General features: G+C 39.4%; 2 protein-coding genes across 11 annotated transcripts in view; both read right to left on the minus strand.

Moving 5' to 3' along the window:
* Positions 1 to 14,555: 14,555 nt before the first annotated feature.
* Positions 14,556 to 33,419, minus strand: LOC143025548 (zinc finger protein 706-like). 8 transcript variants are annotated; one of them, XM_076185405.1, is made up of 4 exons: positions 33,320 to 33,407; positions 33,092 to 33,156; positions 25,054 to 25,206; positions 14,556 to 16,082 (listed from the first exon to the last, which is right to left on the minus strand). In XM_076185405.1, the coding sequence occupies exons 3-4, from the start codon at positions 25,195 to 25,197 to the stop codon at positions 15,993 to 15,995; spliced, it is 234 nt and encodes a 77-aa protein (XP_076041520.1). In that variant the 5' UTR covers positions 25,198 to 25,206; positions 33,092 to 33,156; positions 33,320 to 33,407; the 3' UTR covers positions 14,556 to 15,992. The 8 variants fall into 8 exon arrangements, with proteins under 8 accessions (XP_076041520.1, XP_076041521.1, XP_076041522.1 ...); XM_076185406.1 differs by having other exon boundaries at positions 33,325 to 33,394; XM_076185407.1 differs by having other exon boundaries at positions 25,054 to 25,203; positions 33,320 to 33,336.
* A 29,511-nt stretch (positions 33,420 to 62,930) lies between these two features.
* Positions 62,931 to 72,089, minus strand: part of lark (RNA-binding protein lark) — a 27,044-nt gene continuing 17,885 nt past the window's right edge. For all 3 annotated transcript variants that reach the window (XM_076185412.1, XM_076185411.1, XM_076185414.1), the window contains exons 3-7: positions 69,465 to 69,632; positions 66,211 to 66,525; positions 63,895 to 64,085; positions 63,554 to 63,583; positions 62,931 to 63,328 (exon numbers count right to left, since the gene is read on the minus strand). In XM_076185412.1, coding sequence (XP_076041527.1) covers positions 63,298 to 63,328; positions 63,554 to 63,583; positions 63,895 to 64,085; positions 66,211 to 66,525; positions 69,465 to 69,632 — 735 coding nt within the window. In that variant the 3' untranslated portion in view covers positions 62,931 to 63,297. The remainder of the gene's footprint in view (positions 63,329 to 63,553; positions 63,584 to 63,894; positions 64,086 to 66,210; positions 66,526 to 69,464; positions 69,633 to 72,089) is intronic.

The following is a 72,089-nucleotide window of genomic DNA, read 5'->3' on the forward strand; positions in this document are numbered from 1 at the left end:
ATACTGTCTCCCTACTAATAACTTGGTTAACAATTTCTTGCAATTGTTCTGAATGTTTGTCTTCATGAACTTTTTTGATAGTATATGTCTGACATTGTCAAATACCTTTTTTCTAGTAGGGTTTCTTTTAAATCCTTTGAGCACATTTTATCTAATTGTAGTGTACAGGAGAGGAGCAATGGTTGTTGGGTCCTGTCTTCTATTCTCTAAGTTTCTATCATACCTAGCCTCAAATTCATGTACATTCCCAACTTAATCTATATCCTTGACTTCCAATTATCATATTTAGAATTGAACTTGTGTATTGTTTGAGCTTGGGCTATATGATCTGAGCTATTTCACATATTTATGCATCTAAATGGAAAACTATATTTCTTCATATCCTTTAGACATGTGCTTTCTTAATTTGATCCCATGACCTCTTAGAGCTCCTCCATATTTAATCAGGAGATCTCTTCTATCAATGGAATCTATTCCCTTTAATGACCTGAATACTATAATCACATTACCTCTTCTTCAATCTTTCAGAGTTGGCAAACCCAGTGCTTTAGTCTTTCCTCATATGATTTATCTGCCAGGCTAGGGACCAGTTTGGTTCCTGCCTTTTGTATTCTCTTGATCTTGCTTACATCCTTCAATCTGTGTGGGGACCATACTACTGATGCATATTCTAGTCTTGGATGGATCAGGGTTTTGATGACTTTTTTCATTTTTTCATACATATAGTGAAATGCCACTTTAATCTTCTGCAGTTGTTTGTATGTCTCTCCCACAATCCTGCTGATATGTGTGTCAGATGACAGGTTGTCTTTTATCAACACTCCCAAATCTTTCTCCTTTCTTGCTTTTGTAATGGGTTCACTTCCCAAAGAATAGTATAAGGATGGTTTTTTGCCATTATTGTCCATTTCCAGTATTTTGTAGTATTGAACTTCATTTCTCCTTCTTGGCTCCATGCAAAAATTGTGTCCAGATCTTATTGCAATAGTCTACCATCCTTCTTGTTTTTTACTCTTCTCATAGTTTTTGCATCATCCGCAAACATTATTGGTGCAAGCACTGAACCTTGTGAAACTCATTACTTCTCTCTATCCTGACATCTTATCTTTACTACCATCCTCATGTATCTTTCCTTAAAAAAATCTTTCATCTATTCTAGTAGTTTGTCTCTCAGTCCTCCGATATGCTCCAATTTCCATATAAGTCAACTGCAAAGTACTTTATCAAATGCCTTCTCTAGGTTGAGGTACACACAGTCCACCCACACCCCTCTCTCTCTTGCAGTGCCTCAATCTCTCTAGAGTAAAAGCTTAAAAGGCTCAACACACATGACTTTCCAGATCTGAAACCAAATTGTCTTACAGTGTTCACATTTCTTAAGATATTTGTTGCAATTGTTACTGCTACCAGTGTTTCTATCAGCTTGGACATGGTGATAGTAGTGAAACTGGCCTTTATGAATTATTTATCAGGTTTGATTTTTTTTAATATTGGAATTATATGAGCTCTTTTCCACACAGTTGAAGATCTCTATCAAGGCTTTTATAGCTAATGCTTTGAAAAGCAGCTAAATGGGGTCTATCAAATTGAGGCTATGTTTGTAGATTATTAAAAATAATGTCCTTGTTTGAAATGATCTATATTTCAGGCCTGTCTATAACACAGATGATATAGAGGCACCATCTCAAATGTATCTTGTAAGCTGGCAATGTCAAAGACTTTCAGCCAAAGGACTACATGTAAGATGTGTGATCCTTCACAAATAGGTTAGTTTTCAGTTGGAAGTTATGATTATTTTATGTATAATTACTCAATGTATTGTTTTCCTAAACAAAAATATTGAATGATGATGTATGGATATCCTCTGAAATATGCATCATTTGAACTTGTTTTTAAACAACTTTAGGAAGTATTCATTCATTATTCTTTGCTTACCAGTTGAAGCTGTTTTTTATTAGAATTAAAATTTATTGTTTACATATATTTTATCTCTAAAAAAAATTGTATTTCCACAATGAATTACATAGGAAGAGCATAGTAGTAAGATTATTATATTTTTTATATATATGTATTTATAGAGTATAATTATATATGAGTATAATTAGGGAGTTGGGAGATAGGGTTGATGAAAGAGTGGATGGTTTGGACATGGAAAGAAATGAATGAAAAAAGATTAGTAAAAGAGGTGTAGAGGGCAGAGGTGGAGGAAGTGAACATAAGGGGGTGACCAAGGATGAGATGGATGGATAGGGCAAAAGGGGCATTGGGAAAGTGGGGAATATCTGTTGAGGAAGGAAGGAAGAAGACAGAAGATAGGGTGAGTAGAGAATGGTTGTTTATGGATAATGCTCATATGCATGGAAGGGAGTGGGTGGGGTGATGGGGGAGTGAGGGAGTATGTGCGAATGATATTTTGATGCAGCCTGAAGGGATTTCTCCCCATCTTCTTTTTTTTTTTTTTTTTTGCATGAGGGGATGGAGATGGAGTTGCCAATTAAATGAAGCAGCCTTGCTGTGGATGTGATGTGTCTTGCTACAGTCATTCTGACCCAGGGTAGTGGGCGAGATGCAGGGATGACCCATCATCCAGGAGGAGCCAAGAAAAGAGGGAGGGAGGGGTGGTGAATGGGAGTGGAATATGTAGGGATGAAATGGGTGAGAGTGGATTTATACCTTTGACTTTGGCATGGAGAGGATTACTGTTGGCAGACCAGAATCTACCTGAGGTTCAAGATCCAGCAGAGTGAGTTGTGAAAGTACCTCCTTTGTAAAGGGAAAAAAGCTGTTTGTATATATGTAATCTAAGAGAGACAGAGAGGAAAAATTTGAATGTGTTTGAGATGAAATATCAGAGAAGTATGGTAGAGGTTACAAGGCTGGATAAAGTGAGATATGAGGAGGTAAGGAGGGTGGGAGTGGATAAGATAGCAGATAGGGCTGATGAAAGAGTTGTGGAGGGCAGAGGTGAATGAAGTGAACTTAATGGGACAACTGAGGATGAAAAGGATGGATGGGGGTGAAGGGGGCATTGAGCAAAAGGGGAATGTCTGTTGACCAAGTAAGGGAGAAGGCAGGAGATAGGGATGGGTGGAGAGTGGATGTGTATAGATGATACTATTATGCAAAGGAGTGGGGGATGGAGGTGGGGTGAGGGGATGCTTATGTGTGAATATTTTGATGCAGCCAAAGGGATTTCACCCCCCCCCCCATCTTCTCTTTTTCTGCATGAGGGGGACGGAGAGGGGGGTCACCAATTAAGTGAAGTGGCCTTGCTGTGGATGTATCTTGTTACATTACTTCTGACCTAGGGCAGCGGGCAGGATGCAGTGATGACCCATTATGCATGAAGAGCCAAGATGAGAGGGAGGAAAGGATTTGTGGATGGGAGTGAAATGGGTGGGAGTGGGTACATGCCTTTGACTTGACTACATCCCTTATAAGGGATAAAAAGCTCTTGGTATATATACATATATATATATACAGATGCTCCTCTACTTATGTTCATTCGTTTTACGTTTTTTCGATTTTACGTTTGAACTGACTGTAAAAAAAAAAAAAAAAAAAAAAAATTTTGAGTGAATTTTTTAGTTTAGCGCGCTCTCCGTAGTTCAAACGATACTTGCGCATGACGCTGCGTCCATTGTTTACATTGTACAAACGACAAACTGAACATGCCTTGCCTCATCCTCCTCCTCCACCATCTCAATTTATGTTGCTTGAATTTAATTTATTTGAAATTAATGTTATTATTTTACAATGTTATGTGTATAATTAATGATTTAGGGGTGTTTTATAAGATACGGTAATAGAATTTACGGATGTATAGTACAGTAACAACTTACGTTCATTTTCAACTTACGTTCAGCCGTTCGGAACGTAACTAAAACGTAAGTTGAGGAGCGTCTGTATATATATATATATATATATGTATGTATGTATATATATATGTGTGTGTGTACACACACACACACACATAAATATCCCCATCTGGGGTATTGGCTGCATGTTATTGTGGGGATAAAATCTGCTCAGTAGCATGCAGCTGATACTTTAGGGTCTGTATAGGGCACCCCTCCAAACCAGAGCCATACATCATTTTGTCTGTGATAGAGGGAATCTCTATTAATAGAGAAATTATGCCACTTTATTAAACTGCAACTATCCCTCCATTATGCTGTCCCCCGTACTCTTAATACTGTCCTGTACCACTTCTCTGAATATTCATTTCCTTTTTTACCAAACCCTGTGGTAGGGGAGAAAAATTACTACAACCAAGTGTTCCCATTTGAGTCATAAAAGGTGACAAAAATGGGACAAGGATAGCACTAGCCACCCTACTCTCTGGGAGGATCTGGGAGTTTTCCAACCAGTACCCTAAGGTTTGGGTCTTTTAATGTGCATGGATGTGGTACAGATGAGAGTAAAAGGGAGGAGATAGGCAGTATGTTTGTGAGACAAAAGATAGATGTGTTAGTGTTGAGTGAAACTAAGTTGAAGGGGAGGGGTGAGTTTGGGTTTGAGAGTGCAGTTGAGAGGGTGTCAGAAGTGAAGAGAGGATGAGGAAGAGAGGGGGTGGCTATACTAATAAGTGAAGAGATAGGTAAGCATGTGGTGGACAAGGAGATTTCTTCTAGATTAATGTGAATGAAGGTGAAACTGGGAAGGGAGATGTAGTTTCTTTGTAAGTGCATATGTGATCACCCAATAATACCCCATGGACTCTGTGGTTATGACAGCTCCAATTTGTTTACCTTCACTGCCTCTTTGTGTTGTGTCACCTTGAGGCTGCCTGTATTGTTGGCAAAATTTTTACCAATGCCAAAAAAGCTGATGCAGGTCAGTAACTTCTTACTCTTTAACATTGGAAGTAATACTTGTTATATCAAGTTTCATTGACAGGAAATCCACAGCCCCTCAGTGGTAAATCCTCCCAATAGGACATCACATGAAAATGACAGGAACACAGTTCTCCAATCAAACCCCAAACAATACATACACACTACATTTTACAAGCACCACCACCATAATGCAACAAAAAACAATACTCTTGATCAAAGATAAGAAGGCTTTAAGGGGTCATGGGAACAAATTATGAAAGACCACATGTCTGAAGGATGTGAAGAATACAGTTTTCCACATAAATGCATAAATACTTGGAATAGCTAAGAAAGTGATATAGCCCAAACTCAAAAAATACATAAATTCAGATCTAAATATGATAATTGGAAATCAAGGATATATAGTTGAAACTGTACATGAATTTGAGGCAAGGTATGATCAATTGAAGAGTAGGAAACAGGATCCAATGAATGTTGCTCCTCTCCTGTATACTACAATAGGTAAATACCAGCAGCATACTACTCAAACATCTACAACAAGCTTCCACCTAAACCACACAAAACATCCACACACAAATATGTACACACACAGATAACTAAACAAGCCCTTCAAGAAAGCACCAAAATCAATACTCCAACAACCCTAGATGTAAATCCCACACCTGACAAGAACCACACAAGCACAACTGTTCTCAGGACACGGCAGTACTAAGACAGTACCAACACAGAATAGGCCTAACCACAGATTCAAACTGCCCAAGATGTGGCCACCACACAGATGACAGAACAACCCATATTACAATGCCCCACACTAAGTCCGACATTAGTCCCATCAGAAGACTTACCAGTTTTGTGGAAGATGTGGGTCTTCTACAAGAGTGACTAGGGGCAACAGCAATGTTCCCTCTAATTTTTTGCTGTGTGCAGAAATTTGCTTGTGTGCAAACTTTGCCATCTCTGAAATGTATGTAGGCACCCATGGTGGCAAAGTCATTTCATTTGCAATGAAAGCGCTTGAGTTAAAAGGGGGGGAAGCAATTACTGGTTTGATGGTTGGCATACCATATTTTCAGAGATTTTATAACTTGATATTTGGGTAGAACTTCTTTATTGAATGAATTTTAATATGATTTGAAAATCTTGTGTGTGTGCACATTTTTCCTTTATATGTGCTAGTTGTAAAATATATATATGTGCACATATGCACAGCTTAGAGGGAATGTTGGGCAACAGATTCTGATTGATTGTTTAGTTGTAATAGTGGTGTCTCTTGTTATTTGTATATCTACTTTTTTTTTTAAGAAATGTACAGTGATAGGGGATGATTTTGGAAGATTTATGAATGGTACTCTGCTGAAACAGATTTCTTGTTACATCCTGTGGGCTGTGGTTGTGTGATTGATGTGTAGAATCATTGGTCTCACACCAAATGCTGTACCATACTTAGTTGGTACTGAATGGGGAGAACTTTTGTTTGTGTAGGTGGTTTGTGGAGTTTTGCATACACACCAAAAGGCCCATTCCCCTATATAAATGAGTTGGCCAGGTTAAAACATACTTCTACCCAAAATCCACCCCACACTTGTTCAAAATCCATTTGATTGACACCCCCCACCCTTTCATAATCCATTTGATTGACAGCCCCCACCTCCACTCCCTATCTTAGCACCTTGTGAATGAAGGGTCATCACTGTCCCATTGTCACACTGTTGAGGTGAAAGGCAATGTAGGGAGACACTGCTTGTTCAGCAGGGCCTGACTGCTGAAATTGGCTTATCTCCATTGCTTCTTTATATGACAACTTCTTCCCTCTCATCCACTCAAATACACTTCATTGAGCAAACAAGAACATTGTTTGGGCCACCTCAGTTCTTCACTGATTAACAACCATTCACTCCTATCATTTGCAATCTTTCTTCCTTGCTTGTCAAAATCTTGCATCTAGTGTCCACTTCACCCTATTCATCCCTTCATTCTTGGTCTTTCAAGTCCACATCATCATGTTTTCCACATTTTATGCCCTAACCATCTGAACACACTTTGACCTACCCTATCTCACAGCTCCTTCCATCCCCATTTCCACGTTTTTCATAATGACCATCCTTGTAACATACCATATTTCTCAAATGCTTCATCTCAAACATGTTTAAGCTCTTCCCTTCAGCTTCCTTTAAATTACAAGTCTGCTCTGTACAGCCTTCTCTTTGCATTCATCCCCATATGCCTATGATAGGTACATACTTTTATGCTAGAACCCTAAACACCACTCACCCATCTTATTATATCATACAAGCACAAGCACTACCAGCTTAATGTAACAAAACACCCCAGTGGCTTACTACTCATATATATCAACCTACCACCTGTACTACACAATACATCCACACAAAAATGCATTCACTCTGATTACTAAATAAGCTCTCCAAAACGACCACCAAACTCAATACTTCATCAAAAACACCTAGATGCCAGCCCCACAGGAAAATCCCTCTCAAAAGAAGTAAAACCTACACTGGCATATTTATGTTCAGGACACCATCCAGCATTAAAAAACAGTATCAACACAGAATAGGCCCAACCTTATGATCAAACTACCATAAATGCAACCACCACACAAAGACACACTGAACCTCTTTCTATCAGTGCCCAACATTAACAATCCCTAGACAACACATTATTTCTTCACTGTGTGTGGGGTGATCTAATAGAGATTTTCAAGTGGATCAAAGGCTTTAACAAGGGTGATACAAATAAAGTTATCATATTAAGACAACAGGGTAGGACTCATACATATATACATATACCAAGGCTTTTTCCCCCTTACCAGGGAGGTAGCCAAAAAAGGAAAAGGCATAAAATCATTCCCACCCATTCCATCCCTGAATACACTCCACACCCCTCCACCCTCCTTCTTATCTTAGCACCTCCTGGATGACGGGTCATCCCTGCACATTGTCCACCGCCCTGGGTCAGAAGCAGTGTCGCAAGACACAGCACATCCACAGCAAGGCTGCTTCATTAAATCGGCGACCCCCCCCGTCTGGGGTATTGGCTGCTTGTTATTGTGGCAAAGTAGCATGCAGTTGATACTTTAGGGTCTATATGGGGTGCCCCTACGGACCAGAGCCACACATCATTTTGTCTATGATAGAGGAAAACTCTTCATAGAGAAATGATGACACTTTTATACTACGACTGTCCCTCCGTTATGCTGTCCCCCAATCCCTTGCTGCTGTCCTGTACCATTTCTCTGAGTATTCATTTTCTGCTGTGGGGGAAAAGAATACTGCCACCAAGTATTTCCACTTGGATCATAAGAGGCGAGAAGAAAGGGACGGGGATTGGGACTAAGCATCCTTCTCCTTGTAGCCCCACAGGGGACATTCCTAAATGAAAGAGGAAAGGGTAGGTCTCAGTAATGGATTTAAATTGGACAAATTTAGATTTAAGAAGGAAATAGGAAAGAATTTGTTTACTAATAGGGTGGTCAATGAATGGAATAGACTTAGTAACCATGTAGTGAGCACTGATATTATCAACTGTTTTAAGAAACAGTTAGACAACTTTATGGCTGGAGATGACAGGTGGTAATGGAAATGGAACTGCCTAGTGTAGGCCTTATGGTCTCTTGTAGTCTCCTTCATTCTTATGTTCTTAAGTGCTTGGGAGCAATGGGTCTCCTGCAAGAGAGATACCTATGGCAATGGATTGATTAATACCTATATCACATGACTTTTTCATTCTCTCTGGGCATTTACTTGCTTACCATCCTTTCTAGGGGTGGTTTTAAAGGATCCTGTAGTTATTCTTAATGCTTTGTTTTATGTAGTTTGTAGGGTGTCATGTTTTCTTGATTGTAGGTAATCATTTCAAGACATAGCTGAATGTGATTTTTATGAACTGCTTGTAGACTACAAAGAAGCTTCTCATTATATATTGATTAGGGTTTTCCTTTGCAGACCAATCTGTGCTTGCTATTTATCTTAGTACATTGATACTCTTTCTGAATTTCACTGACAGGTTTGATATGTGGGTTGAAGGGTATGTGAACATCAAAAGTGAGGTCCAAATTTTTAGAGCTCTTGTCCATAAATACTCCATTATGTCTCCTCCTTTTCTTGGAGTGGAAGGGTCCCAAGACCTCAGGTGTATAAGGGAAGGAGATGAATGGTTTTGTGGGTGAGTCATAGTGGACCGAAGGTGGGAATTTGTACAAAAGATCTTGTACTCTTGTCTTTGGGTGGGATGGCTGCTGTTTGGGTGGGTAAGGTGGGTGTGGTTAAAGGTTTTGGTGGGCTGGAGGGAATTGGGGGTTGTACTTGAGGTTCCTTTGCTTCAGATGAGTTTTGGGTGTGTGGTTGGGCTAGAGATTTCAATGTCACAGTGAGGGGTATGAAGTGGTTTGTACTACATTAGTGGTTTCTTTTGGTGTAAAGTGGACCTCATAGGAGGGAGAGGGTGTTCTTAAGAACTGTGGTGTTTTTGCATGTGTCACTCCTGGTCTGATCACCCTGGATTGTACTTGTTTTGGGGCTTTTCAGGAACTGATGCATTCCAAGTTCCTGACACAAAGGTAAAGGTGAGGATAATAGGCAGAGGACTGGAGATGGTTAAAGAAAATGTAGAAAAAATGGAGGTGAGCCAGTTGTTGTTTGATGACACTGCACTTGTGGCAGGGTCAGAAGAGGGATTAAGGGAGTTAGGGATGGAGTTTGGGATGGTATATGAAAGGAGAAATTTTAAGGTAAAAGTGGGTAAAAGGTGATGAGATGTACATGGGGAGAGGATGGCAGCAAGTTGGAAGTAAATCTTTAGGAGAGAGGCTGAAGGAAATGGATAGATTTAGGTATCTGGGGTCACATGTGGCAGGGAAAGGAGTGGTGGTGGAAATAAATTGTAGACTGAGAGAAGTAAATGATTTGGGGAATTAAAAAGTGTCATGAAAAATAGGTATTTGGGCATGGATGCAAAGAAGAGACTATATGAAGGGGTGATTGTGCTGGAGACACTGTATGAGGCAAAGGCGTGGAATTAAGAGAGGCAGAGAGGAAAAGTTTAAATGTATTTACATAAGAATGAGTCTGCAAGACCCACACTAGGTAGTTCCATGTCTGTTACCACCTGTCATCCTCATCCATAAGGATGCCTAATTTCTGCACTCAATACATGGTTACCAAATCTATTCCATTCACTGACCACTCTTTTGTTAAACCAGTTCTTTCCCATTTCCTCATATCCAAATTTGTCAATTTAAATCCATTACTGCGAGTCCTGCCCTGTTATCTTAATATGATGACCTTGTTTACATAACCCTTATTTGATCCACTTGAACACCTATATTAGATCACCTTGCACTCTCCAGAAAATAAATTAAGGTGCTCAAGCCTATCTTCATAAGTTTCTGTGCCCTTGTATAATTTTGGTCATTCTCCTCTGTACTGATTCTAATGAATTGATATCCATTATGTAGGATGGAGACAAAAAATGTACCACATAATTGAAGATAGGTTTAACATCAGAGTTTGATAACTCTGCACTTTTATTCTTAACTGTCGTACCAATGAAACCTAATGCTCTGTTAGCTCTCTTCTTGATGCTAATGCACTATTTCCTGGATTTAAGGTTAGGACTCACTAGAACTCCCAGGTCTCTCTTGAACTCAGTTTTCTCTAAAAGTGTTATCCAAGTTACACCTGCTTTCTGGGTTGTGTAAGTCTACATCTAACATGCTGCACTTTGAGATATGTGAACAGTTTGTCAAGATCCTCCTGCAGAATTTTGGCATCTCCTGACCCAATTAGGCATCCTATTTTAGTGTTGTCCACAAACTAACATCACTATTAATCCCCTTTTCCAAGTCATATTCATAATAAACAATATGGGACCCAAAACCAAGCCCTGGGGAACTCCACTAGAAATACTTGCTGATTTGGATTTTAAACCGTTTATGGTGACCTGCTATTATCTGTCACTGATCCAAGCTCTAATCCATTCAAACACTTTTCCTCCTATGCCACAGACTTTGACTTTATTCAGTAGTCTCCAGCGGGGCACCTTGTCAAACACTTTGCTTAAGTCAAGGTTAATAACATCATAACTATTATTGTTGACACCTTGAAGACATTAGTGTATAAACATTATTTACACATGACTTACTCTTGGAGAACCCACACTTCGAGACAAATCTAAATATACCTCTCATATGATCTCCGATTCTATTAGCTATTATTTATTCAAGCAATTTACCTATAACTGATGTCAAACTGATTGGCCTGTAGTTGCATATACACAATTTATCTCCATTTTTGAAAACAGGTATGTCTGCCTGCTCCCAAGCAGTGGGCACAAAACCAGTGTCTACCAACTTATGAAATATTTCCACTAACTGGTTGCAGATTTCAAATTTATGCTCTTTAAGCATTGAAAAATATTGTCTGGACCAGGATTTTGTAGCTTTAAGTCCATCAATCCATTTGACTACTGCTACCTTACTGAGTCTAGTCTACTTCCCTCAACCCCCTGAAAATCAGATTGCTGTCAGGTACCATATCTAACCTCTCCTTTGTAAATACCTTGAGAAAATATTTGTTAAACACCTCTCACTTTTTCCTCTGAATCTATCATGGCATCATCATTTTCAGTTAGGCCTATCCTTTCCTTATTTTTTCAGTAAAGATGAAAGAAGTCCTTTGGGTTGGATCTCGCTTGTCTGGCAACATTAATATTGTTATGTTTTGCTGTGCATGTGTTCTTTTAAACCAGTCTAGCCATATCATTATATTTAGACCTGAGGTGCATTTCCCCATTTTTTATTCTGGCACAGAGCCCTCTTCTTATTCAGATTTTGATATTCAACCTATCCATCATCCCTTCGAGTATTAGTTTTCGACCTTATTGTTTTGGGGGGAAATTTATTTTGTGCATTCAAAGTCAAAGCTGTTAGATTACTGTACATTTCATCCAGGTTGTTGATTGTGCTGTTGACCTCATGCTTGCGAGTGACCTGACCCAAAACACGCATATTACCCTTCGTGACCTGACACCTGACTGTGCTAAACACATCCAGGCTGAACATGTATCTTACCCTTTCACAGTCCTCTGAGTTGGTCTCTTGACCAATTATCCTAAATATCTTATCAAAATTGGCTCTCCTTAAGTCAGGCACTAGAACGTCATTTGTACCATTTAATTCTTCCCACATATTAAATCCTGTTCCTCGATTATCACTAGAGCCTAATCTATCCCCTGCTTTTATGTTTCTCATTAGATCCTCCTTTGTTGTTAATTTAACTCCAGTGTATTCTCTCCCCTCATAGGGTCAGTAATTTTTTTTTTTTTTTTTTTGTACATCTAAAAACTTTTGCACCTCCTGATTTCCTACATCCCAATGTTCCTATAGTGAAAATCCTACATGATTACAACATTTTTGTACTGGGAAGCCCTGCAAATTTCTTGAATTAGGGGATCAGTGTGCTCAATGCTCAAGTTACAAGGTCTATATAGGATGCCAATAAATTTCTTATTCTTGCCTATAATCTACACCCAAATAGATTCCATACTTTCCTCTTGCTTAAATGAATTCTTAATAATACAATTAGCGGTGTTTTTGACAAAACATGCTACTCCTCCCCCAGTCCTGCCTCTTATCCTTTTGAAAAAAATTATATAATTTCATCTCAACTTCCTGAAGGAAATGTCTATCCACCATATTGATCCATGATTCAGTAATAGCTATAATAGCAAATCTATGCATGCTTTACCTCACAGCAAGTCAATTTTATTCACAACACTTCTGCTGTTTGAATAGCAAATTTTTAGTGTAACCTCCCTCCACTTGTTTCAAGGGATTCTTTTCAGTCCCTCTCTGAGCCATTTCTATTGTCTAAGTTTAGACTTTAAACTATATTCTGAAAAAAAAAAAAAATATATATATATATATATATACATACATAAACAAATAAAATAAAAATAAAATAATATAAAAAATAAGATAAATAATGCAGGATGCCTATTTCTCACTCAAAGGAGCAAGGAGCTGAAATCCTTTGGGTGACAAGTACACCCTATCCTTCGTATACAGATAATTCTTGCCGTAAAAGCGATCCCAGTTGCGAGATTGTCTCAGAAGTATGGTAGGGGTTACAAAGTTGGATAGAGTGAGAAATGAGGAGCTGAGGAGAGCAGGGGTGGAAAAGATGGCAGATAGGGCAGATGAAAAAGTATTGGGATTGTTTGGACACACAAAAGAGTGAAGGTTAATAAAAGAGGTGTGGAAGGCAGAGGTGGGGGAGTGAACTTGAGGGGACGAGATAGATGGATGGGGTGAAAGGGGCAAAGAGCAAGAAGGGAATATCTGTTGAATAAGGAAGGGCGAAGACAAGAAATTGGGGTGAGTGGAGAATGGTTGTGCATAAATTATACCGTGATGCAAGGGAGGAGGCAGAGGTAGGGAGTGGTTATGTACAATATTTTGATACAGCCAGAAGGGATTTCACTTCTTTTTCTGCACAAGGGGATATTTTTTTTTTTTTTGCTGACACGTAAAGTGGCCCTGCTGTGTCTTGCTGTATTGCTTCTGACCCAAGGCAGTGGGCAGGGTACAGGGATTACCCTTCATCCATGAGGAGCTAAGATGAGAGGGAGGAAAGTGTGGTGGATGAGTGTGAAATGGGTATTTGCCTACCTCCTTTTAGGGAAAAGCCCTTGGTATATATATATATATAGATCTATATTCTTATACCAAAAGGCTTCTTACCCATTACTAGAAAGTAACCAGCCAAGGCACACACCCATCAATCATTTCCCTTTTATCTAGGGTTATTAAAGATTGAAGGGATCTTTGATAACACTAGTCCTTGTAATCACTGGGAAGCCCACATCTATAGTTTCAACCTATGCAAAATCAACTTGAAAAGACAATCCCACCATTCCATTTTCTATTTTATTGTAGGGCTTATCCCAGTAATTTCAGAGGGGGGTCTTCCACCTTCTTCTTCTTTTCATAACTGTATATCTATGGAGCAAGAGTTGACAAATGCAGATAGCTCCTAGTCATCACAGGGATTGTATGGACTAGTTCATTAGTTATCTATTACCAAGCAGTACCAATTCAGTTGTCTAACCATATGGCAGCCAAGAAATATGAGCCTTAAGAGCTGTTTACACAAGTGTATATGTATCAAACTGGGAACTGATATGTGCCCTGAACAGTTTCATTTGGTATATGTGAACTTCAGTCTTCAGTAACCTAAAGATTGCACAGTTGAACAAGCTGACTGAACACCATATTAGCATACTAACCCAGGTCTATAATGCACCATTTGAGCAAGACCAGAGTACATGATTATTGAATGACCAATGGAAGTATTCTTTCCCTAAATTTATTTACCCACTCATAACATTTACAATTCAAGTGATGCTGATTTCTCTTTACAGCACCATGTGACCAAGCTTGCACCCAGACAACAGAGTGAAGATGATCTTGCTTCGTTGTTTGAAAATTCAATGCATGTCTTCTTAAAAAAAAAATGAATTTTTTTTTTTAGCAAGTTATATTCTTAATATTTTCCATGTTCCATGTGTATTTGAAGAAATGCATGCATATTTTAAAGAATGTCCCAATGAGTGTACATGTACTGATATACAAGGTAGCCATGTATTTTTTCCCAAGATATAATGAATAAATTTTATCAATTACATGGCTATTGAAATCACACCTGAATGCTGAATTTTATTTGCCATGGCTTCCATGGATTATATAAAATATAATAAAACCTTGAGCTAGTGATGCACAAAATGATATATGGGGGATGACACTTACTTACACAATGGTTATGATAGAACTCAGACTGACAATGGGCAGGTGGTGGGCCCCAAATCTCATTTAGTGTTCTGACCAATGCTGCTGGGTTACTTCACACCAATTGTTGAGCCCAGCAAATGTACACTGCTGTACTTAATATTACATAATGAATTCAATGACATGATTATGCACTGATGTGTGCAACTGCAATGTGGCAGAACAGCAAGACATCAACCCCATGAGGAAGGAACATGTGTAAGTAACCTGGGGGTGGGGTGGGGGTTCAACCTTTGTAATTTCACCTTTTTAATGAGATTGTCACAAATTACACAGATCAAAGTTACATGCCTACACTAACAAAACACCATCTCAAACCATGACAAGCAAAGAGCAATGGAGAGAAAATAAAAGTGTTTGCTATATGAATGACCTTTTGCCTTGGCATTGGGCTACATGGGAATACAAAGTGGTTTACTTTTAGGAACTCCATCCATTTAAAAGGCTGTGGGGCACAAGTCCTGTTCCTCTAAAAGGTACAGCAGATGGTATGACTTAAATGAAAAAGTTCAAATATCACAGACAAACTTTGTTGGAAGGTGACACTGTGCTGTGATTGATACCAAGGCAGACACTAAAGGGACAGCATGCAAAGCAGCCATTTACTAACATCAGCTATGTCTTGGTCCACTGCAATTTATTTCCATGAAATAAAATTAAAAAGAGAACTAGACTGATAAAGCCTTGTGTGTAAGCAATAAACATTAACATACACCACTAATTGGAACTCATGTGCCTAAGTGTGTAGCCCTGAGCATCAACAATATGGGAACTTGGAAGAAACATGGGGCAAGAAAGGAAATGGCAAGTAAGAAAACAGGTGGTGGGGTTGGCTAACAGTACCTCTATGACCCTTCATACCCAGTACACAACCTTCTTGCCATTGAATACTATCGCACATGATACAATCATCATTATGTATACCCCTTCATGCCTTTCCTCAGTGCTTGAAAGGACTCAATGGTTTGACATAGCAACACATCTTGAATAACAACATCTGCAGTCAGCCTGCAGGTGCTGCAAAAGGATGGACTAAGCACCACACACAAGGTGGCCATCAAGAACTAGCCACTCACACCCTAGACTGTAATGCAATTTTTATACCCAGATCATGAACAGATGTCCATCAAAGACAGATGTACCCTGAAGAGCAGATAACTTTTTCTATTGGTTGTATATATTCTCAACCATAAAGTCATTTGGTCCAAATCACAAAAATGGATATTTTTCTACAAATATACTGTGCCCTCAAGCCTACATGGAACAGCTCCTAGTGCCATTAATTAAGAGAGACATCAAAGATCCTTCAAGTCATCTGGCATGACTTCCTTTGGGTGCTTGTTTTCAAAATGCTGTTTAAACGTTTTATGGTCAGGCATCATACTCTGAAAAAGGAAGAAATATATTAGAGAAACATGAATAATTTCTATTATACAAAGTTCACCTAAATACTGTTCACATATAAGATTGGTTGATATGTAGGCCTCCCCAACATGGATAAATATATGACCCAACACTTTGGCAGTTGTTTAAGGACTGGGCCCTGCAAGAGTGAATTCTATAAAAAAATAACCCCCTCTCCCACACCCAAACATCCATAAAAATATCTGAAGGCATTTAAACAAATCTAAACACCTTCATACAGACTGAGCAATCAAAAACTTGTGTAGGTGGTCAGACAAAGACATACTGGGTGAGAGTCACAAGAAATGCAGGACTATATATATATATATATATATATATATATATATATATATACACATATATATACATACATACCAATAGGCTCCTTCCCCCATTTCAAGGAACTGGAAGTAGCCACCCATGGCATGCACCCACCCCCACTCATCAATCATTTCACCTTTATCCAAGTTCCTTGTGGATGAAGGGTTCCTGTTTGCTGCCCAGTCAGAAGCAATGCAGCAAGACACAGTACATCCACAGCAAGGCCAGCCACTTCATTTACACAGCAACCCTCCCTCCTTGTCCCCTCATGTGAAAAACGAGAAGACTCATAGAAACCCCTTCAGGCTATGTCCATCTATTTTCTATTCAACTATTTTCCACTCACACCTATATGCCTTCTCCCTTCCCTGCTCAACAGACATTCTCCTTTCATTCAAAGTCCCTTTCAAGCTGATAGTGTGAAAGTACCCTCCAATAACCAGGGTTACACCCACAAAATCTAGACCCTTTCCTCTACACATGCACACAAAATCCCTGTACTTTATTACTATTAGTTCATCTTTTTTTATTATTTCAAAGACTAGCAAAATGAATGTTAAAAGTAAAAGTAGATACAATGGGCTTAAGAGGAAGATGAATGGATTGTGTGAAGGGTCTTTGAAGTGGGTAGTACTGTGCAAGGAAGAGGGAGTGCAGACTGGAATGAATGGGAGGAGATAGTGAACAGATGAATGGATGATGTGGCACAAAAGACTCTTTTCATCTGCTTCATATATTGAGTAGATGAGGGGGGTTCCACCGTATCAAATGGTGGAGATTAACTAGATTCAGCTGTCTGGCCTTGCTGTAGAAGTGCTGTACCTCAAAGCATTGCTCTTGACCATACTAAGGAAGTTAAGAGGAAAGACCCTTCATCTTTAAGGTACTGAAATGGGGGAGAAATTAAGTTGGTTTCACATATGGTGCGTGTGCTTTGATTTAATCACTTTACCTCATTTGGTTGCCCTTTACAACACCTAAATAAATAGGGTGGCGGTGTTCCCAACCCCCTGCAACAGCATGTCAATATGAATGTTTTTGAGATGAAGCATTTGAAAAACCTTAGTGTTAAATGAATAGTGGGTTATAGAGGGAGAGAGAGGTGTTGAACAGAGTAAATTAAAGAGGGAGGTTGAGTATATGGTAAGAGTATGAAAATATTAACAAAAAGAAAACGGAAAACAGAAGTGAATGAAGTGAAAGTGAGAGAATGGAGAGAGAGAGAGAGAGAGAGAGAGAGAGAGAGAGAGAGAGAGAGAGAGAGAGAAAAAAAAAAAAAGGATTTCGTGAGGGGAACCTTGCATGCATGATGAATATTTGTTGAACAAAGATTTTTTAGAAAGTCCAAAGCTGTCAGAGGAAAGAGGTGATGTGGCATAATTTTTTTCTTTAAATCAGTAAATTATCGAGTGGATACGGAGGGGAATTGCCATATAATATAATGGTGGAGATAAACCAGCCCCAGCCCTGAAGAAGTGCAGTACCTTGCTGCATTGCCCTCAACCTTAGCAGTGTTATGGGGAACAAGGATGATCCCACATCTCTTGAGGTACCAAGATGATGACAACATTGAAGGCATTTTAATGGCTTTGAATCATCTACACCCACCATGAGGGAAAAAGGGCCTTGCACATGCATGTGTGTATATATGCAAGTGTATTTACCTAGTTGTGGCATACAGGATTAGAGCTATGCTATTGGGGTCTGGTATCTTTTTTTCCATCTGTCAAACCTTGCTTCTAATTCTTTTATAGTATTGGCATGGGTTATATTTTCATCTAACTTATACCACTAGTCTATATTTCTGTAAAGAAAGCTATACTTCTTGACATATTTTAAAAAGATTTTTTTTTCCAGTGTTTTACTATGGCCTCTTGTCAATCTTTCTTCTCTTACCAGCAATTCTTTTCTGTCTACTTTTTCCAAACCTGTTTAAATTTTAAATATCATTATCATGTTTCCTCTCACTCTGTTCTTCTAATGTGGGAAGTCCCAGCTTCAATATTTCTGCTTACACGTCATTTCGATCAGGGATCACTTTGGTTGCTGCTTTTTGTATTATCTCAACATCTTTCTTTAAACAGTGACCACATCACCTCTGTAGATTCCAGTCTGGGCCATATCAAGCTATATATATATATATATCTGACTATCGAGATTGGGGAGGGCGCTCACTGCTCCCCCATATAATCGTCGGTGGTCGAGCGGTGTAAGGTGGGTGTTATGGAATGCCGGTCTTGGGTCCAGACGCAGCGGGTTCGAATCCTCTGCGCCACTGTCAAGGAGATTGTCTGATTGATGTCGCTGTTTACTAGCAAATTTCTCATATAGTTACGTTGGCGATAAGCGTGAAAAGGATTCATTCAGGTCCTTACCCCTCCCACGAGTGCGATTGGCCATGGGGTGAAATGGATATATATATATATATATATATATATATATATGCATGCGTTGTTAAAGTCAACAGCTGAGATAGCATTATTCTGTTTATAGAATATCTTTTCTATGTTACGCACCAATGTGCGGTCGTCTGGATGCAGATTTCTGAGTAGAGTACTGAAGTCCATGGTGTTTTCCTCTAGACGTCTTTCGGCTCTAATTAGCCATCTTCAGGAGGTGTTGTCTGGTTGAATTGTTGACAGAGAATGACGCGGTTTGATCGTCAACAATTCAACCAGACAACACCTCCTGAAGATGGCTAATTAGAGCCGAAAGACATCTAGAGGAAAACACCATGGACTTCAGTACTCTACTCAGAAATCTGCATCCAGACGACCGCACATTGGTGCGTAACATAGAAAAGATATTCTATAAACAGAATAATGCTATCTCAGCTGTTGACTTTAACAACGCATGCATTATTAACGGCCTACTTCCAAAATATATATATATATATATGCAAAGTAGACCACTTGGAAAAAGAAACTAACGAAGCAGAGCGCTTTCGTATATTACATCTTCAGTGCAACAAGTACATAGTGATAGGAATACATAGACAATATATACATAATACAAAGGAACCAGGACAGTTTTGAATAAGCATACCGACCAATTACCCCCTAGAGAGCGGAAGGTCATTGTCAATTATCTTACGATGGTCGGGCGGCATCAGGTCACAGTCGCCAAGGAGAGCGGAAGGTCATTGTCAATTATCTTACGATGGTCGGGCGACATCAGGTCACAGTCGCCAAAGAGAGCGGAAGGTCATTGTCAATTATCTTACGATGGTCGGGCGACATTAGGTCACAGTCGCCAAGGGTCACTGTTTCTACTACTCATATAGGGCGACATTAAGTCAATTTGTTGGATTACATTTTACATGATATTATCTTACTAATTTCTTGACAAATGAAATTATCAAGTTTGTACAAGCCTTTATGTAGGTTGGTATTTTGATTACTAGTGGTATGAATCAAACTGCACTCTATTAAATTTCTTGCTATTATGTTGTTGGTATAATAGATTGCCTGGGCATTACCCCAATCAACTGGATGATTATTTAATTCAATATGCTTGAATATACCACTAGAATGATTGCCATCCCTGACATTTTTTCTTGTGTTGTTCAATTCTAATGTTTAAGGGTTTGGCAGTTTGACCTATGTAAAATTGATTACACATTTTGCAAGGAATTTTATAAATGCATCCTTTTTTGATTTCAATACTATTGTTGATAAGTTTATGTTTTACTGTACTATCATGTTTAAAAACTACCTTTACGTTAAATCTTTTTAATAATTCTGTGATACTTAACAAATTTTCTTGAAATGGTAAAATTAAAACATTATGATAATTGAAAGGTGATTTAGGCTGAGGAGTTAAAAATTATTTCCTTGCAAAATTGTAAGCAATATCAAGGAATTGCTTAGGGTATTTTAATTCTAGCCCAATGTTAAAAACATTTCTGATTTCTTCATCAATAAATTCAGGACTACAAATACGAAAAGCTCTTAAATACATTGAGGCAAATACTGTACGTTTAATATTATTTGGATGAGAATAATAATAATGAATATATGAACTTACATTGGTTGGTTTACGATATACTTTAAATTTAAGGCTATTGTCATGACGTAGGATAGTGCAATCTAAGAAAGGTAAGGTACAATTTTTCTCAATTTCTAAAGTAAATTTAATAGAATCAACAAGGGTATTCAACTTAGTTAAAAAATTATGGACATTTTTATCTTCTGGCCAGACATAAGATGTCATCAATATACCTAAGCCAAGGGATGTTAGGGGGGAAGATTGTGCGTAATATTTTAGTTTAAAAAAATTCCATGTATAAATTACTTAAAACTGGGGATAAAGGGTTTCCCATACTCATGCCGAATTTTTGGGAATAGAAATTACCATTAAATTGAAACTTACAATCTTTGACACATAATTTAATTTGTTCAATCAATGTAGATGATGGCAATGGAAGAACATGTTTATTAAGTTCATCTTGAAGGTAAAATAATAAATCAATTATGGGAACTGATAGTACAGTAAAACATAAACTTATCAACAATAGTATTGAAATCAAAAAAGGATGCATTTATAAAATTCCTTGCAAAATGTGTAATCAATTTTACATAGGTCAAACTGCCAAACCCTTAAACATTAGAATTGAACAACACAAGAAAAAATGTCAGGGATGGCAATCATTCTAGTGGTATATTCAAGCATATTGAATTAAATAATCATCCAGTTGATTGGGGTAATGCCCAGGCAATCTATTATACCAACAACATAATAGCAAGAAATTTAATAGAGTGCAGTTTGATTCATACCACTAGTAATCAAAATACCAACCTACATAAAGGCTTGTACAAACTTGATAATTTCATTTGTCAAGAAATTAGTAAGATAATATCATGTAAAATGTAATCCAACAAATTGACTTAATGTCGCCCTATATGAGTAGTAGAAACAGTGACCTAATGTCGCCCGACCATCGTAAGATAATTGACAATGACCTTCCGCTCTCTTTGGCGACTGTGACCTGATGTCGCCCGACCATCGTAAGATAATTGACAATGACCTTCCGCTCTCCTTGGCGACTGTGACCTGATGCCGCCCGACCATCGTAAGATAATTGACAATGACCTTCCGCTCTCTAGGGGGTAATTGGTCGGTATGCTTATTCAAAACTGTCCTGGTTCCTTTGTATTATGTATATATTGTCTATGTATTCCTATCACTATGTACTTGTTGCACTGAAGATGTAATATACGAAAGCGCTCTGCTTCGTTAGTTTCTTTTTCCAAGTGGTCTACTTTGCATAAGTGAACACACGTACCCGTGTTCTTATTAGCATATATATATATATATTCTTTTTTCATTATGTCCTCATTATGCAAGGGAGGGAGGGCTGGGGGGTGCTTATATGCAAATGATATTTTGACATAACCCAAAGGTTTCTCCCATGGGAGGGGTGGGAAGGGTGGTGTAGGGAAATGAAATGGGTGTGAATAGTTATATGCCTGACTTAGCCTCCCTCTCTGGTATACAGAGAGGTAGATGTCCTCATCCATATAGTATCACTCAATAGTTTTCAACAGACTGTATGTCTATAATTTTCTTTGTGTGCCTCAGGTGATAGGTCCTTTTTTTTTTGTCCATTTTCTTGTTATTTCATTTCCTATTTTATAATCTATAACCATTCTATTCATTATTTGTCCCATTTCCAATGTTTGGCATTTGTGTTAAAATTAATTTTACACTTAGCTCCACTTGTATACTTTATAGTTTTCTCTGCAACATTTATCAATACTCATTTTTTACTTTCATGATCTTTGCATCGTCAGCAAACAAGTTTGCATAGCTATTTTCATTTGTAAAGTCACTAATTTATACGAAGAACATTACAGGAGCCAAAACCGAGCCTTGTGCTACACTACTGCTTTTTCTCAATTCTGACTTCTTCTCTTACACTCTTCTTATGTATCTGTGCTTTATCATTTCATCCATTCTAGTAAGTTTCTGTCAAGGACATATTCATTTCTATATCAATCTGTCTGGCACTTTGTCAAAGGCTTTTTTCCAAATCCAAATAGTCCACACATCCTTCCCTTTCGTGCAGCACATTAGTCACTTTCAAGTAAAAACTAGCAGGTTTCTGCTACACTAACTTCCTTTTCTGAATCCAAATTGTTAATATTCCTTGCTGTTCAAGATGTTTTATCAATCTTTTACAACTTTAACATTTTTGCTATTGTTCTGATTAAGGACATTGGTATACAATTTCATGGTACCCATGTCTCCTTTATAAATTGATACCTTTACTGACTTCCATTACAATGGTAATTTACCTTCATTAAGTGAACTAGTATAAAATTCTGTACTTGTTAACCAGTTGTTTTCTGCATTCTATTCATATCCAGATTGACATCTTATCAGGTCCTGAGGACTTTTTTGTTTGATTTTTTTTTTAACAATTTAAGCACCACTTCTGTTCTCACTTATGTCATTCACAGCTTTTACATTCCCCCCCTCTCTCAAACTCTTCATCTCTGTTTAGGACTGACTGAAAATTTTCATACACTATTTCCGATTGTATCCTCTGGCATACTTAGGAACACATTAAACAATCTCACTGGCAAATCCAATACAATTTCCTCTCAGCCAGACATTCCATCATAATAATAAGCTATCTATATACCAAGGGCTTCTTTCCCCCCTTACAAGGGGGGTAGCCAAGTCAAAGCATCCACTCCCGTCCATTTCACCACCCTTGTTTCCCTCATAACTCCTCATGGATGAAAGGTCAACCCTGTATTCTGCTCATTGCCCATGTAAGAAGCAATGCAGCAAGACACAGCACATCCACAGCAGGGCCACTTCATTTACATGGTGATCCCCCCTCCCTATCCCCTCATGCGGAAAATTGAGATAACAGGGAGAAATCCCTTCAGGTTGCATCACAATATCATCCATACACAATCATCCTCCACTCAACCTTATCCCCTGCTTTCTCCCTTATATTAAATAATAATAATAATAATTCTGAGCTTCACTTTTGATATTCATGACCTTCAGAAAAAAAAGCAACCAAACTTTGGACAATGGAAGGAAACTTATTAGTCAACAAACAATTTGTAAGAACCACACTTGACTACACTTTCACAGCTTGGTTCCCAACAATCAGCAAAACACCGACACTACAAAATTAAGGAGGGAGATGCACCAAAACCACCCTTAAAACAACAACACTCCACATCTGATACCATGTGAAAATGACATACAAAGTTAAAAACTGAACCCCACTCACATATATCCCATTACATCATACAAGTACAGCCAGGTGATTGTATTTATAATAAAAAAACAACACACACACATACAGTCAGATCCCTCCCAACACGAGTGTTACACTACTTACCTTGTCATGCAGAGCAAAATTCATGTTGGGCAAATAACAGGTATTTTGGAAAAAAAATAGGTTAGGTTCCCAGACCCTCTCCAGACGCTGGTGCATAACATGACCCGGTGAGCTTTTCAAGTCATGCTACATCATGAATCTTGGTCATCTATCAACTTCAACTGCATTTCTTACACCTTTTCACACATGGAGAGCTGACAACTGGAGACTGTTTCTCTCTTGCTACTTCTTTCAGCCACTGACACAAACATACACCAATACAACATACAGTCCAGTTTCTTCACAGAGGGATTTGTGGGAGGGCTCTGGGACTGTTGCCAGATAATGTGAGGCTCCAAGTTTAATGAAACTCAAGGCAACAATTAGTACTACTGCAACCCTTTTAGTCAACAGATGCCTTGATAACTTCAACTATTTAAAAGTATTTTTCAGCATATGTAATATTCATCACTGTTGAAATTTAAATTTTGATGAGTTGTTTCAACAGTGTATTGAAATTTGTATTATTGTGACCAGATTACTGAGCCTTTGATTCATATACATTACTTCCCAATAATAATGATGACATACATATATGCATATATCAAAGGCTTTTTCTCCCCTTATAAGGGAGGTAGCCAAAAAACAAAGGCATAAAAACCACTCCCACCCATTCCAACCCTATCACGCTCCACTCCCATCCACCCTCTTCCCTCCTTCTCATCTTGGCATCTCCTGGATGATGGGTCATCCCTGTGCATCTTGTCCACTGCCCTGGGTCAGAAGCAGTGTCACAAGACACAGCACATCCACAGCAAGGCCACTTCATTAAATTGGCGACCCCCCTCAAGCAGAAAAGGAGAAGACGGGGAGAAATCCCATCGGGCTGCATCAAATTTTCTCACACATACTACCTCACTCCCCATCCCCCATCCATTCCATCTCATACATCACATCATCATCCATATAAAACCATTCTCCATTCACCACTGTCTTCTATCCTCTCCTGTCCTTCCTCATCAGACATTCCCCTCTTTCCCAATGCCCCTTTTACCCCATCCATCCATCTCATCCTAGGTCGCCCCCTCATGTTCACTCCTTCCACACCTCTTTTACTATGTTCCATGTTTCTACCCCATACAGTGCTGTTGGTAGAATCACTCCTTCATAATACCCCCATTAATTTGTGACTGAAAACCATAAACATAAATTTTATATTCCATATACCAAACCACTACCTGAAATTAAAAGAACCTGTTGAAACACCAAGCCTGATGGATACCCACCCTACAGACCGGGCACTGAATTGTTAGTGCTTTCAAGGCGGCTTTCTTCTGGTCGTTGGCACTGTGACCCTGCTTTGACTTGATGGCTTGCTGCCTTGCTTGTGCCTTTGCCTGCGACTGGGCTTTCTGGTGTCCACGTGCCATCTTCTCCTGCTGTATAACATAACCAAAATTGAAGAATGACTGTGTCATGGCCCCAGAATAACTTGTATTGTGCATATGTAATCAATAAGCCCCTGCAACTATTCCAGCATTGTAAAATAATACTATGCCTTCTGGAACCAATGACAGATACCCAATACTGGTGGTTCTAGTGGTCCTAGAAGATAGATGCCAGAGAGAATCGGCTCTCTGTCATCCACCTTCAAAACTCATCAACACCCTCATTACAGAACAACTTTAAAGGGCCCATTGGTTTCTGGACCAAGCCCAAGATCTCTATCAACTTCAACTATATTTCCTCAACCTCCTTGGATAAGGAGAGATGTCAGCTAACAACTTACAACTGCCCCTTTCATTCTACTAAATCTGTCTGAATAATACCACTAACTCAAGTTTCTTTCATAAGAGATTTATGGATAGCCTGAGGATTATTGCCACCCACTGGGTCTTTGCATTTCCAGTCAGTGAAACGATACAATTATTTCTATACCTAGCCCTGCTCCACAACAAACCAATATAATGAGTAATGACTAGAACCAAGAGTTGTACATGACTACCCTTAACAAGACCATCATTTTCACCTGAGACATACTTTGTAGATGGAGGGTGGCAACTAAACCACAAACATATGCGAGGTGAAAATGCGCCATTCTTAGGCATATAAATGCCATTTTAAAACATCAAGTTATGTTGATACACAGGCAACTATGGATGTATGTGTGACTTGATTGTTTTTAGGTGGTTTCTTGGGTGTTATTCCAAGTATCTTTGCCACATGCCATTGTGGATTGGGACTAGGTAGTACCCTGTTACTGGTAATGGCATGGAGGCATCAAATGGGGTGGATGCTGCCTTTCAACCCATCTTGTTGGCTTCTTCATTATCAAGTATTCCAGTAGGATACAAATTTGAAACAGGTGAAAATTTTGGTAACCTACAAATGGATTTTGTGGACCAGTGGATGGCAATGCATACCCATCAGCATCAATGTCAGAACCTCCAAAGGTCCCCAGGGACCAAACACCTGGCAGTCACCAACTACCCTCAGGTCCCCTGCCACATTGAACTGGACAAAACGAGTCTATTAGAACATCTGCAACTCCCAGCTTTGCTGAGCATCTCCCAATGGTCAGTTAATGAGAGGGTCATGACTTGATCCCAGTGAATATAAGGGGTAACCAGGAGTTCAAAGACATATGGCCTCTGGGACTGAGGGAGGAATCTACCGCCACCTTCCCACACTGTGACAGACGGCATTGGGAACCATGGGAAGAATCTCCTGCCACCCTCCCATGCCGAGACAGATGACCTCGGGAACTGAGGAGGCTTTCTCCAGCCACCTCCCACACCAAGACTTCACTGAAGACAAGACAGTTTCCTCCTCCCCCCCTACTCCTCTTGCATTCAGAAAGGAGCTTATTTATCTGTTCTTAGGTCCCTCACTTTAAAATAAATCAACAAAACTTTCCAGGGTTTGCCTGCAGCAAAACTCACATCCCCTACACTCCTGAAATAATTACTGCATAAAGAATGCATAGGAAGGTAGGTAAGTATAGGTGCTGCTATTGTGTGTGTATCTACCTTGCTGTAGTGTACTGGAAACAATGCTTGTTGGGGTCCTGTCTCTTATTCTCTAATTTTCTAACATACATAGACTCAAATTTATGTAATTACCTAGTTGTATCTTACAGGAAGGGGAGCTATGCTCGTGGCATCCCATCTCCGTATCTCACCATATCTAATTTGCTCTTAAATTCACGTATTGTTTTTGCACACACTATTGTTTCATCTAGTATGTTCCATACATCCACCATTCTGTGGGGAAAGCAGTTTTTTCAGGTCTCTTCTATTACTGTCCTTTTTGAGTTTCCTTCCATGTCCTCTTGTGTTTCTCTTATCCCAATTAAATAAGTCATCTTCCACACCTCTCATAATTCTGTGGATGGTCGTCAAGTCACCTCTTTCTCTTCTTTGTTCCAGAGTCTGTAGTTCTAGTTTTGACAATCTTTTTTCATACTACATTTTTGACAGTGCGTATTTACCTAGTTGTATTATACAGGAAGGGGAGCTATCCTCATGGTGACCTGTCTTTATATCTCGCAACATCTAATTTGTTCTTAAATTCTTGTATGGTGTTTGCACACACTATTGTTTTGTCCAATTTGTTCCAGATATCCACCACTCTGTGTGGAAAACTTTTTTTTTCAGATATCTTCTATAACTATCCTTTTCGAGTTTCTTTTCATGTCCTTTGTTTTTCTTCTATCCTTATTTAACAAGTCTTCTCTGTCAAGGACTTCCATGGCTTTCATGATTCTGTAAATGGCCAATAGATTGACTCTTTCTTTGTTCTAGGGTTGGTAGTTCCAGTTTATACAAAAGTTGTTCATATGTAAATTTTGAAATTGTTGGGGCCATCTTTGTCATTGCTCTTTGGATTCTTTCGGTTTTCCTTATATTCTTTTTTGTACTGGGTGTCCATTGTGCTGTAGTGTTCTCCAACCTCGGTTGCTGTTCAAGATGTTTTATCAATCTTTTATAATTTCAACATTTTTGCTATTGTTCTGATTAAGGACATTGGTATCCTGATGTATTAGTTATCTGTATTATCAATAACAAATTTAATTCTGTTCACAAAATGTTAAAATAATGTTTAGTTCTCATAACCATGCTTTTTTTTTTAGACAAGAGTTTCAAACTTTCAAAGGTAATCTTTTTCATTCTATGCCAAGAAGAAAATTCTTTACATAATTTTCTAGTACAAGACTTCTATTTATCTAATCTCTTAGTTCATTTAATAATCTCCATTTTGAACATTTAACAATTCAAGTGGAAGCATTTAAAGTATTATACATGTAACAATACACCTTAATTTTACAGTATATTTACTGCAAGGGTAATTTTTAAAGAGGATATTCACACATTGAATAAGCTGGATTGTAATTATACATTACATATGAATGACCTCAGCGGCAAGTCCAACCATTGCAGGTGTCAATTACCTCATTTAGACAGGCTGGCATGCGGGCTACAAAGAGTTTGCCTATGTCTGGTCTGTGTCGCAGATTCTCATACCTCTCGCTGATCAGTCAATAATATAGCATACCCATTCTGGCCCAGTGTTTATTTCTTGTTTTATTATTCCCCATATATTTCCTATTGGCAAGCCCAATACCTAAATTTCAAGTTTTCTGATCCACTGTAACAATGTGGCCTGTATGTATGGGGCTATTAACCCAGACAAATATGATGGGTTCAGGGTCAGGGATTGCCATGGCTCTTACTGTAGGCAACATCACATCTTCTGGAACTGATATATATTCCCTGGCAGTAAATTTGCCATTCACCCTCACATTCCACTGACCTTTGACTCCATCCAGCCCCAGTAATTATCTCCAATCCTCCCGCTCCTGGCTCTTTCCTGAATGTTGCTTAGTATTGAGTTTTACACTGATGCTGACATGCCCTGCTCCCTCCCCTGATAAAGTTTCATCACTTAAGATTACATTTTTCCAAATATCTACATAGACAGCAAGATGTTGCAGAGCAAAGCCCAGATGAGTTATGGTGCCATTCATTTACCTTTTCTCTGACCACCGGATCACTACGGCCAATCAAGGACACCCTCAAACGATATCAAGTCTGTGGAGTGCATGGCAGATTCAATTTGCTTTCATGGAGTTCCCTCTAGATCAGTGGTTCTTAACCTGTGGGGAATTCCCCACTGGTGGGGAATGGCGGAGTTGCCAAGTGGGGAAAAAAAAATTAAGGGCCGTAAAATGGAACAAAAAAGCAAAGCGTATATTTACGTACTAAACACTGCACGAGTTAAAATCGAATTTGTCAAAGACCGATGCTGTGGTGGGAAATGGAGAGTTGGCTCACAAAAAAGTGGGGAATTGGAGAAAAAAGGTTAAGAACCCCTGCTCTAGATGCTCCAATGACCTGTTCATCTTACTGCAGTATTGTTAAGCATGGTCTTTCTTTTCTTGGTCTACCTGCCAATGACCCCTCTTCCAGCCATCTTAAAAACCACTTCTGGACTGTGTATGTGTGTGGTCACTCCAATGCTCATGGTAATTTCTCATGGAACACCACTGACCAACAATCAGTCCTCTTCAAGTTATATGCTCAAAGGAGTTGTCTTTGTTTTCTGCTGCCATCCTTACAAACACTGCCATAAATAAGTACATGTATAATAATCATAGATTATAAGGCACAAAATTATAAATTTGTGAAAATATAATTAACCATACATTATAGATAGCAAATTGAACACAACTAACACTTGTATGATTGTAGATTATTGTAATTACCAAACAAATTTCAATAAAGGCTGCAAATATCAAACTGAATACCACTGTTTAAGACTACATTTCCTCCTTGGCTATGTCTTGCAAGTTACCTTGTGTCAAATCCAGGACCCCTCCCCCTCATTTCATCACCTACTATTCAAAATGTTAACAATATTTGCAGTACATTAACCACTTTGGTACGATGATGCCTACGTAGGCATTATGAGGCGTGGGTGGGTACATGTACCTTTTCTACATATTTTATAATATCCTCCTCAAAACATCATTCTGCTTCTATTCCTGTTTCCCCTTTGTCCCTCACCACCTCACACACTTCTCTTAACTTCTGGTATTCTTTCTTTATCCTTCTCATTCAATATGTGTATACCAAGCATTTCTTGGTGCATTCCTAGGTGTGTTCCACTTTAGTTTGGCTGCAGTTAGCGCTCCCAAACTATTAAAGCTTAAAAGACAGGTTCATACCAAAATTAAAGTCCAGTAGGCTACATTACCAAAGAAAAATTTAATAGGCCACATGCTATACTGGCACCTATATTGCTTTAACAGTTTGGGAACACTAACTGCAGCCAAACTAAAGCAAAATGCACCAAGGAACGCACCCAGATCTGGTAGGCAGTAAGGTTGGACTTGTGTCTAACAACTTGTTACATGATGGACAAGTGCAAAGGTTGGACTTTGAACATTCCATTGACTAGTGTAAACCTACCTTTACCTGGGAGGTATGGGTCTCCTCCATGAAAGACCCGAGGCAACACATTGAGTGATTGACAGCTTTTTCCCTCTTCGCACTCCATCATGTACTATCCCTATACTTTTCTAAGCTAGTGTGATGGTTATTTCTTTTCTTCCTGCTTAACTCGCCCACCATTCCATTCTCTACCCCACTTTGCAACCACCCCAATGCTTTCTTGCAAAATCCAATTCACTTGGTAGGTCTATCATGGAGGTAACAGGGAAAATATATTTTTTGCTACCCATTCACTAAAACAATAAACTTGTGATTTGGCTGGGCTAGGATAGGTTTTGCCTGTAATTTGTCAAAATTACCAATATCTAGCACCCATTCTGAATTTGGCATCATTTAATTCTGCACACCTACACAATATAGCATTAGAAAATTAAATATTAATTTTGTAAATTATAATACATGAATGTAATATGCAATTTTCTTAGCAGAAATAAAAAACAAAACCTTGCTACAACAAAATTTACTAATGAATGAAGCCGATAGTCCAGTCACTATCAGATGATAGCTTTCATGTTGTGGACCGGGTGTTCAACTCCAGGTGATGCTAATAAGTGCTGATACAAAGACAATAGGGCTTCTTGGACTTTATGAGAGAATACGGGATTCTGCTGTCGCCCATTAATTGCCCGAGATACAATAATAATCAGGCTGTCAACATCCATGATGACAATGACCAGGATGATCTTTAGAATCTAAGGTACTGAATTACTAAATATAGGTTACGTTATGTAGGTTAGGTTAGGTTTGAATGCATTAATTTATCATAATTCATTTCTTTGACCTCAGCATCTATCAAAACAAACATGGCGTATCATTCAGCCACCGCGACTTTGTTAATAAATAGGTTTTAGCAACTTTTTTGTTATTGATTTCTGCCAAGAAAATCCCATATTATGTCGATATATTATAATTTACAAAATTAATAATTTTCTAGGTATTTGTTCAGTTTTGCACCTGGACGCAATATAGCATAGAAAATTAAATATTAATTTTGTAAATTATAATACATGGACATAATATGTAATTTTCTTGGCAGGAATAAAAATAAAAATACCTTGCTACAAGCAAATATACTAACGAACGAAGTCGCTAGCATAGGATCAGGACGCCATCTTCTCGGTCAAGTGTTTGTCGTCTGCCCGGCCTAGTTGAAATATCAGTTTGAAGGTGTACAGCCTCGGTACTTCCGGCAGTACCTCGGGAGGTACATATTCTTGAAGGAATGCTATAGAGCTGAAATCCATGCATTCCTTCAAGCTGCAAGAACCCTATATACCCCACAATCAGAGAGAATGATTGAACAGCCTGCCAACGTCTCTCACGACGACGACGACGACGATCCGGATGACCTATAAATTGCAGGGATTTATTAAACACAGGTTAGGTTAGATGAATTTATCATCTTTTCATTTCTTCAACGTTGGCATCTATCATAACATGGCGTACCATTCGTCTGGTGCGACTTCGTTACTTACAAAATCTGTTTTAGCAATTTTTTTTTCTATTTCCGCCAAGAAAATTGCATATTACATTGATACATTATAATTTACAAAATTAATAATTAATTTTCTATTGCTATATTGCATCCAGGTGCAAAACTGAACATTTACCATTTTCTATTGCTATATCGTGCAGGTGTGCACAACTAAATTTTACCCTGAATTTTTAAAAGTGAATAATAATCCATAATCATCACTCAGCTTTGATGTTAGTGGTGGTAAGAGGGGTAGGAAATGAGGGGCAGGGGTGGCATATCTATCAAATTTTCTGCGAGAAACTGCCATAGAAGCAACCACTCTTACCTACCATTCAAAATACAACATACACTCTATAAAGGAATTGTGGGAAAACCCAGTTTCGGCTGTGGCATTCCTTGGGGAGACGGGACTGGTCGGACAGACAGTCTAGGGAACGACAACAACAACCATTCAAAATTAAATTAACAATCTCTTCATTCCAACACACAGTTATAGAAAAGGGACACGATACTGTCCAATCACAACTGGAAGACATGGCCTCATTACCTATAGTACAGTTACATACTGAAAATAGCAGACCAGAATATAAGTACTAATTCATAAATGCTGGCGGCCTTGCAGAGAGCTGCTTCTAAAACGGCTGAGCGAGGCCTGAAAACATCACGACAGATACAGATACCACTTTAAAACCTCCTCTATACTGGTCCTCTGATGACAAACTCAAGGATCTGAGGGAACCTGAAATCTGTTGTACTGCTGAACCCTAGTTACTTAGGCCTTCCACTGTCGCCAATCAAATTATTCTTCCCATGTAAAGGAGGAAGAAATCAGAGCATTAGTTACTCCCCATGTAAACCATGTATCGGACTCCAACCAATATGGTGCAAATTCAATTCAGAAACGAACCCTCTTGTATGGCCTGAACTGAACTACCCTGAATTAGTATCATATGGATAATAAAACAGGCCAAACCTGTATATGAATTGTTGCTGGAACCAGGATTCCTATAAGGTGCTGATGAGCTCACTACATAAATTGAAGATAAGTTGAAAGTTCATATTATGATCGAGGCAGAAGTCAAACTCGGTCAAAGGTAATCTGTACGCCACATACAACTGGGAGCATTCAATTTATGTTTATCCACTGCACATGCAATGTGCAGGCGTGCCTAGGCCTCATGCATGACAGACAGCTTAAAAAAGGTCACCGTTCGAAAATATTAAAAATATGGTGAAACTGCCTAATTAATACATATTGTGCTTCATTAACACAATAGCTTCCCTACATACCACACACATTAATTAAGCCATAACAATAACTACCTGAAAACTTACATCTGCTGTTCAAGAAACCCTACGCTCCACCTCACGCTATGTTCGTTGGTGTTTTCGTTTGACAACTGCAAAGTTGACGTATATCCACATTAAATATTTTCATTGAGAAAAATGTGTATATTACATATTTACGTTTATTTCTTGATCTTAGGTAACTAATTTCTAATCATATTGAGCATTGATTAAGACAAATACTGGTATACGATAACACATTAACTGCTAACGCACTCAACTGTTCAATCCTGTTCCGTCTCTCAGCAAGTGAAGGTTCGGCGCCTAGGAAATGCGCAGTCACTTCTTTTTGTAACTTTCTCGCCAAAGTCCGATTTCACTTTGTATAGTTCTCCCACGGAGGTAACTGGGAAAACATATTTCCTGTTTCGGTGAATCACAGTCCATCATTGCCAATAGTTAATGTTTAAGAAGGCAGTAACCGGAAGTGTATTTTACGATAAAATTATTTTGTAGTAACCCAGTCGTTTTCTTGCTTGTGAGAAGATAATATCATTAAATGGTATGATGAGAGAGCGCAAATGCGGTATAGGATAATTGCCATTGACAATTACGTTATTAAGACCTTGGTAATCTCCGCAGGATCTCCAGGAAGGTGGTTCTTTCTTTGGAACCAAATGAAGTGGGGATGCCTAAGGTGAATGGGAACGACGAATAATTACAGCATTAACAAAAATTTAAACTCATCCTTAGCAGCCTTGAGATTCTCACCTGTCAATGTTCTTGCGTTAATGAAACGGGCGGAGTCGCCCGTATCTGTACGATGGTGTATAGTTCCTTCCAAGTATTTAGTATTGGTTAATTGCAATGGTGCGATAAGTACGGGAAATTATAAAAAAAGAAAAACATTAGCTCTTGAATCATTTTCCCGATGGTGCATCCTGTGGATGGATGAACTAGATACTGGTTCTTACAATTTATCACTTGTAATTTAGCAATTAAAAAAGCTGTTCCAAGGATGGGGCGTAAAACATCTGCTACATCGAAGGACCATGGAAAATGACGTCGAATTGCAAGTTCCACGTCTACTTCACCATACATGCGTATGCGTGTTCCTGAAACATTTTGTACTAGGAAACGCTGTCGGTTTAAGATAAGGAGACAATTCTGAGTTATAGGGTATAGTGTGTTTTGAGAACCAGTATCTGTGAGAAATTCATCACTCTTGCCAACTATTGAGGCACTTATTACAAATGGCACTCCGAAGGTTGCAAGGAACACTTCTACGGACTGCCCATTTAGTTTCCCGACGGATTTGACCCAGGAGAAGGGGGTGAGGGACGAGATTTAGGACGGGGATCAGGCAAAAGGTTTCTGGAAATGGAAGAAAGCATACACCAACGTTTATATGACTTAGCTTTACTACCATGGCCGGATTTAGGGCATGTCCAATAGGGTCGCGGCCCAAGGCCCCGCGCCAACTCCATTACAATAGTATAAGCACTTTCTGTGTGTGTGTGTGTATCGCGATAAAGAAAACGAGTAATCAGCTGACTGACTGAGCGCCGAGCGGCAATGTGACTGTAAACAAACACCGCGATGGCTAACAGCACGTTTCATGAAAACTGGGCCGATATTTTGTGTGAGGGTTTGTTAGCATCTAAAAAGGTGTGTCTAAAGGACCTATAATATTACATGCATTGTAAAACTTGGTTTCCTGATTTTCCCACGTTACTACATCTAATGACTGAGAGTAATTGGTGGGTTTGTATAAACATGATTTTTAGTAAATGACCAATTTATTAAATGCTAATGGGAGGGAATGACCCTGACAAGGCCCCGCATACTTTCAGGGCCCGGGGCCTCGCAACATGTAAATCCAGCCTTGTCTATTATCATAGTATAAACGATAACTGCATACATGTTGTCGTTCACCCTCATGGAACGGACTTACTCCAATAGGAATGTAATCAGAAGCCGAGCTTTTTGGACTACGGCTACTATGAAACACTGCAATGATATGAGAAGGTGAACATGATACTTTGTCACTAATCACATACACTAGAGCACTACGGTTGGCGTAGGGTGCGAATGTGGCAGGAAAGGGAGGAGAGGGGGGTGGAGGTAGAATGTAGATTGAGAGAAGTGTAATGGGAATGGATGCTAAGAGGAAGTTATATGAAGGAGTGATTGTGCCGACAGCACTGCGGGGCAGAAACATGGAACATAAGAGAGGAAGAGAGGAGTTTGAATGTGTTTGAGATGAAATGTCTGAGAAGTATGATAGGGGTTAGTAGGCTAGATAGAGTGAGAAATGAGGAGGTGAGGAGGAGAACAGATGTGGAAAGGGTCACTGTTCCTTGAAGGGATAGAGTAGAGGATTGTTGCAGACAATTGCGTAAATCGGACATTCTAGTAGTATGTATGGCATTGTGAAGGGAACTTCTCATTGGCATGTGGGTGGGTCGTTACCTGTCATTGTAGAAAATTTTGGAGAGAAGATTGAGGTGTTAATGTTGTTTCTCTTAAAATGAGGTTTAGTGTGATCATGACTTGAGGGGAGAGATGGTAAAATGTGTGGTTAAGTAAAGGGAGTACTATACATGGGTAAAAGGGAGGGTTTTCTCTGATCATAAAAGTTGCATAGGTGAAACGAAAATGACCTGTTCTTTGCACATCAGTGGGAAGAGGGCTTTGACGTTCTATTGTATAAGATGTTTATCAGGAGTTCCTCCTAACATTCTTGCCACAAATTTTACAATGATTTTTGTTGTTATGGACTGATTTACCGATGATTCTATCTTGTGGGCAATCTCTAGCTGCCGTCGCATGTTCGTTTCATGTGTTGCTATACAGTACTCAGTCGAATGTTTTTATAGTCTAGTTAAGATTTGTGTAGGACACTGGCTAGAGATGATAGTGGCATTGGTGTTTTGTAGCCCTGGATTCGGTGTAGTGTCTTAATTGCATGTTTGAATACGTGGTAGATGTGTTGAATAATTAATTTGTGGTCATATATATATTTTGTTTGTTAGTATTTTATATACTGCTTTGTTGAATATTTTTGTATATTTTGCATATTGTTTGTATAGAAAGTCTTTACATTGTGATATTTTTGTTTGTTTGTAAATGGTCCTTCAAACCATCCCTGTCACTTTACACTGTCAACAACTCACCAGCTGATTTCAGTGTTTAGGCAAGTCCTTTTGTTATACTTTTTGTTATTTTAAGGGGACCCCCGCCCCCAGATTTAAGAAAAATAAAAAATATACATATATTTTTTATTGCATAAATACATAGTAGGGATCTTGCTCTAGATGCTGGCAAAGTGTTTTTATCGTACCGCCATTTTTAAAGGGTTTAAAGGGCCTACCCTCCCTCCCCCCGGCAGCCACATGCTGCGCACGACCATTGTTTACATACGTTTTGACCATATTTTACTCTATTTTTTTTTTTTTTGCGTTTGATGCACTCATAAAGTTTTCTCCTACGTCCGGCATGCACGTGAGTATGTGGTGTGAGGAAGTTCAGCCTGCACGACTGGCAGTGGCCTGAGCCTTACAAAGTAAAGGACATGTACACGTTAGCTTGCCGCGTTCACTAATTTGCCGTGTGAAATTCGCATCTATTTTCAGTGAAGAGATATTTGAAGATATTAGCCATGCCTAAGCTATCCAAACAAAAGGTACACTTGCAGAAGATAAGAACGTCTACATTAGCAACTCAAGGGGAGAAAGAAAGAACCCCAGCATCAACTTTGTTATCACCACCTCCGCCACCACCACTAGTATTCCCTCCAGCAGCTCTCTCCCTGCCATCTACATCCACATCCTCAGCACCTGATCCTCTGTCCTCTACACCTATATCAGACACGTTGTCTCTACGCAAACAACTGTTTACTAACAAGTGGCTACAAGGATGCCTCCTTGTTGCAACACCTTGTTGTTTAGAGTTTCAAACCTCACAGTGATGTCCCTGATGCAGCAAGAGCCTGTTCCAACACCAGAAAGGAAACCCAAGAAAAGAAAGAGAGCTGAATCCCAGCAATCAGACTACCTTGCTGGGTCATTCTAGACCAAGAACTCAAACTTTGCGACAAAGAGTGAGGTGGCGGCTTATGAGACCCTCACTTTGAGTGAATAATATCTTACACTGTAGGAGGGTACAAAGTGCCCGAGTTACTTGAAAGATGCAAAATCATCATGAAAATACAATGGAACCTGTTTTCAATGGGTCTTAGGAGGTCCAATGTAAAATTTAGTCGAACTAAGGAAAAAAACTAACTTTAACACTCGTTTCTGAAAAATGTAAGTTTTTGATACACAAAGTCTATCTCCTCCCTCAATTTTCAACCGATTTTTGCATAGGTCTCTATTAATAGCTAGATAAATGACAAAAAATGAAATAGAGAGTTTTTTGGCATATGTTAAATAGAAAATTTTCAATAACGTGTCAAAGTCAAAATTTTGCTTTTTTCGATAATTTTTTAATATTTTTTTACTCGGCGTTAAACAAAGATATTAAACTTTCTATTTTTTTTTTTTTATGTAGAAGATTCTTTTGCTGTAAAATGGAAAACATCGAATAAAAATTGTAAGAGGAGATAGGATTTGAAAGAAGCCCAAAAATATGGTATTTTTTACGTTTTTTATTAAAAAATAAAAAAACTACTTGTCAGATCTGAATAAAACTCAAGCTATGAAGGTTTCCTTAGACCTAGATATCACACAGAAAAAAATCAGCAAGATCCTTCAGAAAAAAAGATATTGGGCGGGGGGGTCCCCTTAATTCTAACGTTTAGTATCATGTCTGCTTTTGCAGGTTTCTACTTTTTTACCACTACTAACTTATAATGTATCATACCCACATAAATTAAGTATCCTCGACATAATTCCACCTTGTTACTGACAGATTAGGTAGTTGTTGAGGGGCGTTGTTTAAATTGAACATTCCAGTAACATGTAATTGCCGCCCCGGGGCAAAGTTCTCAGTGAAGCCCCCCCCCCCCACACACACACATTCCCACCATTCTTTACTGCCTATTACAGCTATTGGCTTGCGAAATAATTTAAAAAAAAAAAATTATTTTATTTAATGTACCTATTGCAGAAAGGATAAGGGAAAAATATTTCATACTCTCTTGATTCTAACGCAAATTTTGTACATTGCGGTAAAATATTCAGGGCTCCTTTGACCTCTTTTTATCATTATTTTGTCAGCCTTGGGGCGGCATGTCCAAATCAGAATTCCCGCCCCATGGCATATGTACCCCCTCCCCATTTGAGGGCCCTGGTTGTAATGGTAAAGTGCTCTGGGCATACGTCGCCTTCAGTGTGGGGTGTGTGGACTATTACACTGGTCAACAATTTTTGAAAAGTTGTGTGCTTCTTAAATGATATTAGTTAATTCGCATGTATTTTCATGAACCAAGTCCAAATACCACCTTGATTTTTTTTATTTGTTATAGGTATAAAGATACGCGGCATGTAATATTTTATTATAACCTACAGTATGTTATTATGTTTTAAACTGTAACCCTTATTTGCTCTCTGCCATTTTACTGACGTTTATAGTGGATTGAAGAATCATCTCGTGCCAATGTCCAGCAATAATCTGCAAGCATTGTTGTACTCCGTTTGCCCCGGTACCGCTTTCCCATGGCTGAAATATCTTGGTGAAACCTTTCACCATGGTCGGCACTAGCTGACTCACAGTTCACTGAAAAAAAGTCTAAATGCGAGTCCAAAAAGTGGATTTTAAGTGGATTTTAAGTGACACGTCATATCCCATGGCGAGGTTTTCCGCTAATGCTTCATAGTTTCCTTCACTTCTGTTTCCGAGAATTTCATTTCGCCACTAACATGAATGCCTCCCGAGCAGCTTTCTCCTCCGCATGAAGGGCTGGTTCAGTTACCATAAGAAGCTATCGAGCCTGAGTACCCATGAAAACTCCCTTTTATCTTAGCGTCACTCAGTGAAGGAAATCTTAATGTTAAATACTTGAATCCCTGACCAGATTTGTCCTTATATATTACAATTTTTTCATGAGCGCCAGTTTTGTGAGTAGTGATGGTAGCATTTTGTTGTTGTTGTTGTTCAGTGAGAGGTGGATGTTGAACATTTTTCATCACAGGTTCCAATAACTGAGAAGGCGAGTCTCTCCTGATATAGCGGAAACCTCTTGTACGGCTGTCACATTCACACAGAAAGCAGTAGTACTTGGTGCATCCGTCCTGCAAGCCCATCACAAGAGCAACAACCTTTAAGTCACCACAGAGCTGCCATTGATGTTCATCTTATTTTATGCATTGCAACATATGCTTTATATTCTCATAAGTTTCCTTCATATGTGGTGCATACCCTACTAAAACTGATGCTACACTATTGCCGTTATGCATCATGACGCCTTTCAGACCCGTTTTTGATGCATCGGTGAAGAGCCTCCAGAGTCTGGGATCGTATTCGATGACAAGTGTTGCCATCGGACCATTGATATTATTGCAGGCCACTAAATCACTTTCCATTACAAAGAAATCGTTGAACTGCTGCCGACGGTCACAAAAAAAAAAAAAAAAAAAAAATCACATTCGCTGCCAGGAGATTCCATTGTTGAAGACGAGAGCCTAGCAGCTCTGCCTTATTCTTGGGCAGTTGTAGGTCCCTGCATGAATTCTGAATTCCTAGGAAAGACCACCCGCTTGCGCGGGCTCGGTTTTTGTGGGAGGGGAAGAATGTCTGTAAGAAAATGAAAAGATAGTAGTGTATAAAAGACGGCTATTGCCACCGGGCGAATTAGCGAGCGATTTGGGGCAGTTGGTGGTCGTGGCACGGGAGAAATGGACTGGGAGCTTGGACGGCGGCGCCGACGCCGGGATTAAAAACAGATTACAATCACCAAAAGTTCAGAAAATGGTAGGAGGCGTAGTAGGAGAGAAATGTGGAAAAACGGAAAAATCTTTAGTGGGAGGTAAACTGAAATGAGGAGATGTAGTATAAGAGAAAGTTCGAAAGGAAGCGAATTTTAGTCTAAGAAAAAGTAAATGTAGATGTTTGTGCGTGGGTCGTGGCTATGTTCGTGAGAGGTGTGTGTGTGTGTATCTTACGGGAAGTGAGTAGAGTTCACTTCCCGTGTGTAGAGCGCGTTCCTGATTAGCCCCAGGTAAGGCATGAGCTCTTCTGCATTTCTGCATGAGATGTGGTCTAGAGGAGTGCTTCATAAAGAAAAGGTCATTCTGTAATCCAGCACTGTCATCCTTCTCTGCTCCCTCCTCACCGATTTGGTGAATCAGGAACAGGTAGACCTTCATGTGGAACTGGGCGAATAGCCGATGGAATGTTTGGATATTCAATGGACGTATTTTTCTTCTTTGACAAGCTCTTTTGCACTGTAGGTACTATGCAGGAATAACAACTGTTGGTATGGTCTATTGGTTTCCGCCACGCCATTGGCACAGCTAAAGGAATTCCTTTCCTTTTCCTGTTCAATCATTGGCGAAGGTTAGTAGCACAAGTGTTGCAACATGTGTGAGGAGCCCAGTTCTTATCCTGGTTACCAATCTTGCATCCAAAGTATAGGTGATATGCCCTTCTAGCCATAGCAATTATACGGCTCTTCTGTGATGCAAAGGTCACCACACCATAAATGTAGTAGTAACCTGCCTTATTCACACAAGTACGAGGGATCTGAAAGAAGAAAACAAACAAACAATTAGAACAGTGGTTCCCAAACTGCGGGTAAATTACCCCTCAGTGGTAATTTGTCGGGGGGTAATGGAGGGATAAAAAAACGTTAAGAATTCTGAAAATCAAGAAAACACTGCGGTACCTGGCATTAGGATTAATGTTAACTATTTCAATGTAAAGTTATAAAGTAAACCTATTATAATTAAATAGTAAAGTTAAATCGAATAACAGTAATCATCAAAAACTAATACAGTATTAGAAAAGAAGAAATGTATCTAAGTGTGCAAACGTTGCCACTGGCACTTTCAACCACGAAGCCAAGAATTCCTCAATTAGCTTCAAACATGCAACTCCATCCATCCCACTGATGCTCTCGACATCTTTGGCAATAGTCATTAGATATGCACAATGTTCAAATACAATAGATAAATAAAAATGTCTCTAGTGTTTTGATTTAGCCAGATATATCAATGTTGACAGCATTTTGTGATAGGGGTAACATGCTTAAGTATTTATATAATTCAGTAGAAATATGAAATTGATATAAAACGCCCCACATGCACATCAACAGCTTGCTCAGTGAACATGGTGTTATAGTTGAAAACGTGTTTGACTGGGAAAATCACCTACCTTTCACCTCAAAACGTAAACTTGTACAGCACAACCACCTTCTATGACTGTTGGAACAATATTGAAGGGTAGTGAGACTGAGTGTGGTAAGAAACACACTGCCGCAAGCCTGTTGGAACCTGTTGTGACACGTAGGTATCTCGAAAAGTAGAGCTAACAAATACTTTTCATTATGATATTCATTATCTGCGGCATTAAATTAAATGAAATTGTTGCTCTGGTCTCGAAAACATTTTGGGTGGTAACCAGTGTTATCTATCAAGCACCATCGTTTAAGGACTTATGGTTGTTGCTGTTGACTGTACAAAGCCTTATCACACACCAGTAAGTAAAAATCATAACATTATGAGTCATGTTTTTAATCTTAAATACATCTATGCAGCAATTTATGGCGTATCTTTTTTTAAATGTCGGCTTCCAAATTAGCTAAGTCACCCCTTTGCCTCGTGAAATCCGAGACAATTGAAAATTATAGCGCTAATAGGAATCTACGAGCCTGACTGCGAAAGGTCCCATTGTCTCGGATTTCACGAGGCAAAGGGGTGACTTAGCTAATTTGGAAACCGATATTTAAAAAAAGATACGCCATAAATTGCTGCATAAATGTATTTAAGATTAAAAACATGACTCATAATGTTATAATTTTTACTTGCTGGTGTGTGATAAGGTTTTGTTAATTTAATTATAAGGTAAAACTAAAAATAGGTAATTATTTTTACTGAAGTAACTATGAGCAGTAAAAATAAGAGGATGTTGATTTCGGTTTGTGCATTTTATCTGAGTGTTGAAAAATAATGGATATCACTGTCACGTCCTGTATATGAAGATAATCAGCGAGATATAAAATAACAACAGTGGTGGCGGACGTACGGAGTTAACGACATTTTTGTAAGGAATAACCTCTTAGATCAGCTGGGAGCTATTTTCAAACAAATATGACTAATTTTACGTGTGCCGTGGCAAACTGCACGTCGGATTCAAGAAAAAATAAGAGAAAGGCAAAGTTTATCGTACCGAAAAAATTAAGTTTTCGATGCAAAATTATATTTTCGATACATTACATGGATTTGCCTATTGCTTGGTGCATTCAAATGAAAGTATATATCAGTATACGTCCATTGAAGTCGGTAGAAAATGACAAATTGCTTGGCTTGATACAATTATAGGCTGTTTTACGAATATCATCTGTGATTATAAATAGAGGCTCAAACAATGCTATATGCCGTTTGCAATCATGAAATTAATTGACTTAAATTTCAGACACAATAATGTACAACGATACACCTCTGTAAGCTTATAAAACTTGCCCAAAAAAGTATTTATTTTCCGGCAAGAATTACAAAATCTGGCGGTGTCTGGTATCAATTTGATCACTGCGAAAGGTCCCATTGGACATACTAGTGGCATATGTGGCAATTGTCGGGCATGTTGATGCGAGGGGAATCATGGATGTACAGATTATGGGATACGGTTGTATTTTGAGATGCCTTGTCAGCTCATTCATTGCCGGGGATACCTACAGGAGATGGCACCAGCAGAAAGACACAAATCATCTGAATTGGGTGGAAATTTGAACGACCCATGAAGTGATTGTGTGGACCGATGGGTGTAGAGTCTTTAGGGTGGAGATTATTTGTAGGGCACATCGCAAATTTTATGTGATTATATAGGATGCACAGGGAGTTTTGTAACATATAAGTCAAGTGTGAATGACGAAGGGTTCAGCAGTGAAGATCAAGGCGATAGGGAAGGGGGGGATCCAGACCTTTTACTGCTGCGTGACCTACTCTTTCGTTCGAGTGGGAGTCATCCATGTGTATGTTCCTGTTGTTATAGACTTGTTTAAAAGCCCTTTAATCCTTGTGAACAACCTCACACTGCTGTCAATTCATGCATTTCATATGCTGGTATAATTGGTCGAGGGTATTTATAGTTTGGTTAAAAGATATGCTGTGGAGAACTGATAGAGGTACTGGTGTTTCGTCGCCCAGGATTTGTTGTAGTCATTGCTATTCGTGAGAGTAAATGAGTGTATACGGTTGTCGTTGGGTGCATTGTAAATTGAACATTCTAGTAGCATGTTTGATATTGCGAAGGAACTTCACATTGGCAACAGGGAGGGTCATTCCCTCACGTGAGGATGCCATGTGTGAGGTGGAATGTCCTGTTCTTACATGAATTAGTGCGGTTTCAAACTGTCGGGTAGTACGAATACAGCTATGGGTTTGGTTGTATATTGATTGATTTATGAAATTTTTGGCTTGAAGGCCAATGGTTGTGTATAGATCATTAAATGTTGCTTCCAGTGTTCTTGTATGTTTAGCGTTGTTGATAGTACTGTGTAATCGTCTGTTACTGGCATTTTTGTTATGGCCTGGACTTTACCGGTGTTTCTACCCTTATTGACAATCTCTCGTCATTGTCGTGCTATATCTTACATCTTGTGTGTTGATTTAGCTAGTCAAGGTTACTTATAGTTTGATTAATAGTCGTGTTTTCTGTAGGAAGTTATGGAGACATGTCTAGAGGTATTAGGATTTTGTCGTCCAGGATTTGGTGTAGAATCAGTGCAGTTTGAGGGGTATCGCGTAATTTGTCCAGTCTAGCAGAGGAACTTTACTTTCGCAAATGGGAGATCCATTGCATAATGGAATGCATTATTTAGTTTCATGTACTGCTTTGGATCATGTTTCTTTGGTGACTGTTGTAGGATTTGTTGAATCGACTAGATGTTGATTAGGAATGTATATGTATTTATTCATTCCAGCTGAGTCTGTTGGCGGGATTGCGAAACCTAGGAGGCTTGCATATGTTTTAGTATTAGTGAAATATGGATCAAGTTGGCTAGCAGAACTGTGTGGGCACAGGAATGCAATATCTTTCAGTGGGTTCGGGGTTGTAGTTGTTCACTGTGGTAACTGCGTAACGTCAAGGGCGAAGAGTGGGTAGTATTCTTACCATTGAAGATAGCTCCCGAGTTCAAGGATAGGCCTCTGCTTCTCTCACTGGGACGTTATTTCGGTGTAGGGCGGGAGTGCAACACTGACTTTGGTTTCAGGAATCCTCGTTATCGTGCTATAACTCATTATTCTTGTCGCATTATGGGTTTGCGGAGGCCATGTTTAGTTTTTTTTTTCCCTATCCTCTTCCCCATGTGGGGTGAGCGGGACGGTCCCTAAATAGGGCTGCTTGGTCGTGTAGGTTACTGCCAAACTGTGCCATTTGCCATCTCTATACACGGCGACCAGTGGTACTACACCGACTACCGTGTGGATTGCGACCAAAGTCTTCCAGAAATCACATCTCATGGCCCCACTGCCACGCACCAATCTCCAGCTGACGTGTGGTTTTAGTCTAAATAGAGGCTATTTTTAGAGACAATGACTGAATATACTCGTATTGTCCGTCTCAAGTTACTGCCTTCACTCTAATTCCCGGGTTGGTACAGGTCCCAAGGAACACGACGATTATAGTTATACAAAGGAAGAGCATATCGACAGGAAACTTGGTCCATGACTAGGTCGGATGGAAATGTCACGCCATTAGCGTGATTAGAATCCTGTGGTTGGGCTGTGGTACGCCCTTTGTGAATAAAGTCTCCTGCTTGTATTTTTAAACACCCCTTGCGTGAATATATGTAGTATATGTTATACTTTGTATTGTATTTCGTAAAATGTATGCCACTTATGACCCATTGCGCAATACCCGTCTGTTGGGGTTGCGCATATACGTTCTGTCAGATCACGCCAAGCTCAGAAACGTCATATAATTTGGCGTAGAAGCGTGTCCTGCTTTCCCATTGGTTGGAGGTGTTTAACCTACCTGCTTCAGGTACGTTTTGGCAGTCCGGGAAACGTAAGCAGCCATTCCCCGGGCTATAAAAGGCGAAGCAGAGAGCGACCCAAGAGAATAATTTCTTCACTTTCTAAACTTTACCTTCACCTATCACCCCCCCCCCAACTCTTGCTCCCACACCTTCTCACTTCACTATCGTCATTTATTATTATTATATACCCGAGAGTCAATAGAGAGAACCAGAACGCGAAAAGAACAAAGAAGTCTAGAAAAGAAAGAGACGTCCAGGGCCCATCTGAATCTACGTAGAAATTTATCTACATTTGTCGATTGCGACAACTCCACTAAACAAGTCCTTTGGACCACAACAATTGTCCCATCTCCACGCGAAGTGCAGTTTTTTTTCCGAATTGTGTCGGGCATCTCCAGATTGCTGCTTGACAAATGCGACTATTCTCTGTTATTTCTCAACTACGAAACATCAACCAATATCTTAGGTGTTCCTGACTACCAGAAGATGTCCCTACCAGAAGTTATCGTGCATCAGCCACATCTCAAACAACCCATTTGTTCCGGATACCGGAGAGTCGGCCTAAACGACTTTTCGTTTGTGCAACTTCTAGTCAAGACTCGCCTACACCATAATCAAGACTTTGTTTCGCCCAGTTGTTCTTACGTGCTGCATATAAGAGCACAACCAGCTACTCTTTGTAATTAATTATCCATTTAGAATTAATGCAACATTTATTGCTATTCTCTCTTATTCTATGTCCATTATGTCGTTTTTTTTTTTTTTTGTAAATAAATAATTTTAACGAGAAGTTTATGAACTCAGTCACTCGTCCGAAGTATGCAGGGTCTTAATTTTTTTTCCGTGTTGCGACTATCCTTGCCCACAGGTGGGTCGTGACAGAGAAGGTGGGCAATTGGCCTGGTGTTGCATTTTATTTATCCAAGGGGGAGGTGGGTCTTCGCTTGGTTTAAACTGAAATGTTACGGATCGGTAGCGCAACACACACCTTGATGTTAGGAGGGACGCTGATCCGTGAATTCATACCGCGTTTGGGTGACTTTGAGAGGGGTTCCCCAGCAAGGCACGCAGCTACTCCCAACCATGCCCCCAGTAGTAGAGACAGGACGAGCGTTGCTCGTTTCCTGTAGACTACAACTAAACAGAATTGGGTATTTACAAATGCGTACGCGCTCGTACACACAAATACACACACGCACACAAACATAATTAGACATGATCAGTTATACACCGAACTTGCCCTGGGTAATAGGAACGTTCTCTTCGAGGCTACACAAATGTCTGCGTTATTGCTTGCACACACACACACACACACACTACCTTCTCACAAGCAATTACTTGTGTAGATATGCAACTTTCTTGCAAAATGCAGATGTGCATCAATTGTACACAAAGTGCCGGGGGAGGCAGGTTTTACCAGATTATTCTTTTTAGCTTGTTGCACATTTCATCTTTTTTTGTTTTGTTTCCTTGCATTAGTGCACTGATGGCGTCATCGGAAGCTTGCCGGGTCTAGTTTTTGCTGAATAAAATTGACCTGACTCTAACCAGAATAAGATATATAAAGGACGCCACCGGCGTCAGATATTATTATTCCACGCAGCGAGAAGATTAACCCCACCGCTACCATTCTCAGACGTCTTTCTGACCATCACTAGATGTGGATCAGCTGAGGGAGACACGCCCCCGACTAGCTAAAGTGTTGTTAAAGTGTAATTTTGCTCGCTGTGTGGTCCTCCTCCTTTACTGTCAATATGAGGGAGAGAAAAAAAAAAAAAAATAATAATAATAATAATAATAAAATAATATATATATATATATAAGGATAAGGTCGAATTCCTTATGGGGAGACTGGAACAGCACGAGAAGATCCTCGAGAGGCTGCGACAGGAACGTCCGAAGAACGAAAACGTGCCCAACGGCGTTCCAGCCTCAGCAGGGCCGAAAGAGCCCTCTTTGGCGCCTTCACCTCCTCTCGTGCCTCGCGTTCCACCCCCACCGCCTCTTCCAGTGCCTCGTATTCCACCGCCACCGTCTCTTCCACAATCAAGGAATAAAGCGAAGGATAAAGGCGGAGAAACGGAAAGTGGGTCTCAGAGCGACGTCGACCCACGGTCGCAGCTGATGGCCCAAATCAGGAAAGGGATCAAACTGAGGCCAACAGTTCCCTTCCAGAACCATCAAACAAAAGTCGAAACATCTTCAGGAGCTAAGGATTCCTCCGCCACCGCCGACTACACCCTTGGGCAGATCGGCGACAGACGGAGTGACAATGGGCGTCACTCCTACCACCAAGAGCCCAAAGGACGCCCACCCCCTCTTGATGGAAGAGATCCACAAAGGGTTCAAACTCAGACCCTGCGATCCTTCCAGAACAAAGGGCACCAAAGACCCTCCCAAGGACGACCTCGCGAACGCCCTGTCGCTCGCACTTGAACGTCGAGCGGCGTTCACCCAGGACAATTCCGAGGAAGACGAGCCCGTTTCGGACGACGAAACCTGGGAGTGAACATCTTGTCCTACAGCTCATCATCTGCCCACAAACAAAGTATACGACGGGATGTCACCAATACGAGGATTCTATCGAGTATTCAGTGACAGACCCATCTATACTCGGCCCAGAGCGTCTACGATGGGATCTGACCAGTACGAGGATTCTATTGAGTACTGAAAGTTCCCTAGACCATCTGTAATCAGCCTTAAGAGAGATTGTGACGGGGCGTCATCAATACGAGGATTTTATTAAGTATTTAAAGCTCCCTAGACCATTTACACTTAGCCCAGAAACTGAGTCTGTGATGGAACGTCATCAATACAAGGATTTTATCGAGTATTGAAAATTCCACAGACCACTTACGCTTGCCCAGAAAGTATATAATGGGACGTAAGCAATACGAGGATTTCATTGAGTATTGAAAGTTCCGTAAACCATTTACATTTAGCCCAGAAACAGAATCTGTGATGGACATTTCACTCGGCAAAAAAAAAAAAAAAAAAAAGCAAGCTCCACGTGGATAGCTATCTCCGACTCCTGCCCGCGTCAGAATTCAACGCAGCAAGACAGCGCATACACACTGGGCAGATTCTTCCCCTTATCAGCGAGAGAACGTGGAGAAATATTTTCGAGCTGCGTCAAAACATCATACACACACAACTATTCTCCACTCACACAAAGATTACCAACACAAATTTGATCTGGTACCAAACATAAATGTTCTAAAGACCCACCACGCAACAATCCGTTGACCTAGTTTTGCAAGTCACTCCCAGATCGGCTACGGCAAAGCCACAAGTCACTCTGGATTGTTAGTGCAGGGCATTATATATGTATTCAACTCTTTCTATGGGGTGGTTGCATCTAGGGCAATTTCTGTTGTCGGAACCATTCTGACGAGTTTCAATTCACAATGAAAGTCCTATTTTTTAGTCAGAAAGCGAGGGATTTTTCTACGGGGTATTGCTGTGGAGTCTGGTGGTTTGTCTAGAACAGTTTCCCAACCTGGGGTGCTGAAATAAATTATAGGGGGTGCTGGGAAGTCATGCACACAAAAATCACATTGATATGTGTATCATCGATTACCTAGTTGTCCATATTTGACCTTTTCCATGCTTTTTTTATTTTCCTAAGGTGTTATTTCTTCTACAATGTTGTCAATTTGTTTGTTCAAAACAATCAAGAAAATAAATAATCAAGCAGTACTTTTCTTTTATCCTTCTAATAACAAGATAGGGGTGCTGCACTGCTTAGACATGACAAAAGTATTTCGGCCCAATATTTTCCGGGCCGAAATCACCTCAATGTTGGGCCGAGTTCACTAGCTTAGGCTAGCTTTCCATGTGAGCGTTTCAGCGCGCGATACGGTCACTTTCCCTTTTGTTCCGAGCGTGATTCTTCCGTCAACTTTATTGAACGCCTGTGAACAAAAAGAAGTGACATATCGCGCGTGGTGGTTTTTAATTACTGGCGTTGTTCTGTAATTTGTGTAAATAGTATTCACTAATTAAGGATATTTTGTATAAAAGGGGGGGGGGGCAAAACTGACAACCAGTCACTCTCAATCCAGCTTCTGGAGAGAAAACAAGTCAGAGACTAAATCGATTTCAAGTAAAGTTTCAAGTTCAAGAATGCCACGTCACTCCAAATTTAAGAAGCGCCAGTTCCACCCATGCGGAATTTGCCGCCAAGATGCGGGAAACAACTGTGTTGGATATGGATCCTGCAAGAGATCCATTTTTCATGTGCAGGAATCCGTCATGATCAAGCTGTAACGCTCGCCGGCGCCGACTACTACCGTATTGTCACGACTGCACAGATGATGAGAGGGGAAACTTTGATTTCGCAAGATCAGTTGCCCGATTAGCTGCCACCCGTAGAAAAAGGGAACCGCAGAAGAAACTATAAGAGGTTGCAACGGTGGAGGAAATAATAATCGAACGAACGAGTTTACCGCCCCAGCCTAGACGCCTGACGTACCATGGAGAAGTCGACACCATAGCAGAGACCTACTTAAGGGCCGTGCCGAAGGTTCCCCTTAAAACCATAGATGACTGTTTGTATAACGCAGTGAAACGGATTGTCGTCGACTTCGAGGCAGCCATGAGGCGGGCTTTTTCTGACGTTTTAAACGGGGTGGAAATGAAAGGTTGTGTTTTTCATTGGATAGAAGCCGTTGGGCCAAAGGTTCAAGAACTCGGCCTGCAGTCAGCATACATGAAGGACCTACACAGAAATATATTCGTAAACCGTTTTCCTTGCCGTTTCTGCCAGCTACACACATTCGTCCTATGTTCGAACCTTTGGAGTCTGATGACGTCAATGGGAATTTGCCTAGCCTCCGATCATTTACAGAATACATCAGGAATACGTGGTTCACGGGTATATTCATTCCAGAATCTTGGTCCGTTTTTAAAGAACCTGTACGTACAAATAACGAAGTCGAAGGATGGCACCGACGATTAAACTCTCGAGGACGCCCTAACATGCCACTCTACTCGCTAGTTAACCTCCTTTCCAACGAAGCCGACTTGATTCCTGTTCAAGTGAAGCTGGATAGTGCTAAGAAGCTGAAACGTTATCAAAGAACTGCTTACGCCAAAACAAAAGGGAGAATCTACGATGCCTGGGATAAATAGGAGAAAGGACTAAAAAACGCCTTTGAACTATTGAAAACTTGTGCGAGGATATATGCGCCAACTGGGAAGTGATGTGACTTGTGACTGTGCACTATGTACACTTTAACTATGAACGATGAACAATGGAGAATTTTTTTTTCTTTAATGAAACCTGTATGAATGTTGAACCGAGGTTTGAGTAAATTTGATTTTTTTCGTCATTTTATCAAAAGCTGCTTGTGTATTCTTTTTATAAAAATTAGTTGTTTTAGTGTAAATATAAATAAATCGTTATCAGAGTCGTTTCTTAAGCCCGCCCTAGAAGTCCACTCCCCTTCGAGTCGCAGGATGTCAACAGAGAGAACAGGGGTGTAAGGGTTACAGTTAAGGTTAGAGGAGGTTAATGCTGATGCACTTTGATGCACAGACTCCTATGTATTAAGAGTGCATCAGTATTAACCCCCTCTAACCTTAACCCTGACCCTTACACCCCTCTCCTCTCTGTTGACGGACTCGAGCTTTCAGTGATGCGGGAGGCGTAAGCTAGACCATTACATTGGGGAATTCCCAAATTCTGGAGTGATACTCCAAAAAGCAACGAAGAATGAAAGTTGTACATTCTAAACAAAGTGTTACGTTCATAACACTTGTACAAGTGTTGTCCCTGCTCGAACAGTTGGAGGTGTCACTAAGTGTTGCATCAATAACACTTCTACAAGTGTTGTCCCTGCTCGAAAACCTGAAGGTGTCAATGAAACACTTGGTTTTCAGTGTACAAAACTGGAATATAGGCCATGCTGTTTTTAAAATGATTAAAACATGTTGGCCACAATTCGTCTAGGGTGCAGGCCAGCTTTTGTCTTCATGGTCTTGGAGACATCCGTGTGCCTCACCTGATAGTACCTGGCGCACGAGTACCTCCCCCACTCCCTCAGCAGGGCCCCAGCCTTGATCAAGTATGACCGTTTCACAAGGATTTAGTCTAGGGTTGGGTTCTTCAAAAAACTAATTCTGGCATTAGTTTATCCCGATGTTAAGTGTCATGGTAACGCTGCGATACCATGACATTTAATGCCAATATAGGTTTAACGCAGACAGTGCAAAATTTTGTTTTGAACCCAGCCCAGAAGTTCATCATTAGTGAACATGCAGGAGGGGAGCGCACTCACCAGCGTCAAACTTCCCCTTGGAGGTCAGCTGGTTATATTCCAGAGGCGGCTTACTAATACATACCTAGCCTATGCATGCGACCTCTGACCACCAGACTTTAGCCTGTTAGTGTTCTAAAAACTCTAAATCAATCTCCTATCCGACAACAGTTCAATTTCCAACTCTGTCAATAAAAAGTGCACCAAGCCATCAAGCTTAAAAGGTTATTTTCGCCGGGCCGAAATCACCTGATCCCGACAACAGGGGGTGCTATGGTCGTTAAAGGTTGGGAAACGCTGTTGATCCGAGCGTGAATATTTGTGGATATATTGAGTGGTCCTCGTTATTGGTGTACTTGAATAATATGTGGTCACAATTTGTTACGTTCGTCTAATAGTAATAAGTTCATTTGGCAAAGAATCGATATACAAGAAGTGCAGATAATGACAAGCACATGGTTCGAAATAATTGCAATTGCCGAGGATATCACAAAAAAGAATGTAAACTTATTTCCATTGTGGTCCTCGTTAGACTTTTTCTACACATTATACACAGACATTCGTAGGGGGTTAAGCTGACTAGAGTAATGAGTAATACCAATCGGTACACACGATACATTATAGCTTTGCTAATATTGCCCTTTCGATTAAAGTAGCGTTGGGCTAGCATAATTTCTATGCTTATCTTCTCATATTCTATAGGGATTTATTTTTATATTGTGTACGGTGCGCTACTGGTGGTTTAGTACATGGCGTTATTATCAAGTTTCATCTTGTAAGTTGTTTACATTTAGCTCGTTGAATTTAACTGTGGAAGTGTAATTTGTTCTGAAGATTTATTAAATTGATTATTCTGTGCTTGGGATAGATTTCAATAACTTTATTGCAATTTCTTGATTTTCACTGGTCTGAAAGTAGAATAAAAATTACACAGAATAATAAATTCTTTCTTATACCAGAACGTTTGGCAATTTAAATTCACATTTTATGGTCGTCTAGATTGACCAGTCAGTTTTCGGCGCGGCACTCATGATCTTATCCATGTTCTATTACATTTCAAGTATTCCATCCCTTCCATGTTATAAATCTGTACTCTATGCAAGATATTGCGTGTGTATATATACATACGTTGCATTTTGCAAAATTTAATTTTTATTAAAATGGCGTTCAGTGTGTGTAACAAGTTAGAATTTTATATTCATGTACAGGACGGGATTCAGTGAAGCCCAAAGACATTCTGCTTGGAATTCCAATTCTCCCCTTTCTCCTAATTCCTAGGGGACTGAAATTATTATTATTATTATTTTTAACTACTGGGCCTTAGTCTAGGACTGCATTGGTGTAAAGTTGTAAAAGAGGGAGATTGCTTAGGAAGAGAATAAACGAGAATATTGCACACGGGATGTGGTCTATTGTAGTAAAAATGTCCTAATTTTTTTTCCCACTGTGTTCCAGTGGGAAATTGTCCATTTCTCAACGATTTTCTTTTTTCTTATCAGGAGGCTACCATGTTTTATGTCAACTACTCTGTCTGATGGGGTTCTCTTGTTGAACCCTTCCAGCACTTGTTGGGAAATGTTAATGCATGTAGTTTTGTTTTCTTCCTATTAATCTATCAGCTTCGATATAGTGGATAGTAAAATTGGTCTGCATGATGCAGCGTTTTCATGCGATTTTATCTTAAAATAAGTATTATGTGGGATCTTCAAACTGCTTAGTCTTATCTTGCTTCATACAACTCCAGAAACTCTTCACTGCGCGACTCGTGCGTGAATTGGGACAATAGATTAAATTACGGTGAGTTATTCCAACACGTCTTTAACTTGGAGCATTCCCAATTGTATTGACCATCATTCCTTTAAAACTTATTAGTATAGGGCTTAAGTATGCTAATTTTGTGAAAAGCTGGACCTTTCACAATAAATGGCCAAAGTTGTGTGTGTTGGTGAAGCGATTTTGCACCAATCAATTTAGCATTTTTTTTTTCAGTTTTCTATGCATCACAAAGAAAAGTTTTAATATACGTAGGAAATAAAACAATCTACAGAAGTACTTCACTCACTGAGATTTTCTTGTCAATACAGCTAGGATTACAACCACACAGGTTAATAAATGAAACAAGTGCTCATTAAAACTTTAATGCCAACAGGAAAATCTGAAAGAAATGCTGTGGATCATATATAGAGAGAACTTTGATTATTGCATCAGAGGTAAACTGTAGTAGTATACAATTCCCCCACCCCCTTTTCCACTCCTTTATAACCTTATAAATCCATTCACTTTTCAACACTGCAACATGGCTTATATTTTCTCATGGACAACATCCAACATTTTATGCAACTGAGGGACATCCCAGCATGAACTGAATTCAAGCCATGGATCATCCCTCAGCCAAATTGAGCACTTACATAACATACACACACATAAAGAAAGGCCCTTTTATTTTATAATGGGGTAGCCCAGCCACGACACATCCCACACCAAACCTGTGTTGTTGTCCCTTTTTATCTTTATCTTTGTATATGAATAACACTGATACACACACACACACACACAATTGGAGTGAAGTAGGTTGGATAATTGTACATTGTATACACACACACACATTTGAAGACACCTATCCCCCCCACCCCCAGATAACTACAGGTAATTACAGCCACCGGTCTGACCCACAAGCCAATAATATTTTTTTTATAAATATCCACAGAGTAGTTAGCAGGGGACTGGGATGACTCTTCACCCATGAAGAGCCAAGATAAAATGGACAAGTATGGGAAGGGTGAAAGGAGTGTGTGTTTTGACTGGGCCACCCCCCCTTTTATAAAAGGGAAAAGGGCCTTTTGGTATATGCATTACCATTTAAGTCTATTCTACTTTTCTTCCACTACTTCAATATGAATTACAGCGCTTTTATACGTGGGACATTACACCAAAGAGGTCATAAAGGAGAGATTATAGTGTGCAAGGAGTCCGTAGAAATTAAAAGTAGAGAATGATGGTTCCTTCAAGTTATGGAAACAAAGCAAATTTCTGGATGGAAAATTCTTAAAAGAAACAAGTATTTTAGGATGAATGCTAAGAGAAGGTTTATGATAGTGTGATTATACTCTTGGCACTGTATAGAACATACTGTACATCAGGAAAGCAGTGAAGAATCCTGGTCTCTCTTGCAGAGGTACACAACTGGGGATGGAAATAGCTATTGGAAAGGGTAGATCAGCAAACAGTCAAGTGGTTTGGGTATATGGATAGAACATACAAAGATTGAGTGGAGAGTGCAGAGGTGGATGGAGTAAGCTTCAGAGAAAGACCAAAACTGAGGTGGTTGGTCGAGTTGAAATATGCCGATTTCATTACTGTGTAATAGACCATATAACAATCTAGGGGGGGGATGGGGTAGTTGTGGTACACCAAGGTCCCAAAGTTTGCCAACATGGTGGTCTCTCCATCTGCTACAAGATGAAACTTATTTCAGATGCTGCCTGCCAACTGGATTGCATACAAGCACAATGCTCAATAGTGCATTAAAATCTTGTTAAATAAAACAAATATGTGGTACCTTCTAAAAGGTGCTGGGAATAGCATAAGGTTGCCTCAACCACAAGGTTCTCATTCAACATTGGTATGTAAATCAAATACTGCTTAAGTCAACACAACAGAAAAAAGTACTGAATGCCAGGCAGAGATCCCATTTTGTCAAGTCTAGCCCTCAGCTAAAGGTAAACATTTGGCATCAGCCAGAACCAAATCTGGATAGACATGGATTGACAGCAGTTAAGAAACCAAACCAAAGTGAGGTGGTGACCTTGTCACTTGTACTTGCAGCCATAATCTCAAGTCTGATACCCATGTGTTATCTAGTAATAAATTGCCTATATCACTGCGTATTATTGCAATTAAATCTGATTAGTTTTCTGCTGAAACATTGCAAAACTAACATTGTACAACAGCATAAGAAATATGTATACATATCACAGGGTCTTTTCTCCCCTACAAAGAGGGTGGCCACAACAAAGCACATACCCACCCTTGACAGGGCAATGGCCCCTTAGATGGAGACTGCTGTTGTTGTTATGGACTGTAGTTTACCAGTGATTCTATATTCCCTCTTATAGGGTTTGGCAGCAAAAAAAAATACATTAACCCACGACAAAGCCACCCCACTTATAAGGTGGAGGCCCTTTGGTATGTATAATTCACCAAGTGTTGTACAGTACTTGCTCTAAGTTCTGCATCATTTTAACATTATACTAACGTGTATGGAACATGCAGTGAGATAATACAAATCTTTCACATTTTTGGGATCTGGTTGTGCATACCATTCTGACAAGTCTACATTACAATGTGGAAGGAAGATACATGATGAATGGGTGGAACCAAGGCACAGGTGATGCAATGTACAACAATAAGTTTGAGTAGGGGGAGAAACAGTAGCAGCAGCCTTAAGTCTTCGCAGTTAATACAACCCTTCAATGTGGACATTGTCAGTTTCATTACAGCTCAGGAGTAGTATATAGCCTGACCGATGAAATTTATGGATCCCCAATTCATTAAATGGCAACCCCATCACTTTCCCATCTCCTCAAAATACATTAAAAGACGTATATGAACATTGTGATGCAGCATCAACTTTTTATCCTTCTACCTCCTATTTCGTGTTCAGTGACTGACTGCCAGCCTCTTAGAGTTTCGCCTCTGGCTGGAGTTGAAGGTGTTGAACTTTAAGAGACAAATGGAAGAAAGAACATCTTTTGCAACCTCAGTCCCACAAGATCAACTAGTGCAGGTCATCAGTGGTCCCAAGAAAAATGACGAAGAAAGACACAATGAAATACAAGAAAAATTCAGTGGACATAAGCAAGAGTACACATGAAATAAATAAAGTAGGCATGCAAGAAGTTATGCAAGGATGGGTCAAATTATGAGCATGTAAAAGAAGACCATGAGATGATAATATATAATGCAAAACAAAATGAAGGCAAGTGAAGAAAGAATATGCAAGTAAAAAGACTAGGGCACACAAGTGACAAAAACTACACAAACATGGGACCAGGTGAGAGTACACAAGACAAGAAGGAATATAAAAATGGCCTAAAATACCTGTTCCCCTTTCCTGGAGGCCATTGCCAGTTGCCTTAAGGCCATAGGTCTGCAAGAGACCAGGGGCAATGGATGGATTGACAATGCCAAACAAAAGCTGACTGGGGGCTATACAGGTCATGAACTCAGATTTGATCTAGATAAACTTAACCCATAGCAACAGTTAAATTTCCATGGTGATAGGATGCAACAGTTTGAAATGTTCAAATTCACACAATCATCTATGAATTATGCTGTACTTTCAATTAATTTGTTTGTATATCTCTAGTATTCTGCATCTAGCCTCATTTGTCTAATGGCATGCTTTTCCATTATAATCCACTGAATAAAACATGCATGAGCCATGGACAGGGTATGTGAAAGATTGGGATATAAATAACAAGATTTGGTGAGATGATGCTCAAGATATTGAGAAAGGACATGGGGATTATTATTATTTTTTTTGTAATAGGCATTAAAATAAGAAATTGTCTCTAATATATTATTCACATACATACCTAAAAAGGGCTTTTTCTTTTTATATCACACCTCCCTCCAAATCACAACAAATCAAGCCTATATAATCTAAAACTATTTTCTTTTTGTCCCTCTCATCAATGCTCCTCATGGATGAAGCTTCATCCTGTCACTGTTCAGCTAGAGGCAATGCAGCATGATATCACTTCCAAAGCAGGGTTGACAGGAGCTGATTTAGCACACCTGCTTCATTACATGGCAACCCCCCACATTACCTACATAAGATATGTACAGAGCTGATAAGAACTTTCATTCAAGCTGTCACTTCTTCAACCATTTACAACCACTCTCCATTCACATCTTTTGATTTCTCTTCTTTGCTTGGCAGTCCTTTTACATTCAACGCCCACTTCACCTCATCCATCTCATTCTTGGTCTTCCCCTCAAATTTCCTCTACCCACTTCTGCTTTCCCCACATGCAGAGCTGACAACTCGCAATAGCTCCTCTTTTACCACTTTCAGTGGATAATATAGAAACCGTCCAAATTTTTTCAAAGTGTTATCTGTGGGGGATCCTGTGGACCATTGGGAGGCACTTTGGGGCAGCAGGTTTTCTACTTAGAGAAACTTGAGGCAACAATTATTGTTGCAAGAAATGGTGCATTGGAGGTGGAGATAAAGTAGAGAGTAAGGGAAGCAAGTGAAAGTCTGGAGGGAATAAAAAGTGTCACGAGATATTGGAATTGGTGGATGAATGCATAGACTTATAAAGGAGTGATTATGCCAATGGCACTGTATAGAGCAGACTTGGAATTTTAAGGAGGCAGAAAGGAAAAGCCTCCATGCATTTACCTAATTGTATTATATGGGAAGGGAGCTATGCCTGTTGTGACCCATCTTTGCATCTTTCAGCATCAAGTTTGTTCTTAAATTCTTGTATAGTCTTTGCACACTCTTACCTCATCCAATTTGTTCCAAATATCCACCAAATCTCTCTTCTATAACTATCCTGTTTGAGTTTCTTTTCATGTCCTCACTTTTCTCTTATCCCAATTTAATCATCTTTATTTGTATGTCAATTTAGAGAGAGTTTGTACCAATTTTGTTATTGCTCTTTGAATTCTTTCTACATACATACATACATATACCAAGGCTTTTTCCCCCTTTCAAGGGAGGTAGCCAAAAAGAAAAAGGCACAAAATCACTCCCCTCCCCTCCACTCTCCCTCTTATCTTAGCACCTGAATTCTTTTTATTCTTTTTAGTACTGGGTGCATAGTGTCACAGAGTACTCCAATCTTGGTCTTATCAGTGTAACTAATATTTTCTTTACCATTTCCTCATCCAAGTAGTCAAAGGCCACTTTCATTGACCTCGGTAAATTGAAGGTTTCTCCAACTATTTTCTTGATATGCTTGTCTGGTGACAGGTCCTTGCTGACAATTACTCCTAGGTCCCTTTCCGAGCTAACTATTTTAACTTCCTTTGTACCAATTTCATACTGCCATGATATTCTATTTTTACTTTTTCCAAACTCCATTATACATTTCTTAATGTGTTTAAGATGAAGTGCTTATGAGGTATGGTGGGTAATACAAGAATGGATAGTGAGAGATGTGGAGGTGAAGTGAAGAGCAGGGGTGTAAAGGGCTGATAGATATGTTGGACATATGGATAATGGTGATGAATGACCATAAAGAAAATGAAAATAAATAAAATAAAACAAAACATAAAATTACTCCATCAAAACCCTCCAAACATAAGTCCTACAGAAAAATCCCTCCCAAGGGAAGTAAAAACCATACTACCATGACTGTATTCAGGTCACTTTCCAGTACTAAGGTAACAGGCCAGGACAATTTGTAGTGCTCTAGATATAACCATCAGAGATGACAATAACACCTTATCTTCATTGCCCCACTTGGTTTTACCCAGACACCATTTTTTTCTTCTAATGGGCCAATCCACTAACTAGTGCTTTTACCTGAGAGCTATAGGTTTCCCGTGACATAGATCTTGGACAACAGATTGATTAACCAATATTCTCAACAAATTCCCATGTCTACCGACTGCACTTTACAAATCCCCTTTAAAACTACTATAACCATATTTGCCTTCATTTCCTTTATATAGCAACTTGTACATCACTCCTCCAATCCATTTGACTTCTCCCTTCCCTAGACAAATATCAAATGAACTCACCAGCCAATCCTTTATTACAATTCCGCCCTTTGTCATACATTCCATATGACAACCATCAAATCCAGGTACCATTCTAACTTTTAAGTCTTGTTTTCCTTCTCTACTAGCCATTCTATCACTAAATCAAAGCCTGCTCTCCTATACATTCAACAACTTAAATCACTCCATTTCATTACAGACTTCTCTTCCACTGTCTGTTTCTCCTCTCATTCATATCCAACTTTTTTCCAATTCCTTCCAAAATGTTTAAAATTTTCAAGATTCCCACAGAAACTCCAACTCGTCTATTATTCTCTTAGCCTACTTCACCTTGCCGTCCACTCTCTTCACTATAAACTTTTCATATGGTTCCTCTAGATTTCTCTGTAACAATTCCTTGTCTGCATGCCCCTTTTCCACCACTCTTCATTTCCCTATTCACTACCATTCTTTCTTCTCACCATACACCCTGTCAGCAAGGCATCATTGCTGACAGGGCAACCATTCTTTCTATTCCCACCCATTCTCCTCATTTTGCAATCATCTTTGCACTTAAATATTTTCTTCTAGAAATATCCCTCTTCTTACTCCTTACCCCTCCACTAGATTCCACACATCTCAGCTTTATGTAATTCATCTAGAACACTTTGCACTTGCTTTGAAAAAGCTCTGTGCCTCTCTCCTTTGTTTCTTTACCTTATATCCACTCCCTATATTCCACCAGATACTTTCCCCTAGACAACACATATCCTGAACCTTTAAAATCACCCTTTTATACATCACTACATAACCCATGGTTCTTCACTTTCCAGCAATCACTTCAGACCCGGTATGATATATCTATCTTTCCTTTTAATGAAATGGATAAAAATTATTATTATCATTATCATTTATATGTACGTGGCAGGGGGTTTCACATTACTGTGTATCAAATTATGCTAAATTACCACAGGAGAAAGGAAACTCGAGGGCAGTAAGTACTTTCATATAATTACATCCTCAGACATGTGAGGATGCAATTATACAAACCTACATACCATCTTCTCGTAGCATAATTTTACAGAGAACAGGATACCTAGTCCTATCACTATCCCACTTAGCCACCATTTATGACTTGCATGGGACACAGTTGCGGAATTCGTTCTTACAGGTGAAAATGAAAAAAATACACTCAAAGAAGTGGAACAGGTCAGTTTTAAGGGGAAACAGCATATATACATACATATTACCAAGGGTTTTTTTGCCCTTACAAGGGAGGTAGCCAAAGCCAAAGTCACTCATTTCATCCCCATTTACTCCACTTCTATTCACCTCCCCTCCAGCCCTCTTTTCTTGGCTCCTCCTGGATGACGGGTCATCCTTACATCTTGCCCACTCCCCTGGGTCAGAAGCAATGTAGCAAGACACAGCAAATCCAGAGCAAGGCCACATCATTTCATCAGTGCCCCCCCTCTCCATACCCACATGCAGAAAGAGAAGATGGGGAGAAATCTCTTTGGGCTGCATCAAAATGTCATTCTCACTAACCCCCACATCCCCTACCCACTCCCTCCCATGCACCACAACACTATCCATAAAACCATTCCCCACTCACTCCTACTTCTATCTTTGACCTTCCTTCTTCAACACCCAATGGCCCTTTTACCCCATCCATCCATCCCATCCTTGGTTGCCCCTCATGTTCACTCCATCCACATCTGCATTCCACACTCCTTTTACTAATCTTCCTTCACTCATTCTTTCCATGTGTCCAAACCATCCCAATACTCTTTCACCAACCCTATCTCCTAACTCCTTTTCCATCCCCACTTTCCTCGCCACCTTGTTTCTCACTATCCAGCCTAGTAACCCTACCATACTTCTCAGGCATTTCATCTCATTAAACTCTTCTTCTCATGTTCCATGTTTCGGCCCCAATCACTCCTTCATACATCTCCTCTTAGCATCCATTCCCAAATGTCTATTTCCCATTACACTTACTGCATAAAGGAGGGATACTCTACTAGTAAAGATGTTACTCTAACATACACAAAATTATGTGCAGCCCTAGTCCAAGGGGGCATGCTATAATAATCCCTAAAGCATTGGTTGCACACTACTGTGCAATCAATGCTACAATAACATGCAATCGATTGTCTGTTGAGCAAGGAAGGGAGAAGGCAGGGGATTGGGGTTTGTGAAGCATGGTTGTTTATATGGATACTTTGACACAGACCTAACTGATTTCTCCCAGTATTCTCTATTTTTCACACAAGTGGAGAGGAGGGCGATCACCATGTAAGTGAAGTGGCCCTGCTTTGGATGTGCTGCATCTTGCTGCATTGCTTCCAACTCAGTTGGTGGGGTGGAGACAGGGATGACCCCTCATCCCCATGGAGCCAAGATAAGAAGGAAACTAGGGTGGTGGATCCGAGTGGAATGGGTGCATGCCTTTGATTTGGCTACCTCCCTTACAAAGGAGAAGCCTTTGGGATATATATGGATAAATTGGTAGATTTACAGTCAGTTTCCTTTCTCTTATGGTAGTTTTGCATATACACATACATTATATTATATATGTATATATAAATATACATATATATATATTATATACATACACACACACATCAAAAGATAACCAAGGAGAGAAATTAAAACCTCATGTAAAACTAGAAATCTACTTTGGAATGTTCCACTTCTAACAACTGGGAAAATAAAATAATAAAAAAATAAAATAAAATAAAATAAATAAATAAAATAATGCATACAGGACATTACACAACGGCCTATCAAGTTCACCATGATGACCAGATATTGCAAGCAATCCATGTGGTGAATGTCTACCCAAGTGCAATCCACTTTCGTCTTCCACTTTGACTTACCCGACAAAAATACATACCGTTACCTCAGTTGCTGGTCATCCCAAATTTCCACTATCTTATACTGCTATCTGAAAAATTGGGATGCACCGATAGTATGAAAAGGCACACATGATAGTCTCTATTTCAAATGGCAGGGTCGCTTAAAACCATGTCTATGATTTCACACCATCTGCACTTTTGTCATTTAATTTAAGATATTTCATTGAATATGGATGGTGTTCTGAATAATGAATACATGCTGACAGAATGACAGATTTACATTATATCATTACTTAAATGTCAACTATGACAGTGTTCTTGCCAGCTGTTATTCAATAAGGCTATAGTTCTGTATCTTTAATGGAATATTATGCACAAAGAGCAGAGACCTTTCACCATAGTGTCGTATTGTAATTTTGTTTTAGTTTTTGCACAAATTCTGCAACAAGAAAAACTCTGGATTTAAAGGTCTTTATCAATATCCTTTTCTATCTACTAAATTCACAAATATTCAAGGGTAAAATCTGTGGCAATATTTTTTACATGGTTACGGAGGCTGGCAAGAACTCTGAATAGTTCTATTTCACATACTGCCAAAATGACCACTGCCTATGAACTAGTTACTATGGATCGAGAATGTTTATCACAATTGGTGATGATCTTTGAAAAAACGCGACTTACCGGCGGCACACGACGCACACGCATACGCACACGATGCCGGCACGACGATGCTTCCAGGCGTTCAGGTACCGATCGGCGAGAGAACATCACCACGCTGTGTGTAAGTGTTTGTGTGCACGAATGTGACAACGAATGTCTGTGACAGCGACGAGAAGTGTGTCTTGTGTCTAATTAGTCTTTTCTCCCGTGATTACTCCTTAATGGAATGAGTATCAGAGTCAAAGTCTAACTAGAGGTATATCTGACATTTTATTGACGGAGATGTACAGACAGACACGTGGAAAACACAATAAAATGATCAGGTAAGAACACTAGATTACTGAACTTAGGGATCATTTTGTCAATGCCCAAGCGAATCTTACACTAACATTACTCTTGGAAATGGGCGTTTGTTTAGCAAAGCTTAACGCGACAAGTCAGTTCTTACAAGAGGGAATTATCGCGAGCTTCCCAGTTAATGGAGGATTCCACATTTGTCACGGGTGCCGCCCCTCACTGTAAATCTTAGCCTACTTTCTCCTCAAGCGAACGTTCCGGGACCCCTAAGTTCCCGCGAAGGCAATCCCGGGACTACCCAGTCATCCCGTGTTGACGCGCTTAGTACGGCCGACGGTCGGGAGGCCCGAAACTGCGGTAGGCAAGGGAGGAAGGGAGGGGGGTTAGTGCACATAAGTCTTTGCATCATATTTTTTTTTTTTTTTTTTTTTTCTATTACGTGTACTGGGACTTAAATGTCCCTAACAATGCTTAGTATTTACTACGGGATACTTTTATGTTAAAAAACACGCCACTAAATGTTTTCTAATGGTTAGACGCTTTCAATGACAAACAAACACATAGCTCTTATACTTACCCACGCATTGGAGGTGGTGGAGGTGGGTATCTGAAAATTAAAGTAAAATCTATAAAGTATGGTGATGAGTTACCAGAGTATCATACAATCTGAAACAAGAATGTATTTCTAATCCTTCATTTTACCTCAATGGTTCACAACCGCAGACACGCAGGCCACATATGGTCTACAACACATGGAAATTGGAGTGCGGGATTCGAACCTACAACTATGCAAACGAGATACCAGCACATTTCCAATTACACAACAAGCACACAGATAAACCAATGAAGTCTTAGAGTGTCTACACCTAAATTATTCAATTATTCCTTACAGATTTCAAACACAACATTTAGACTAACCGTGGTGGAGGTGATCGCCTGCCGTATCTCAAGTAGTCAGGATGGGGAGGTGGTGGTGGTGGTAGGCGGCGTTCATACATATCATCCCGTGGAAGGGGTCGCATGGGTGGAGGTGGGGGTGGTCCATATCGGCGCTCATACGGTGCATCCTCATAATATCTATCAAATCGCTCATATCTGTCATAATCATCCTGTCCAAAGTAAAAAAGGAGAAATGGTCATTAGAAATACATATACCAAAAAGGGCCCTTTCTCCCTTACAAGAAAAATTCCATAAAAAGCCTTTATTTCACTATACACCAAACTGTAACAATTACACAATTTCTTTGGGCATAAGAAACAATTCATTGTGTTGCTGGTGGGCCAGACTAATGGGGATTTGATCAATCCAGACCCCCTAAAGTTGGGATCTGACAATCAATAAAACAAGACAGTTGTCCAAGTAATTAAGCATGTCACTGTACCGAGGTTGCAAAATGAGCACAGTAAAATGGGAGATACTTGCTCATTTTCTCTTGATGTGGCACAAACCCTCCTGGCTAAGGTTAGAGCATATTATCCATTATGGAAACATTTGCCGTTTCACTGATAAACCTGCTGTCCTACAGCAACTGTCAATGGCACTTAGGCCTTCTCATAGTTCTTTCATGGAAGAAATGAAAATTTAATTATACTGTATTTCATTCCCAAAAGTGGGCTAGTGTTTCACTGTAATGCCTTCAACCCAGTGTGGCAGGGGACAGTGTTGACTTACTCCACCAGATCCAAGAAGGAAGGGACATTAAATGGATTTTAGCATCTATGTAGTGGATGTATACTTTGACTTAGCCACCACTTAAATTGGGAAAGGGCCTTTGGTATGTTGCATAATGTAATGCATATATTTAAGGCCAATGATAGGTACTGGTAACTGTTTGTAGTGGTCTTGCAAGGTGGACATCAAAGCTGTCCATCTTCATAACTTATGAACCTCTTCACCATCATGAGATGCAGCCCTATGGGGCATACACCCAGTCTCTGATCACTATCAATTTCAAATGTATTTCATGCACCTTACCACATACAGAGAACTGGTAACTGTTGCCCTCCTATCTTTTTCAACCAGAGACAGAAATCATTCACACTCCAATACAACACAGATAACAGTCCAAAGTTTCTTCTCAAAGATCTGTGGGAGGGTCCACAGACTTGCCAGTCACTGGGGGGCTGCAGTTTTCCACTCCACTAAGTGAAAACTAGTGAGGCAATGATTATGATGTATGTGTATGAATGTATATGTGTGTGTGTATATATATCTTATCAACCACAATGCACTTTAATTCTAAGCCATCAACATCGAGAGACCCAATGGAGGTCAATATGCAGAAACTGAAATGCAGTACGGCCAAGGACTCAAACCCCGGCTAGCGCGTGACAAATGCTGGGGACTTAACCGATTGCTACAACAAGATGGAGCAATCGGTTAAGTCCCTAGGACTTATCACGTCCTAGCCAGGGTTTGAGTCCTTGGCCATACTGCATTTCAATTTCTGCATGTTGACCTCCATCTGGTCTCCCGATGTTGATGGCTTCAAATTAAAGTACATTGTGGTTGATAAAAATGTATCACGATTCACTGGGACCCATTCAGTGTTGTACACATATATATATTATACATTCACACACATAAGTGCATACATACACAAACATAGGGCCCTTTCCCCTTACATGAGGGATACCCAAGTCAGACCATACACCCACCCTACATACATTACACACCCATCCAAAAGCTCATTTATTGCCCCTTCCATCCCGACTCCCTTTCCACCCCTACTTTTCTCATTTCTCACTCTAACCAACCTTGCAACCCCTACCACACTTCTCAAACACATTTAAAGTTTTCCATTCTGCCTCTCTTAAATTCCAAGTTTCTGCCCCATGCAGTGTTGTAAGCATGATCACCCTTCATAGAATTTTCTCTTTGCATCCATTCCCAGATGCCTATTTCTCACCACACTTTTCAATCTCCCCAAGACATTTACTTGCTTCTTTCAATCTAGTTTCCCTGAACCCCTACTCTTCCAACTCCTGCCATATGCAACACCATATTTTTATAGCTATCCACTTTCTCCAGCCTCTCTCTTTTTGAGTTACTTCCAACTTGCTGTCTTTGTCTCACCTTGCGTTTTTACTCTCAAACCTTTTCCAAATCCATGACCACAAAAGATATTCCCTATTTGATAAACATTTTGCATATTGTCTTACTACAGGGTAAAAGAAAGGTTAGTCTAAAAACAAATACAAACTAAAAAAACAAAAACAAATTAATTTCCTTACCCTGTACCTCATCATGCGCTCTCTAGCATATGCTGGAGGTGGCGGAGGGGGATAGGGATCAAAGCGGCCACCATATCCCCCTCCCCTGAGTCCTCCCCGTCCCTCTCTATCACCAAACCTTGGTCTGCCATCACGTGGGCACTCCTTGGACCAATGACCAGAGGATCCACAGCGATAGCACATGTCTGGGTTCCCCATGCCAGCATGTTGCCGGACACGTGAGGTTGACTCTTGGACTCTCAGCCTTAGGCCATGCAATTCATACCCATCCAACTCTTTAATGGCACGCTGAGCTTGGGCTTCATCATCCATATGCTGAAAATGCAAATAATCCAATTTATAGAAACTTACAAACCTGTTTAGATTTAAGAGCTTTCCAATAAACATTTTCTCAAATCATTAATTTCCTCTATATTTTTAGGTATACATACAAACATAAGTATCATAAATTGGAAAGTAAAACAGGGTCCCATGAGATTCAATTTCCTGTTTCGTACAACGGGATCCCAAGAGAATGGTTTTCCTGTATACTACAGTTAGGTATATAAGTGATAAACTAAAAGACAAGCATGAAATAGTAAAACTGCATGAAGGAAATAAAGAATACACAGATGATGTAGAAAAGGCTGATGACCAGACACTTTTAAGTCTGTATTCACAGTTGAAAGCTCACAAATGTGTGATGATGGTCACCAAGAGGGATCCCCCAAAATGAAAGAAATAATGGTGACACAGAAAAAAATAAGGGACCAAATAAAGAAACTCAATTTCAGAAAGGCACATGGGCCAGACGGAATAGTGAACTGGATATTAAAAGAATGCATAGATGAACTCACAGATAAAATACACAAGATAATTGACTTCTCACTTAAAGAAGGAAAAGTACAAGACTGGAAAAATGCAAATATTGTACTAATGTATAAGGGAGGATATAAAGAAAATACAACAAACTATAGACTAGTATCCCTAACAAGCACAACTGCAAAAATATGCGAAAGAGTTATAAAAATAAATGGACTAAACACTTGGAAGAGAAAATACTAAATCCCAACCAATTTGGATTTAGAAGTGGAAGATCATGTACTACAAACTTAATATGCTTTTATTCAAGATTGGTAGATATAATACAAGAAAGAGATGACTGGGCAGACTGTGCCTTCCAGGACTTGCAAAAGGCTTTTGACAAAGTACCACACAAAAAGCTACTAAGAAAAATTGAAACAATGGGAGGAATACAGGCAAAATTACTGGAATGGATAAAAGACTTCTTGAATGGAAGAAAAATGAGAGTGGTACTTAGAGAAAGGAACTCAAATTGGGTAAACATGAAAAGTGGAGTCCCCTAAGGCTCTGTGTTGGCTACGATAATGTTTGCTGTTTTTATAAACGACATGGATGAAGGAGTCGAATGTTATATAAACTTCTTTGCAGATGATGCAAAACTATTGAAGAGAAGTTTGCAAATCTTTTCAAGAAGACCTGGACAAAGTCTGGATATGGAGTAAAAAGAACGAAGTGAATTTCAATATTAAGAAATGTAGTATAATGGAATTTGGAAAAAGTAAAAATAAAATATCCAGTCAATACAAAATTGGAACAAAGGAAGTTACAAAAGTAAACTCAGAGAGAGACCTAGGAGTAATTATCTCAAACGACATGTCACCAGACAAACATGTAAATAAAATAGTTGGAGAAACCTACAATTTAACCCCTTCCATACAGTGACGCCTACGTAGGCGTCATTAGGAGCAAGTGGGTACGCTAGGATGCCGACGTCGGCGCTTTGATTATATTTATTGTAGTCGTACCTGCGTGACCCCCATACTCTGTAAACTGGCTTCATCATATTTTCTATGGTTATCAAAATTCACAGGTGAAAGAACAAGCGATAGAGCAATGACTTTATTTTTTATAATGTGAGTATTATGACACAATGTGCGATGTGGCCCATATTGAAGGGGTTAATATGATCAATGAAAGTGGCCTTTGACTACATGGATGAGGAAATGGTAAAGAAAATACTAGTTACACTGATAAGACCAAAGTTAGAATACGCAGCGTCACTATGGACACCCAGTACAATAAAAAACAAACTAGAAAGAATTCAAAGAGCATTGACAAAGATGGCACCAACACTTTGCAAGTGATCTACTTAAATGGGACAGAAGAAATACAAGAGGACAAGAAGAAACTTAAGAAGGATAGTTATAGAAGAGATTTGAAAAAGAACAGCTTTCCACACAGAGTAATAGATACATGGAATAAATTGAAAGAGAAAACAGTGAGTGCTAACACTATTCATGATTTTAAGAAAGAACTGGATGCGGAAAGATACAACTGCGGGTAACTATGAGCATAACTCTTCTCCCACAAAATACAACTAGGTAAATACACATACAAGGCTCAAAGGTGCAATGGTACCACTGTTGACGGCTAATTCAGCAATCCAAGTTTGAGTCTCATCCAGGGCTGGAAAAATGTCATCATTCCTGCACTCAAGAGCTGACACTCCAACTCTGGAGGACAAGGAACTGTCACAGCTTTACCCATAGAACAAGCCATATACGAGCTTCAAGCTCTCATCTGCAGGGGTGATTGCTGTCAACCACAAGTCCAACATGTGATCCAAGACCATCATGAATCTCACACACACAACAGTCCAACCCCTCACCCCGATTTATGGGAGGGCCCATAGACCAATGTGGCAAGAATTACCATAACCCCTCCCAAATTAAGTGGCATTTGTTCCTTAATTATGGCTGCAGCCCAGCTACTCTACATTAAGGAAAAGGTTAATCCGATGGTCAATCAATCAATTAATCAATCACTTGTGCCTGGTCTCTCTTGCAGAAGACCTAAGGCCACCACGAAAACCAGCAACAGCCCCTGGGATGGACCACAAGTCACTTAGGGAAGACACATTATGTTGTTTGGGGATTGTGTGGGACACTGTAGTATCAGGTATTCGGTGTCTTGTGTGAGTTAGCTTCATCTGAGGCAGTTTGTATCTGTAGCCAGGCCTATTCTGTGTTGGCATATTTTAATGCTGAATGGTGTTGTAATTGTGGTTGAGTGTGGTTCTTGTTAGGTGTGGAGTCTTCTCTATGCGGTTTATATCTGGGGGTTGTTGTTACAGTACTGGGTTTGGTAGTCTTTCTTGAAGGACTTTAGTTATCTGGGTGACTTTAAACATGCAAACAAACGCAAATACTTTTACAAACTAAATGAATAACGCAACAGTACATGGCCCTTACCACAAATGCATAATTGGTGAGAATATCAGCTTCTACAACACTTCCATAAACTTCAAATAAACCACGAAGCTCTTCAAGCTTGGTATCTTTGTGTATGTTCCCAATGAATATCTTTGTACGCTGCTGGTTTCCTTTTCGTGCTCCAGTTGATGCTTCTACAACCATCGGCTGCAAAAAAATAAACAAACATATAATGTTCAATTCTATATTAATACCAATAAAATTACAAAGTAGTATATAATACAAATAACCTAATTGGGATATCATAATGCAATTGACAAAATTAATCTAGGTCATGAAATAGTTTCAACCCCATATCTTAAACATTACAGCATTACACACATGACTTGATGGTGTTGTGGTACAGCACTTGACTGCTAATACAGAGTTCCAAGTTTAAGCTCTGCCTGGGGCTGAAGATTTCAGCATCATTACACTGTGAGCTGGCACTCCAAATATCTGTCTGTGTGTGTGTGTGCATGTGTGCACATGTGAGATATGTGTGTGTAAGGTGTGTGTATTTACCTAGTTGTATTTTACGGGAAGGGGAGCTATGCTCATGGTGTCCCGTCTTCATATCTCATTTTATTTAGACTGTTTTTAAGTTTGTGAATTGTTTTTGCACACACCACTTTCTCATCTAGTTTGTTCCAAATGTCTATTACTCTGTGGGGAAAGCTGTTCTTTTTCAGGTCTCTTCTATAACTGTCTTTCTTGATTTTCTTTGTGTCCTCTTGTATTTCTATTATCCCATTTTATTAGATCCTTTCATGATTCTATAAATAGTTATCAAGTCTCCTCTCTCTCTTCTTTGCTTTAATGTCTGTAGCTCAAGTTTTGCTAATTTCTCTTCATATGATAGTTCTGAGAATGTTGGTGCCAATTTTGTAATTGCTCTTTGTATTCTTTCAAGTTTTGGGATACATTTTTTTTGTACTTGGTGACGTTTTCGTCGCTGCATATCCCAATCTTGGTCTTATCAAAGTGACTAGTATTTTCTTCACCATTTCTTCGCCCAGGTATGTAAACGCCACTTTGATTGTTCTTATTAGATTTATAAGTTTCTCCAAAAAATTTTGTTTATATGTTTCTCAGGGGACATATTATTCATAATAATGACTCCCAGGTCCTTCTCATTTTCTTTTCTTTTTTATTCTCCCAATTTATATGACCCCTCAATTCTTTTTTTTTGCTTCTTCCAAATTCCATTATACTACACTTCTTAATATTGAGTTCCACCTACTTCCTACTCCATTCCCATACTTTATTGAGATCACCCTGTAGTGAGTCGCATTCTTCTTCAGTGTTCACTTTTTTCAACAATTTTGCATCATCCACAAAGAAGCTCATAACTTTCAATTCCTTTATCCATATCATTAATATATATAGCAAACATTATTGGGGCCTGAACTGTTCCTTGTGGAACACCATTTATCACTTCATCCCAATTAGAGTGTTTGTTTCTTAACATCATACTCATTTTTCTTTCATGCAAGTCTTCCATCCACTTCAGTAATTTGTCCTGTATTCCTCCTGCAGTTTCTAATTTCTAAAGCAACTAATGTGGCACCTTATCAAAAGCTTTTTCAGGTCTAGAAATGCACAATCAGCCCATCCATCTCTTTCTTGTATTACATCTATTAGCCTTGAATACAAACACATTAAGTCTGTGACGCATGATCGCCCTAGTCTAACTCCAAATTGCCTTGGATTTAGTACATTGTTTTTTCCCAAATGCCTTACCCATCTAATTTTTATAATTCTTTCACAAATTTTAGTTCCCAAATGCCTTACCCATCTAATTTTTATAATTCTTTCACAAATTTTAGCTATCATACTTGTAAGAGACTGGTCTATAGTTAGTAGGGTTTCATTTCCCCCTTTATATATTGATACTATATTTGCTCTTTTCCAATCTTCTTGAACTTTTCTTTCTTTCAATGAACTGTTCATCAGACTATGTATTTTGTCTGTTAGTTCATTCCTGCATTCTCTCAAAATCCAGTTTGCCATATCATCTGGTCCATGTGATTTTCTGATATCATGATTATTTAAGTGATTCATTATTTCATTCCTTGATACTTCTATCTCTTTCATAGGGGGGACTTTCTCCTCCCACTCGATATCTCTAGGTTGTATATTCTCCCTCACAAACACCGATTTAAAATGCTTGTTTATAATTTCTGCCATTTCTATTTCCTCTGTGTATTCAACTCCTTGTTGTAGTTTCTCTAATTCTTGTTTGTTTTTCAGTTTGTTTACAAATCTGTAAAATAGTTTTGGTCGATCTTCACATTTTTCTACATCTTTCGTATTTTCTCTTTTCTTCTCTGCACACTTGTACATATTCATTTCTATAACTAATTAATATTTTCAATTTTTCAGGTCTATCGTCTTTTTTTCCATTATAACAAGGCTTTATCCATTTTGTCTTTTAACTCCCTACATCTTTTGTTGTACCAACACCCTAAATATTCTTTTTCTTGTTTTTGTCTTGGGACATACTTTTCCACACCTTTATAAATTTTTATCAAAATATTCCATTTCTCTTCTATTGTTGTTTCCTCATTGTGTATTCTTTCCCAGTCTGCTTTTTGAAAGAATTCTCATATTCTATCAATTTTT

The sequence above is a fragment of the Oratosquilla oratoria genome, chromosome 5, assembly GCF_046742065.1.
Source record: "Oratosquilla oratoria isolate Oo_2021 chromosome 5, ASM4674206v1, whole genome shotgun sequence".
NCBI lineage: Eukaryota > Metazoa > Arthropoda > Malacostraca > Stomatopoda > Squillidae > Oratosquilla > Oratosquilla oratoria.

What these genes read in the sequence shown, in the direction of transcription:
- LOC143025548 (XM_076185402.1), bottom strand. Translation starts at nt 31,375, where the DNA reads ATGCTAGCGACTTCGTTCGTTAGTATATTTGCTTGTAGCAAG. An exon ending in GTATATTTGCTTGTAGCAAG is followed by an intron (nt 25,207 to 31,333) that starts GTATTTTTATTT and finishes TATGTTATACAG; the next exon opens with CAGGAGAAGATGGCACGTGG. An exon ending in TTCAGTGCCCGGTCTGTAGG is followed by an intron (nt 16,083 to 25,053) that starts GTGGGTATCCAT and finishes TTCCTTTTTCAG; the next exon opens with AGTATGATGCCTGACCATAA.